Below are 72089 nucleotides of genomic sequence, written 5' to 3'. Positions count from 1 at the left end.
TCTTTGCTTTTTGTTTTTAATCATTTAATTTTGACATCAAGAAATTTAACTATGATTTCTTTGTGTCTATCTTATTTGGATTTGCTCTGCCAAGGTGATGCAGAATTAGCTTCCAGTTCCCAGCTAAGGTGCCCACAGCTTCTGCAGGCAGAACTGGTACAGTTGGTTCTGGAAGAATCCTGTTCAGTCCATTGATATTTTGCCAGGGTAGGATGGATATTTCCCAAAAGGTTTCCTTTTGTTGTCAGGCCACCTTTCCCTGTCCTTTGAATGGGGAAAACAAGCATTTCTTAGAGGTTTTTTGCCTGTGCCTCTTGGTGATTTGGGGTTAGAGGCTCTTGCAGCATCCTCACCAGGATATGCGGGAGTGCTAGAGAAACCCAGGGAGCTCGCTACATGTCATTCTATAAGTCCCAGGATTCCTAGGCTGTCCGCTGCCTTCTTGCACCTTTCAAAGTTTTCCTGTGCTTTTTTTATTGTTATGTCAAGGGATTCTTAGTTGTAAGAAGGAGGGCTTGGGAGGAATGGGGCCACTCTATCTGGGTGGAGCCAGAAGTCAACACTTTTGTCTTTTTTTTAAACCCTCACCCAAGGATATTTTTCCATTGATTTTTAGAGAGAGTGGAAGAGAGAGGAAAAGACAGAGAAAAATATCGATGTGAGAGAAACACATCAATTAGTTGCCTCCTGCACAAGCCCTGACCAGAGGGCCCAGGCCCAGGAGGAGCCTGTAACCGAGGTACATGCCCTTGACCAGAATCGAACCCAAGACCCTTCAGTCCACATGCCAGTGCTCTATCCACTGAGAAAAACTGGCTAGGGCTGAACACTTTTGTCTTAATGTCCTTTCCTCAGTACTAGTTATATTTTGCTATTAATAAGAGTTAATAAGCAAGGAAGAGTATGGCTATCATACTTGAAAGGGCTGCAGAACAGTGCAGTTTAATTCATGTTCTTATACATAACAAAATTGCATTTCTTACAAATAACAGGAACATGTCAACCTACACTGATCCCTCTGGAGAGTCTGATTTAGGAAAGTTATTGAGCAAATCAACTCCTCGAAAAGCCAGGATAGCTCTCCAACATTGGGCCATGTGGCTGGCAGCCTCTGGAACAGACCTACCTAAACCATATTCTTATTCCACGTTCTTCTCTCTTTAAATGTGCCCCTTTGCTTTTGTGTAATGGTTCCCATGTCCTTTTCATACCCTCTCCTCCTGCGTGGCCTTCTGAGTAATCATTAGACATTACTATTTGTTGACTACTCACAGTAAGTTCTGTACAGAGGAGAGGTCTCACCTCAGCCCTGGCTGCTCTTGAGAAAGTCTCAGCTGCTTAAGATGAGCAAAAAATGAGCGCAAATAATCACTCCTGTCAGTTCATCCTGGAAGACCCTAAAACTTGGACGAACTATTCTCAATGTATCTGGAAGTCCAGTGTGGAGGGGTTGAGGGTCTTCTGGCCTGGTCCTAGCTCTGAAATGCATGCAGTAAGGGGGCCTCCATAGCTCCTGGAGATGTGCTTACTTCTGCTCCACTGGGCCCTGGTCCTACCTGCTGGTTTGCTACTTTGAGCCCCTCTTCCTCCAGACCCTCTTTTCATAACCCCTTGGCTTGGTCCAGCAATATTCTAGGTCCCATGTCCCTGTGTCCTTGTTCTCTGGACTCCAATCTCCTCCAAGCTCCTCCTTTAGTTCACCCCCTCCAAAGGCAGGTGAACAGGAAGTAACTTCCATGGGACATGGCCCTGAGCCCCCACCTATATCTGCCTTCAGGCATAGGGCTGAACCAGAGGTGTCTGGGCCACACTGCCCACATCTCCAATATCTCTGTTTAGAAATGGAATAATCAAAATCCCAGCTCACAGAAATGACAAAGGCTAAATTAAAAGTTAAAATGGATGTGTCCCATTGATATCCTGAAGTGGCTGCATTATTTCACCTTAGGTCAGCTGTGCCTCTCAAGAAAGCGCCTGGTTGATAAATGACTACACATGGAGGTCACCCTGGCACTCAAGGGACAGATCAAATCGAACTGACGACCAAGCTAAAGGAAATGTATTTCCCAGGACCAATGTCACACATTCAGCCTCTAAGAGCTCACATGGGATTTAAATCTCACTCTCCTGTGACATGGGTCAAATATGGAGCCTTTTTTGGGACCCAGGGAAAATTAGTTCCTGTTCACATGGTGCAGTGTTGGCTCCCAGCAGCCTCTGGGGAGCTCCTTGCTGAGCCATCATGCACCAGGTGGTTGCTCATTGGCTATGGCTCTGCAACCCAAGGGAAACTAATTTTCCATTCCGACCTGTGAGTTCCAATCAATGCTAGCTTTAATCACATGCTCTGTGATCACAATTTGAGTTTCATTTACACCACCTGCCTGAGCCAGAGGTATGACTGAAGCGGCCATGAATGACAGCCCAGAAGGCAGGCTTATTTGCCAAGGCCTCTAGTTTGAGCTGGAAGAAATGGATCACATATTACGTGGGGGGGGGGGGAGGGGGCTCATTAATGGTGTGAGATGAGGAAGGAAAAGAGTGCACTTTTGTAATATAAGAGACTAGGCAACTATGGAGCCTCACACAAGCAGTTGATTTTATCACAACTAGGTTGTACAAGAGGGAGCCTTGGGCCACAGGCACAGCATCTGTTTGCAGACATCGTGCTCGAAGGGACGAAAGTTCAGTCCTTGAGTTCTAATCCTTTCCTTCATCATATTTCACCTTCCTGCGCAAGGTAGGGTGGGAGCAGAAGAACAGTTAGTGCTGGAGCTCACTCTGGAAAGTGCCTTGAAATAGAATCAGCAGATTGATGTGCAAGCAGACACTTTAAATGTGAATGAAATCTCAGAAGATCTATGACATTTTTGACAAAATAAGGGGAAGGTAAGCAGCATTCAAAATAGAACAGTGGTAATTACATCCAGAGGAAATACCTAATGAAACTGAAAACAAAGCTCTAAAGAAAGAGAAAGAAGATAAATTCAAAGTACTGTTTATCTAACCTTAGGGTGTTTGAACACCAAGAACTTAAAGAGTGTCTGAAACACAGGAGCAAATGAGATGGAGGGGGCTGCATGTTAAGAAATAGAGTTTTGGCAGAAGGTCAAAGAGAGTGAGCGGATGTGGAGAGGTGAGGGAAGAGGGGGTGAGTACAGCTTTCATGTTAAAAGAAATTTAGCAAAAATCAAAGCTTGCTTGCTAAAGAAAACACATGCAGGGTGGAGGTCTCTGTTAACTGGGGGCCAGTAGGGTGGCTGCATCCCACCAGTTTCCTGGAGCTGCTGAGTGCCGGCCCATGTCCAGCCGAAGGGCCCGGGCAATAAGCAGTCTTTCTTTCCTTTTCTTTATTTTTCGTTTCTTTGCTTTGCTTTTCCTTTCTTTTCTTTTTAAATGTATTTTTATTGATTTCAGAGAGAAAGGGAGAGAGAGATAGAAGCATCAATGATGAGAGAGACTCATTGATCAACTGTCTCCTGCATGCCCCCTAATAGGGACCGAGCCCACAGCCCAGGCATGTGCCCTTGACAGGAACTGAACCTGGAACCCTTCAGTCCGCAGGCAGACACTCTATCCACTGAGCCAAATTGGCTAGGGCAGCAGTGCTTCTTTCCCACCACCTATCACCACTCAGCCAAGCAGGAGGTGAGTCCACTGTGGAAAACACCAATAGAGCAGGCACAGGGCTGTGTGTCAATCCTCCAGGCTTACTGAGTGTCAGACTGTGCCAAGGCTTGGAGCCAATCAAGGGAACAGATGCAGATGCCCCCTACCCTGTCGGCTCAGAGCCAAGCTAAGTGTGGCAGAGGAAGTACTGGGGCCAGGGCAGCCAGTTACTGTGATTGAGTAATCACAACTACTTAGACATGAACATCTTCAGAGGTTTTTCCCCAACGCCAGCTCCAGGAGCCTCACAATGACCCAGGGAAACAGAAAGCACAGATGTTATGAATTAGCATACATGTTTGTATATGTACTACCTATTAGTATGTATACTCATTTTTAAAAAAATATTTTTATTGATTTTTTTACAGAGAGGAAGGGAGAGGGATAGAGAGTTAGAAACATCGATGAGAGAGAAACATCGATCAGCTGCCTCCTGCACAGCCCCCACTGGGGATGTGCCTGCAACCAAGGTACAAGCCCTTGACCAGAATCGAACCTGGGACCCTTCAGTCCGCAGGCCAACGCTCTATCCACTGAGCAAAACCGGTAGGGCTGTATACTCATTTTTTAATACGTTTTTGTTGATTTCAGAGAGGAAGGGAGAGGCAGAAAGAGATAGAAACATCAATTAGCCACATCAACATTATTGGCCACATAAACCAACCTTGGTGCAATGTGGGAGGTAACCTAAATAAGTTAATACATACAGAACACACAGAAGAAGTTTGGCAAAAAGTAAGCTCCCAAATAAATATTAATTACCACTTCATTGTCAACCATGTGGGAAAACATAAAATACATTTATATTCATTTTTAAACCATTTTACAAGGGAAAGAATCAGGTCTTGGGAAGGTTTCAAAACCTGTCAGGAGGCAGAACATGAATAAAAAATTGGTTGTATAAACCAAAATGGTCCAGGAATTTGGGCATACATGGCACATGGAGCCCCAGGAAAGTCCTACACACTCATGGAAAATTCTATTTAAGTGAACCTTCTCCTGCTCCACAACCTGCCTGACTGTCTCCTCCTCATGAAGGGGTGGAGCTATTCCATTCTTCCTTCATTCAGCTAATATTTGTTGCTTCCTGATATGCACCAGAGCTCTGTTAGGTGCTATTATATACATCATCACACTTGGCAGGCCATGGCATACCTCTTAATTTAAAAATAACCCTGCTAATGGCATTAAAATACCTGCTTTGTTTATGTAAAATCCACTTAAAATAGAAATATAAGGAATTTCAAGCAGCATACCATAATTTGGTTAGAGAGGGTATAGGGCTTTCTAGGGGGAAAGTGTTTAAGCATAAGCACTAAACCACATAGCATGCCGAGGAGAGGGCACTGAATGGGTTTGCTGTGAGGTGTGGTGTGAGATCCAGGCTGGAAAAGTAGGCTGAGGACCAACTTCACAAGCCCTTGCATCCGGGCTGACAGGACACCTTCTATGCACAGGGAGGACATTCCAAGTAGCAAACAAGTTAGAGGCAGAGCAGTTCTCTTTAAAGAAGGATGTCCAAGGGACAACAAACCTAAGTCTCACTTGCACACACACAAATTGACCCTCCATAAATACTTCCTGAATGAGTGAATACAGAGATAGCAGCCAGGATCCCTGTCAAGAATGTTGTTGGTGTCTCTTTAATAAGAACAACTTGCCTGTGAGCAAAATAAGAGGCTGCCCACAGGGCTATGGATGTCCTTGTCTCACATTCAACTGAGAGGACACCGGCCTTTTAGGGTATAATGGTTGCATCCAGCCTGTGAACACCCCTGGAGATAAGGCTATAGATGAAAGTTTAGAGATGATAGTGAACATGGTTGTCACTGGGCCCTTCTTGTCAGCAGTTTCACTGAGGACAGGAGACACATACAGAGGAAAGAGGGCAGGCCACCCTGGGGCCCCTGAGGCAGGCAGACTTCAAGGGTCCTGCTTCCCAGTGTCCCCACAGGTCACCACTGCTCTGCTTTTGGAGTTGATGCTGTTACCAGTAAGTTAGCTCCACAGGGACAGGCCTGTTGCAGAATATTCTCTTTAACTGGAAAGACCAACTTTCCTCTTGGAGAAGGAGGGTCACACACTGAGCTGCTTCTCTTCAGAAGCCACTTTCCCAACCTTTGAGGAGAGGAGCAAATTCCAAAGAAGTTGTACCAGTGTTGTTCACATTCATTTGCATGTTTTCCTACCTCCAATAAAGTCATCCTGTTTCTCCCTCACTCTAATAAAGTTTTACCCATTTACATAATGCTGCCCCTTGTTGTCCCTCTCTTAAATGCTTTACTAATTTTATAAAGCAAGCATGACAGAAAGCAACTTGGGAATAAAGAGGGCTGGTGACCGTTAATGTTGGAGTCCGGACAGCTGCAACTGCATTGAGGCTGGTGGGGAGGAGACAAGAAAGGACCTCATGGGACTCCGTATTGATACTACGTGCAAAAGGATCCAGCTGTCCTATTAACAACTAGAGGCCCAGTGCAGGAAATTCATGCATGGGTGGGTTCCCTAGGCCTGGCCAGCGATCAGGGTCGATTGGGGCCTTCCAGCTGCTGACTGGGGCCTCTCTTTCCCAGCTGCCGGCTGCCGGCTGGGGCCTTCTTTCATTCCACGCCAATCCCTGGTGGTGAGTGCACATCATAGTGAGTGATCGATCTCCTGGTCAAACTCCCACAGGGACAATTTGCATATTAGGCTTTTATATATATAGATAACAAAAATATCGCCTTAAACCTTTATTGTTGAATGAGGTGAGGCCTGAATAAATAAAACAATCACAGCTTCTATTGTGATAACCAAATGATTTCATACATTTACTTTCAGTTTTCCCTCAATCACCCAGGAGCTACTTTAAGGTCTCAAGGAACCTGAGACTCTTTGGGTGACCAGAATGTAAACAAAAAGGGACCACATGCTAGCCTGACAAGCTCAGGGAAGGCCTGCATGGAGGTTTTGCAAACTCAAAGCCCTAAAGCAGGGGTCCTCAAACTATGGCCCGGGGCCACATGCAAATACAAATATTGTATTTGTTCCCATTTTGTTTTTTTACTTCAAAATAAGATATGTGCAGTGTGCATAGGAATTTGTTCATAGTTTTTTTTAAACTATAGTCTGGCCCTCCAACGGTCTGAGGGACAGTGAACTGGCCCCCTATTTAAAAAGTTTGAGGACCCCTGTCCTAAAGTAATCACAAAGGATGGTCTGAAATTAAAACTTTAACTAAAAGCAATTTATGGTGAGTAGTCACAACCTAGGCCAATATCTTCCCTGGCAAAGGTCAATCTTTACCTTAACTGTGCCTATTGACTTTTTGCATCTACGATGACATATCATTGGAATGTCAAAGTAATTTTCCTTTTTCTGCACCCCTCAAAGCACATGCACCACTCTGTGGAGACCACAAATCCCCTCATTGTTATTGAGTTAGTTGTTGACTGTTAACTATCCTGCACCCACCTAAGTAAAAGAAGGTGTCTGTCATTTTACTTTTTATCCAATCCCAGAGGTGTCCCCACTTTGCTTTCTCCCACCTCCCTAATCTATCACCAATGGAGTTCATGGAAACCACTTATATCTCCTCTTTTGATGTAACGTATACTGGTAAAGCAAGATTAAAAAGAGAGGGAGAGAGAGAGAGAGAGAGAGAGAGAGAGAGAGAGAGAGAGAGAGAGAGAAAGGAAAGCAGCCATACTGCGGAGCATTATCCCAATATGTTGAGATTCTGCTTCTCAGCAATTGTTGATAGTCTGGCTAAAATAAACTCACAAAAATTATGTACAGGTTTGAATGTTTTCTTACATTAACAGGAGCAAAGGTTGGGAGGGATGATCTAATGTCTGTCTCAATGCTTCCGACTCAGCATAAAAAATTCTGTGTATTTGTGTGCAGCAGGGGGGAGAGCTTTGCATATTTTACTTTTGCTACTCATTTTTGAAAGTATTGTCAACTGATAATGCCTGTTACTCCTTTAATGCCCACAGAACAAAAAGTTTAGGGACTTTCTGTAAGTGAAGACAATTGGATCAAAATGCTAGAAATACAGCACAGGAAGAAGGAAAAGGGTCTCAGAACTGTTCAAAAGTTGATTCAATGCCCCCACCCTTCCAATGCTGCATGTTGTCACATGAGTCACTGTGCGGGAGAACTGTGTGACATGTGGAGACACACCATCCACCTCCTGGGCAGCAGATGGGACAGCCCACTTTCTGGTTCAGGCCGGAGGGGCAGCACTTAGTATGGTGGAGCTGAATGGCCATGCTAGCTAGACTTCGTGCTTTCTGTTCATAAGAAGGCTCAGTATTAATTACAATTTACATATCAAGATTCAACAGGACCTTTCTAAATATCACCAGGAAATCCTTGAGCTCAGACTTCTTTTTAAATTAATCCTCACCAGAGGAGTGAAGATATTTTTCCCATTGATTTTTATAAAGAGTGGAAGGGAAGATGAAGGGGGAAAGAAAGAGAGACAGACAGACAGATGATGGGACAGAGACACATCAATTGGTTGCCTCACACATGCCCTGACCAGGGGCAGGGATAGGACCTGCAACCCAGGTATGTGCCCTTGACCAGAAATTGAACCCATGACCTTTTGGTGTGCAGGGAGATCCTATAACCACTGAGCAACACCTGCCAAGGTGGGTTCAGACATTTTTGCTTTTCCTTGTGTCCTTCCTCAGCACAACACATATTTTAATTGGTGGAGAACAGGGCCGATGGCCTCGTGAAGGAGTGCTCTGTGAGTGGCAGCTCTAGAGGAGACAGTGGTGAGAGCACAGAAAGGGAAGTGGAGGCTGGGAGAGAGAAGGTGAGTGGCATGGCAGGAGGGACAGCCTCCCTAAGCTACCCCTCTCTCAGGGCCAGGGCCCCTATCCACTCTAGGCTTACTTTCAGGCCTTAATCCTGTTTCTGATTTTTCAAAAGAATGTTTGATCAGCACTCTTTCTTCCATTCAAGATACTTTATCCATATCAGTTCCTCAATAGCCCAGTGAGATTTAACAGTATTTACTGGTGGGACAACTGAAGCTCGGCAAGGTTTAGTTCCCTCCCAAGGCCACATACCCAGGATGTGGGTGTACCAGAGTTGGAGCCCCAACTTTTTGGTTTTAGTTTCCCCAGACTTCCTCACTTTCGTGCTGCCTTTAAAGGAGGAAAATTACTTTTGTCTTCAAAATCCAATCTTCCCTTATGACTTCAGTAGCTCTCTCTTGAAGCCCCTGCAAAGAACAGGATGTCTGGGTCTGGGAGGAGTCCTGGAGAGCCCTGCAATGCCCCAACGGAGCTCATCCAGGAAGCTGGCAGCACCCGCCTGTGTGCAGGTCACACCCGGAAGGGAAATAGTTAATACCTTGCAAAAGCTATGTTCAGTGCAAATTTCACAAATACAAATAAAAATGGATGTTGAAACAAATACTTGTGGTTTGTTAGGACTGGGTGATGGAGCAATGTAAGGCCCTAATTATTTTTTCTGGACATTAAATTGTTTTTAATAATTTTGAAAGCATTTGGCAACTCTGAACTTGCAATATCATGAAATATGACTGAAAGGAGCCATTTTGACCTTCCTTCCAGCTCAAAGGTGTGAACAAAAAGTGGCCACACGCTGACCTAACTCAGGGAAGGCCTGTGTGGCAGCCTTGCAACTCAGAGACCTAAAGTAACCACAAAGAATGGTCTGAAATTAAAACATTTAATTAAAAAGCAGTTTATAGTGGGTAGTCATGTCCTAAGCCAGTATCTTCCCTGACAAAGATCAACTTCAATCTTTACTGAGCCTATTGACTTTTTGCATCTAAGATAACGTCATATGGAATGTCAAGGTAACTTGTAAATTCCCTTTTTCCTTCAGGGGCACTACAAATGGTGCTGGGGCACAGGCCACAGATTCCCTCATTGGTATTTTTGTCTTGTTAATTGTTAACTGTTAACTACCTCTACCCTCCTGTACAAAAGAAGTGTGTGTCTATCATTTTACTTTTTATCCAATCCCAGAGGTTTCCCCACTTTGCTTTCTTCCATCTCCCCAATCTATCACCAGTGGATTTCATGTAACCCACTTACGTCTCCTCCTTTGATTGTAATGTATAAAACAAGGTGAAAAACTGCCATTCTTCACAGGACTATTTCTCTACATTGAGATTCTGCTTCCCAGCAATTATCAACAGTTTGGCTGAAATAAACTCACAAAAATTCTTTACAGGTTTGAATGTTTCTTACGTTAACGAAGGGCTCTGAGCATTAAAGATATAAAGAACACTGTCTGGACTGCTTTCCCCATGTGAATGAATGCATGATTGATCCATGGTGCCCTTGACCACTGCTCAGTCTTCTTGGCCTTGCTTCAAAGGTAAGAAGGGCACTAAGGGGACAATCAATACTTCAGACCTATGAAAACTAGCCATAGAGGAAAACATAACTGTTCTGAATCCCTCCTAGCTGTCTTCCAGGCATGGGGAGGGCCTTGTGCTACTCACCTCCCCGCTCTTCTGATTCACTCTGGACCAGCGTGTACTGTGAGCCTCCCAGCCAGGGAAGGAGTGTCGCCTGGGGTGTGAGGGTGAATGGGTCACTATGAACAATTATTCCAGGACAAGAGGTGTCCACTGGGACTGTCCCAAATAAACTATGGGAAACTAGAAACATGGGAATTAGCCATGTTGCCACTAGAATCTCAACATGAAGCTCTAACTGGGCAACTTCCAGACTTTTAAAATAATGTTGACAAGGGATAGTAGAGGGATGTTATGGACCAAATGTTTGTGTCCCCCAAAATTCACATGTTGAAACCCCAACCCCCAATTGATGGTACTTGGAGAAGAGGCCTTTGAGAGGTCATGAGGTCATGAGGTAGGGCTCCCACAATGGGATTAGTGTTCCTAGAAGAAGAGACATAAAGGGTCTCGCTTCCTAGCTCCCTCTGCCGTGTGAAGACGTTCGGAGAAGGCGCTGTCTGCACACCAGGAAGAGGACGCTCACCATGAACTGAATCAACCTCCACCTTGACCTTAGATATCTCACCTGCAGAACTGTGAGAAATAATGCTTGTTAGTTAAGCTGCCCAGTCTATGGTATTCTGTTATAGCGGCCCCAACAGACTGACAGCTGGATACCTTCTCCTCCAGAAACTGCCTGCACAGTGTCAAAGGTTTCCAGAGTAGCTATGAGTAGATTCAAAGAGATTAAGGACTATGCCAATTTCACCAGCTTCTTACAGACTTAAACTGACAATATTAATTGTAATATATAGTTTATAAATTGCCTTAATTTTATCTTTTTATTGGATAAGGGTATAGAGAATTTATATATATATATATATATATATATATATATATATATATATATATATATATTCATGATGACATTTATCATATCTTCTTGAAACCACAACACCATTTTACCCACAAATAAAGGCAGTGGTCACAAAGCCCAGGCATATTAACCTTGAGAGATGAGAACCACTAGGTAGAAAAAGAGAGATTTTTAATAGTAGTACCTACAGACCAGCAAATAGTAATGGCTGGCAGCATGCAGTGATTTTAATTTTTCTTTTATTATTTTGTAAATAACAGTTTTCTGCAAGGAACATGTATTATCCTTATAGTTAGGAGAGCAGTTGGTTTTTTTTTTTTTTCCAAACAGTCTAGTTCTTCTGTTTTCTATATATGTTTTTGTTACTTAGATTTGGGATCACTTATTGTAGGGGACAGCAGTTCTTTGGGCACTGCTTTTAATGTAGAAGATCCCAGTAATTGGTGTTCATAATGATATTTAAGAATCATCAAGAGAAAGTGAATTACCTTACATATTTCTGTTTAGTAAAGCACAGAAACATTTGTATATATTTATAAAGGTTTTCAGTTATAAAAAAAACAGTGACTTTTTAAAGTTTTTACACTAAAGAAGTTTGAACTGTCAGTGATTGGACAGTGCACCTTTGAGAGTGCCCCTTCCCCAGGGCAACCCGGTCCAGGGCAAAGCTGGTGGTGACCTTTGTGATGCCTGAGTGCATAGCTGCTGCTGATACAGACAGCAGCACATCAGAACACACATCTGTCTGAGCCCATTTATTCCAGACAAACAAGCAAAAAGTCACTCAGTAAAGCAGGGGTGGCCGGAATGGAACTTGCTGTGTATTTAAGGTGCTTAGTGTTGGAAAAGAAAACAACTATTGACTGAAAGTTTCTGATTATAGCATTGGTGATTCCAAGAGACAATGTAACTACAAACCTCACCTCAGGGCGCCAGGGCTGGGTTTCAGCTCCTCTTCCCAGCCTCCACCAAAGCTGCAGGGCAAAGGGCTGAAGACAGGGGTGCCACAGCCTGAGTGGGGTGGTGTCAGCAGGAGCGCTCCTGGGGCCAACTTGGAGCAAAGTGCTGAGCAGCGCCCATCAGTGTCAGACGTAAACAAGCCAGGGCCCATGGCCCTGCAGCACAGTTTCCAAAAGCTTTCGAAATACGTAAACATCTGTGTAGGTCAAAGGGCTACTGTGTAAGAGCCATGTGCATGGGCAACTGTCCGCCAGCTCCTGCTTGGCTTTGGGGTCCATGTCAACATCCCAGAGCACTCTGAGTCCCTACTGGAGATGAAAGTCATGTCCTTACATAACTGGAGAGCATTATGCTAAGTGAAATAAGCCAGTCAATGAAGGAAAAATACCACATGATCTCACTCATTCATGAATACTAGAGACCATTATAAACTTTTGAACAATAATAGATACAGAGACAGAGCTGCCTCAAACAGACTGTCAAACTGCAGCGGGAAGGCCGGGGAGGGTTGGGGGGCAGGAGGTAGGGGGGTAAGAGATCAACTAAAGGACTTGTATGCATGCATATAAGCATAACCAGTGGACATAAGACATTGGGGGATAGGGGAGGCTAGGGGACTGTCTAGGGCGGGGGGATAAAATGGACACATATGTAATACCCTTTGTAATACTTTAAGCAATAAATAAAAAAAAATAATAATAATAATAAAAAAAAGAAAGTCATGTCCTTACAGATTCTCTTCTCATTAGGATGGAAAAGACATCTTTAAAAGACTTTGGGTTTCCAAATACCTACTTGACTGCTTCTGCCACCTCCTTTAAATAAATATATATACTAGAGGCCCAGTGCACAAAATTTGTGCATGGGGGTGAGGGTCCCTCAGCCCAGCCTGTGCCCTCAGGGGATGTACGACTACCGGTTTAGGTCCAATCCCAGGGATCGGGCCTAAACCGGTAGTCGGACATCACTCCCACAATCCGGGATGCCACATACACCAGTGACTATACTTTTCATATAGGTGAAAGGCATCTTGCTGTTGTATGGGCAGCTACATTTTTTTTGCCCTGACTATAAAAAGTAGTACATAACATGATCCTTCTGAGGCGGTAGTGCCATTTTCCCCATCTTATGGGTAGAAAAACTGAAGCAGAGAGAAGTTCAGTAATTGGCTTTGTCACACAGTTGTAAGTGTCAGAATCAGGGCTGGCCACAAAATGTGCAAGTCAGAGTCCATGCACATCATCCTACATAGTCCTGTTTTTTCAGTGTTAGAATAGCCTTGCCAGGTTTTAATTTTTAAAGCTAAGAGATTTTTCCCAATATATAGAGTACGGTCCCTAGGCCTGGCTGGTGATCAGGGCCAATCTGCGGGGAAACTGGCAGGCGGGGTGATTTGGGTCCCCTGCTGGCACCTGCCTTGGCTGGTAGCCTGGAGCCGCCTACTGGCTGGCCCTGCCCCCTGCTACCACCACCAGTCTCCTCCCTCTCAGGGGGCAATGCACATCATAGTGGCTGGTTGTTCCACTGGTCATTGGGCCATTCAGTTGATTTGCATATTAGGGTTTTATTATATAGGACTAGAGGCCCGGTGCACAAAAATTTGTGCACTCGGGAGGAAGAGGGAGTCCCTCAGCCCGGCCTGTGCCCTCTCGCAGTCTGGGACCCCTCGGGAGATAACGACCTGCTGGCTTAGGCCTGCTCCCGGGTGGCAGAGGGCAGGCCCAATCCCTAGGTGCAGCCCCTGGTCGGGCTCAGAGCAGGGCTGATTGGGGAGTTGGGGCGCCACCCCTGTCATGCACAGAGCAGGGCGGATCAGGAGGTTGTGATGCCACCCTCAGTCACGCTCAGGGTAGGGCCGATTGGGGGGTTGGGGCACCGCCCCCTGTCACACTCAAGGCAGGGTCGATGGGGAAGTTGCGGCGCCACCCCCTGTCACGCACAGAGCAGGACCAATCAGGGAGTTGGGGAGCTTTCCCCTGTCACTCACAGAGCAGGGCCGATCAGGGGGGTTGAGGCTCTGTACCCTGTCACGCACAGAGCAAGGTCGATCAGGGGGTTGGGGAGCTCCCCCCTGTCACACACAGAGCAGGGCCCATGGGGGGGTGGGGGGTTGGGGTGCTGCACCCTGTCACGCTGATCCCGGTGCCAGGAGGCATATTACCCTTTTACTATATAGGATAGAGGCCTGGTGCATGGGTGGGGGCCGGCTGGTTTGCCCTGAAGGGTGTCCTGGATCAGGGTGGGCATCCCCACTGGGGTGCCTGGCCAGCCTGGATGAGGGTATGATGACTGTTTGCAGCTGATCACACACCCTTCAGGGTGGGGGTCCCCACTGGGGTGCCTGGCCAGTCTGGGTGAGGAGCTGAGGGCTGTTTTCAGGCTGGTGGGTGACTGAAGCTCCCAACCGCTCCTTTTTTTCTTTTCTTTTTTTATTCTGGGCCAGCTTTATCTCTGAGGCTTGGATCCAGCTCTTAGGCCTCCGCTGCTGAAAGCAGGTTTCTGGCCTTTGTTTACCTTCTGTATTTGAAACAATATTGCAATCCTGCTGGCTGAAGCCTGGCCAACTAAAGCAGGTTTCTGGGGTTTTGTTTAGCTTCTATATTTGTAACATAGTTGCTTAGAGTTGCAGCTCAGAGGCCAGCAGCAGCAGTCGGGGAACATTGGAGTCCTCCGTCACTGAAGCAAGCAAGCCTCATGTTCGCTTTAAGCTGCCTGGCTGCCGGCCACCATCTTGGCTGACAGTTAATTTGTATATCACCGTGATTAGCCAATGGGAAGGGTAGCAGTCGTACGCTAATTACCATGTTTCTCTTTTATTAGATAGGATATACTCTTATATTGATTTCAGAGAGAGGAAGGGAGAGGGAGAGAAAGACAGAAACATCAATGATGAGAGAGAATCATTCATCCACTGCCCCGTATCTGCTGCCCCCCACCCCCCCGCACATCCCCCATTGTGGATCCAGCCCACAACCTGGGCATGTGCCCCAATTCGGAATCAAGCTATGACCTCCTGGTTCATGGGTCGACACTCAACCATTGAGCCATACTGTCAGGGCTGCCACCTCCTTTTAAATGGACTTCAGTGTGCTTCCCAACAGTGAGTTAAAGGCTCCAAGTCCTTGAACTCTGTTTCACAAACCCTTGTTGCCTAGAATAATTGATCACGAAATGTTGCCAGGAAGGCCAGTTCTCCTGAACTCTGCTTTCTGTGTCTTCCACCCTCTATCACTTTCCCACAGCACTGCATCCCCGCCCCACACCGCCCCCCAAAGCCCTCAGTCCCATGAAGCTCCAACTCACCCAGAATTCATTCACTGAAGTCATTCTTTGCTATCATTTTTTACACAAAGACATTCTGATGTTTGGTGTTGGTTATGCTTGGTTAGCACTCACCAAATTGCCACAATTCGTAAACAGCCATGTGTCCCACTTCTGCTGTCTTCTTTTGACGCTTGTGCTTCTGCCATAGGTTCATCTTTCCCAGCTCCCAATTGTGTCCCTTTTATTGAAAAACTAGAGGCCCAGTGCACAAATTCGTGCAGTGGTGGGGTCAGGCTGGCCTGCCTCAATTGGGGGCGGGACCAGCCAGGTGGCCCCGCCCCCTGGTCGAACTCCAAATCGAACTCCCATTTGAGGGTACAATTTGCACATATAGGATGGGTTTGAAATGATTCCTGCACAGGACTTGTGCCCGCTTGGCTTTATCGGTGCCCTTCTAAGATTGGGAGACGCAGGCTGGGGCATGACTCTCCCTGCAGATCAGGGTCTCCCAGCCTCAGTCTGAACATTTCTGCCACCATGTTTCTCCTGGCCAGCCACCCTTTGATAGAGGCTGAAATAGAATGTTGGGGAACCAGCTAGAATTGTAAGAGATATTAATCATGCTCTGTTAACTGTGATTGTTTTATTCTGATTAAAGAAAGCACATTCTAACCTGTCTGGCAGCTACACTCAGGACCTGGGAGCTCACCTGGAAATGCAGCCCTTCCTTTGCATTTGGAGCTGCCTATTATCATGGGAAGATTAACAACCTGTTGCAGAAACCAGAATCCCCAGCCCTTTGAAGACCCAGCTCTTTTGCATATCTGTAAACTGCCCACTTGCCCCTTTGCCTACTTTCCCATGTAATCCTTTGTACTTCTCCCAATATAAGCAGCTGGCTTATGGCGGGTGGCAGAGCAGACTTTTGTGGATGAACTGCTGCTCTCCCATATTGCAGGCAGTATTGGAATAAACACTCATAATGATTCAACCCTGTTTCTGCTGAATTGGCGCAAGTAGTGACAGGCAGCACCGACCCATTGCTTGTCCGGTTACACTTGCAGTGCCTAGATTCCTGCTTTGTGAAATGCAGTCCTATTGACTGTGGTTTATCATCTTTAACTGTGAAAACTGAAAATGTTCCCTGTGGTAGGTGTTAATCACAGTAGTCTCATAAAGAAAGCCTACATTTGGCCATGTTCCCTGGCCACCGGGAGGTGTTGTCTCAGTTTATCAATTCCTCATTGTTAGACCACTGTTAATGTTATAGTTGGGTTTCTTCTCCCGCTCTGGGCCCAGTAAAGTTGTTAACTTATTGTTTCTGTGCATCTGAAGTGGATGTCATCAATTAACTGTATCATTCACATTGGGATCTACTCCTGTGAGTTTTTCTTCTTTGCTTTCACTAAAAAGAACCCTAAACCCTTTAACAGCCCTGACTTCCTCTGCTGAACCCAGTGTGAGAGGCTGTGTAGGTAATTCTAACCCTGAGCTAACTCGTTTGATCTCTGCCTGTTTCATGAACGGGGGGAAGGGTTATCGCAGTGCTTGTGGTGACTTGTCTTCCAGGCTCCTTCAATGGCCAATCTCAACAGCTCAGGCATTTCTGCTGTTTACTCTGCGTTCACTGCTCATGGCTTTCTTTGTTGTTTTTGCAGATGGTGCTTTGTTTCTACATCTTATGCCTCCCTTCAGAATTCCCTCCCCAATATTAACAGTGAAGAAGTTATGAAAGAAAATGAACAAACCACAGAAAAGTAGTGCAATAATATGCTCCTTTCCTGTTCAAATATAGTTGTTCCATTGAACACAGAGCCCCCAAACTTGCCCCCACTTTGTTTTCCCACCATCTGCTTTCCCTGCACTCTGCAATGGCTCACTTACAACAGGTCACCCTCCACTCTCTCACAAACACTGTCTTTGCTGATTTAGACGGCTGCAGAACTACATTAACTATAAGGACCATTTGAATCATTTAAATAGGAACAAAACTCAGTAAGAAAATTCAAGACCCCAGACTGGACTAATTCCTGATGTTGTTTTCCTTTTAGTGTAATGTGAACTGAATAAGCCAGATGAATTTAATTTATTTGTCAGATAGTTAAAAGAGAGATGTATGGATGGATAAATGAGTAGAGAGATACATTATTTATCAGGCAATATGAACCTGAATATGAATTGTACTAATAACAAAAATCAATGAGCCAAAAATTAAACCGGCACATCAAATTGCTGAACTAAACCAATGGTGTTTGGCTTAAGTCTGACCACAGAAAAGGCTCTTTCAGGATAACCTGGTACCATGCCCTTCCCCTGAGGAAGGCAGCAGGGCTGCAGCCTCCCTGCAGAAGCTCGGGCTCCATGGGTGGGTGGGGCAGCCTGACTTAGCACCTTTCTAATACCAATCATGTTAGGATGTTCCCAGACACTTTACTTATTCCAAGGTTGTAATCATAGGCCCTGGCCAGATACAACTCCCCAGCCCTCTTTCTAAGCTGAAATTCCATTCAAACCTGACCAGCCACTGGCACTTTGTTCCTACACTGGGATGCAACAGCGACAGCAAGAACGTGTGACCTCTTACTATGAGCACTAAGCTAAGGAGTATCTGTATTCAATGTGAACCTCAAGCCTGAATGGCGCACACGTATTCTCAGTTTCAAATGGGGAAACAAAGTCACTGAGCAGTTACGTAATTTGCCAGAAAGGAATTTGAATCCCAGAGTTCTGACCCCAACGATCATGCCTTTAAATCAGTACATGACTCCGCCTCCCTTCAATAAATAGCTAATTGATCTGACAGTCACATGTTGGAAGTACATTTTTACTTAGCTCCCTTTTCCATCTATTCCACAGATGTTTATTGAGGGCATGCCATGTGTCCAGTGCTAAGAACCTGGTCAACAGTGAGCAAAATCTAGTCTCCTTATAGATAGACATAGGGTTTATTAGGAGATACATTTAATCAAACACGCCAGTGTGTAACTCACATGTGAGAAGTGGCGTTGTGCATACTTGTAACAGGGGAACCTGACTGAAGGGTCTGGGATGAGCCTGTGCCTAAAAGAGAAGTTACAGTTTCTAGATGAAAGGGGGAGAGAAGTGTGGTCCAGACAAAAGGAAAAGAACATGCTAAGGTCCTGTGGGAGGTGGGAGTGCAGCTGGAGGGCATGGCCGGGATGGGAGGAGGTACACAGTAATGGCCCACGGGAAGGGGCCAGATCTTATGGTTCTTTAGAGGCAGAGGGAAGGGCCCTGGGCAGGAGGGAGCCTTTGAGGGATTTATTCAGAAGGTTGGGTAAAGAGTAGAAGGATGACATGCCTCTGTTCGTGTTGGAAGAAGACCACTCTGAGCTCTGGAGTGTGGGTTGGGTGCTGTGAAGCCTGCAGTAGCAGGTGATAGGAGCAGTCCACAGGCTGTTCTGAGGGGAGAAGGCCTCACCTAGTGATTCCGCAGACAGGTTTGCTCCTGATTCCTTCTATCCTGCTTTGATAACCTCAAGTCCTGGGTCTGTTAGCGAATTAAAGTTATTTTCTATCTTGGGAGGCAAACTAATACCTTTAGCCTAAAACAGAAACCTCCATGTTGAGTTTATACATTGCAACATCTCACTGTAAGTCATAATTAATAGGCTGTCCTAATCTGCCCCATTCTGTCCTTTTGTTGATCCTAATTCTGAGGCAATGGTCTGATTTTAAGAAAATGGTTACTACTGCAAAAGCTCTTTTCTAAACAAGCACTGTTACCTTCACTTAATTAATAAGGCCTGTGAGATGTAGGCGTCAGGGATGTCCCTCCCTACCACTTTAACTAAAATTCTCACCTAACTAGACTTCAACCACCTTGGGCAAAACTCAGTGTGACTATCTCAAAGGCAAAAACAGCACAAAAACAGTAATGGGAGCTGTCCAGCTCAGTGCTAAGGAGGGTGGATTTGGAGAAGTGTTTTGTCCCTTCCAGCCTAAGGTCTCTTCCCTCAGGACTAACTGATGGCCCATGGGTTTGTTCACAAACAGATGGCTGAGTTCATCCTGTGTTCAGTGGTCACACTGTTATTGTATGCTGGAATTCACTAGTTAATATTAAAAATAGAAAGAAATCAAAGGCAAGACATTATAAGCTTGGTCATCTGGGCAACTTCACCAGAAAGATACAGCTTCACGCTCCCCAAGGAACCACCAGTCCATTCCCTGCAGATCACTGGGGAAGAGGCCGCACAAAGGAGGAGATGGGCACATGCTCAGTGAAGTGGGGGTGACGTAGGAAGGTGCTTGCCTGTCATCTAGCCTGGGGAATGATGGATTGGCTAGAAAGGTGGAGCCACTGCAAGCACACAAAATCTTGGAAAGTTAAAATCCCCAGAGTTCCCTCTCTCTTCTTCATTCTTGTTCACTCGTGTTCACTCTTATTCACTCTCCTGTTCACTTTCCACAGCCATGTGGCCTTAAGCAGTGGCATGGCCCATGGCCAGGTGGACCCCACTCACAATGGACTGCAGCTGGGAACACAGGCTAAGCTAGCCAGATGTTGGGCTAGACTTTAATATAGAACAGAAATTCTGGGAATTGGCCTTACTTCTAGCCCTACTGAAGGCAAGATTGGACTTCTTCCATTGTGAGATGGATGGAGATGAGAACTTAGAGGGAACCCACTTAATTTTACATCATCAATAAAGCTTTCCACAAAACCCATCCTCCCATGGGGGGCTCAGGAAATTCTTTTCCTTGCAGCACCCAAGAACTCCACTTTCACTGATAACAATATGCCCATTACAAATGACATAATGACCTACTAAAAAGTATCCATTGACCTCGGAAACCAAGATGGCGGCATAGGTAAACACCGGAGTTTGCTGCCTCGAACAACCACTTCAAAAATACAACTAAAAGACAGAACGGACATCATCCAGAACCACAGGAAGGCTGGCTGAGTGGAAGTTCTACAACTAGGAGGAAAGAGAAAAACATACCGAGACTCAGAGGAGGCACAGTGCTGAAGTAAAATACTAAGGTGCAGAATGCATGCGGAGCGGGCTGGTGGCTGAGGGTGTGGTTGTTGTTTTCAATTGGGAGGGAGACTCAGGCTCTGAGCTCCAGCTCCAGGTGAGTCTCTAGGGACCCAGACTCATACGGGAGAAGCAGGACTGTCTGGCATCACTCAGAACCCTAGGGCAGCTTTCTCTCTGTGGGGCTTGCAGCAATTACTGGGACACTGAGAAGCAGAGCCTCTGAGGGCAAGACTGAGAGCAGCCATAATTGCTATCCCCGTCCTGTTGATCCCGTGGGACCCGCCCCGCCCAAGCCCTGCAGGGAGACTTTTGCTGGATAGCCTCAGGCAAAGGCTAGATTAGCACCTCCCTAGAGATCCAGGAGCCAGGAAGCCCAGAGGTCAGAGTGGGACCATCCAGTTTGCAGCTCCGTGGAATCATAATAGACACACTCAGGGGGCAGACTCAGTGAGCACCAAAGCCCCATCAGGCAAGTCTACCCCCAGAGGGGTGTCTCCAGCACAGAAGTTCTCCCACTGCAGACACAGCTGATTCTCACAGCCAATTGGCCTGGAGGTCAATTCCTCACAGTGATAACTACAACAATCAAGGCTTAATTACAAAAAGACTGTGCACAAAGCCCACAAGGGGGTGCACCAAGAGTGTCTACCTCAGGTAATGGGGACACTTAGCACAGAAAAGCACTCTATCAACACAGCGCAGCATAAAAAATGCCAAGACAAAGAAACAGGACACAAACGACAGAATAGGGGGAAAGCAAACTGCTGGATATAGAGTTCAAAACTACACTTTTAAGGTCTTTAAAGAACTGTCTAAAAGCCGCCAATAAACTTAATAAGGCCCTCGAAAAGACTGGTGAGACCGCCGATAAATGTAGTGAGATCCTCAAGAAATCTAATGAGACCCTCGATGTTGTGATAAAGGACCAACTAGAAATTAAGCATACACTGACTGAAATAAAGAACATTATACAGACTCCCAACAACAGACCAGATGAGTGCAAGAATCAGGTCAAAGATTTGAAATACAAAGAAACAAAAAACACCCAACCGGAAAAGCAAAATGAAAAAAGAATCCAAAAATACGAAGATATTGTAAGGAGCCTCTGGGACAGCTTCAAGCATACCAACATCAGAATTATAGGGGTGCCAGAAGATGAGAGAGAGCAAGATATTGAAAACCTATTTGAAGAAATAATGACAGAAAACTTCCCCTACACCTGGTGAAAGAAATAGACTTACAACTCCAGGAAGCGCAGAGAACCCCAACCAAAAGGAATCCAAAGAGGACCACACCAAGACACATCATAATTAAGATGCCAAGAGCAAAAGACAAAGAGAGAATCTTAAAAGCAGCAAGAGAAAGAAAATCAGTTACCTACAAGGGAATACCCATACGACTGTCAGCTGATTTCTCAACAGAAACTTTGCAGGCCAGAAGGGAGTGGCAAGAAATATTCAAAGTGATGAATACCAAGAACCTACAACCAAGACTACTTTATCCAGCAAAGCTATCATTCAGAAGTGAAGGCCAGATAAAGAGCTTCACAGATAAGGAAAAGCTAAAGGAGTTCATCACCACCAAACCAGTATTATATGAAATGCTGAAAGGTATCCTTTAAGAAGAGGAAGAAGAAGAAAATGGTAAAGATACAAATTATGAACAACAAATACACATCTATTAACAAGTGAATCTAAAAATCAAGTGAATAAATAATCTTATGAACAGTATGAACTGGCGATTGTAATAGAATCAGGGACATAGAAAGGGAATGGACTGACTATTCTTGGGGCGGGGGGGGGAGGGGGTGAGGGAAGAGATTGGACAATAATCGTGCACCTATGGATGAGGACAGTGGATGGGGAGTGAGGGCGGAGAATGGGGTGGGAACTGGGTGGAGGGGAGTTATGGTGGGAAAAAAGAGTAACTAATGTAATAATCTGAACAATAAAAAGTTAATTTAAAAAAATAAATAAAAATAAATAAATAAATAAATAAATAAATAAAAAGTATCCATTGACCTCACTCATGTTAATGTAAGAAATGTCCAAACTTATAGAAAATGTTTATGAGTTTATTTGAGTCAAACTGACAACAATTGCAGGGAAGCAAAATCTGAATGGATTGAGAGAATGCTTCGGAAAATGGCCATTTTACCACTTATTGTATCCGTCAGAATCAAAGCAGATGTAAGTGGGCTACATGAAATTCACTGGTGATAGATTAGGGAGACGGAAGAAAGCAAAGGGAAGAAACCTCTGCAATTGGATAAAAAGTAAAATGAAGAGACAAAGACTTTTACATTGTGGGGTATAGGATAGTTAACAGCTAACAATTAATATGATAACAATAACAATCAGGGGCTCTCTGGTCTGAGCTCTGGTGCAGTGATTGTTCCCTGTGGGGTCTGGAACAAGGAAATTACCCTGACATTCCAAAGGTATGTTATCCTAGATGCAAAAAGACAATAGACAGGCTCAATTAAGTGAAGGTAACAATGCTTTGTCAGGGAAGATACCACATAGGACATGACTAATCACCTTGACTCCCTTTTAGTTAGGAAGCTTTCATTTCAAACCATCCTATGCGGTTACTTTAGGTCTCTGAGTTTGTAAGTCCACCATCCAGGCCTCCCCTGAGCTTGCCATGTTTAATATGTGGCCCCTTTTTCATCCACACATGCCAGCTCTGCACAGAAAAAAAAAATATACTGCAGAAAGGGGGTGAAAAAAAGCAACTAAAAAAAAATAGCTCCAACCAAACTAGGCAAGGTAGTATTTCAAAGATCTTACTTCATTTCAAACAAGGCTTTCTCTAAATCTTCCCTAAGAGCTGCTGAGGAAAGAGGCAAGAAGTGGAAAAGGCCAGGCCAGCCAACAACAGGAGATCTCAGCAATGTCCTGAGTTTCCAGGGCTCTCACCTCCACTGTGTGAACGCTCGCTCTCACTCTCACCCTCCTCTCTACTCAGAAGCAGACAGCAGGGACCTCACTTTTCAATTATGAACTGGATGACCGGTAAAACACTCTGCAGAGATGAATCCCTTTGTTGATACTAAGTGGAGAAGGAAATGGGTGTCGTTACTGAGTTGCTTGCCCAAGGAAGGAACCAGAAACTAATGGCATTAGGTTAGAAAAATTGTGTGAAGAGCCAGTGGGCAGAAACACTGTTGTCAAAGAAGATCCCCCTTGGCTGGAATTATGCAAACTTGGTCTAAAATATTATATAGGAAAATTAGCTTTTTTCACCATATTATAAGCAGGGATCTACTAGTCTCTTCTTTAAAAGGGCCTGATAGGTTATAGCAACTTCCCTCGCTGCAAATATACAAAGATCCTCTCTTTTGAATGAAGGGGTATTTAAAAAAAAATTTTAAGAGCATGTCAGAGTGTCATCCATGTATATTAGGGCAGAAAAGGAACTGGGGTCCTGTGTTCTCCTGGGCCAGCATGGATGCCTCTTAGTCAACATCTTGATGAATCATGATTGTGAATTACCCAGGAACTAAGATTCCTTGAATTCCAGGGAAAGGTATGTGGTACCTGTTATCCTTGCTCCCTATCCAATCTCACCAAAATAGATAGAAAAGGGATATTCAAAAAGGCACAAGCCCTGGAGGACAGAGAGAATGGGAGAGAATACAGCAGTAATTAAATGTGGAGGTTACAGAGCAAGCAGACCAGTGATAAGTCACCCACAGACGCCAAAAGCTGCATCTCAGTGGCAGGAAAAGCTGGAGCAGCCGAATCTGCTCTGCATACTCCCAGATGATTTGGAAGGTGGCAGCTGCCACAGTGGGAGCAGGTGAAGTAGGGCTGAAAACAGGATTCTGGGTGTGATTTAATTCTGTGCAGTGTTGGGAAGAATACTGAGGGAGCACTCAGAGTCCTTGATCTCCTCCCTTGCTTTACAATCCCAAGGCGTGAAGTATGGGGTAGGGCAGGGTAGAGTGGCAGAAGACTCCAGGTTTGTTCTGCGGAGGTGCTTGGACTGATGGATGACAGGCACTGCTGAGAGCAGGGGACTAAAGGGATGTTGGCACACTCAGGCATCCCTCAGCACCCTAGCAATCAAGTTTGCACCCTCCAGGAAGCAGATGGGGGATTCTTCCCAGGACAAACAGGCCAGCCCATTAGGGAAATCCTAAGGATACCAACAATGCAAGTTCCTCCCAAACTGGCTCTGATGTACTGCCATAAAATAAAGCCTGAAATTGGAAAATCTCAAAGCTTCTGATCAGATTTTTAATCTCCCACTCTTAAATATGAGCAGATGATCAAAGATAACCAGATACTTGAGTAAAGTCTCAAATGTGAAATATACAGACAAAACCAGACAAATCAAAAAGCAGAAAAAGTACCTTGAAAAGAATATAGTACTGATATCTTCAGAAAGATAAGAGAAGATGCAGCATTTAAGAAGGGGGGAAAAAAACAGATTCACTAACATGAACGTACACATACAGTTTTTTTAAAGAGCAATTAGAGAACAAAAAGCATTTTTGGAAATTAAGAAATGATAGCAGAAATTTAAAAATATATGAGTATGGAAGTAAAGCTGAGAAAATTTCCTAGAAAGTAGAAGAAAAAAAGGTGGTGGGAACAAAAAATCAGCTAACCAAACAAAAAAAATATCAGAGGAAAGACACACAGAAAAGAGAGGACTCAGCTCCAGAACTCTGGTAGCCACATGGTAGGAGTTCCACTAACAGAACAGAGAAAAAGAAGATAAGAGACTTGGTAATGAAATAAGGACCCACTGATTACCCAACACAATGGATGAAAGTAGAATCATGCTGTGGTATATCATCATAAACTTTCAGAACTTTGAGAATAAGAAAATGCTATAAGCTTCTAGGAAAAAAAGACAAACAAAAATATAGATTATGTACAAAGACCAGGCATTACAATGGCTTTGAACTTCTCAACTTCAACACTGGATGCTAGAATGCTTAAAGAATATGATTTGTAATCTAGAATTTTATACCAACCCAAACCATTAATTAAAAGGAGTAGAGTGGCACTCAGACCGCTGTGGCTCAGTTGGAGTGTTGTTGTGTAAGCCAAAAGGTGGCAGGTTCTATTCCAAGTCAGGGCACATACCCAGATTTCAGGTTACATCCCTGGTCAGGATGTGCGCAGGAGGCAACCAATGGATCTTTCTCTCTCTCTCTCTCTCTCTCTCTCTCTCTCTCTCTCTCTCTCTCTCCCTCCCTCTCTCTCTCTAATGAATAAAAACAGAAATGAGGAGTAGAGTGGCATTTTAGACACTCAAGATCTCAAAGCATTCACTGCCTATTAATCCCTGCTGGCTGTTCCCTGAGCATTCCTGAAGATGTGTTCAACAGAAACAAGAGTATAAACCAAGAAAGGGGAACCATGGGATCCAGGAAAGAGAAGGACTAAATCAAAAGGAAAAAAGACAGAAAGACTCACCTGGATGAAGAAGATGACCCAAGGCAAGCAGTGCGCCAGGTACAGAGATGACCAGCTCAGACAGAGCAGGTCAGATTTTTTCAAGAAGATTGGATTGCAAACGTACTGTGTCCATCAACTTCACTGAGCTAAAACTGTGCTCCCAGAGTTCCCTCCCTGAGTGGTTCCGGATTAGCCTTGGACAAAGAGACATTTTGTGTGAGATTTGGAAGATGAAAATGGAGCAGCAGCCACATTGTTGTATGGTAGGAAAGTAGTGCAGGGCACCAGGGGCTGTCGCAGCTCACACACATGGTCACTCTCCGTGGCAGCCAGGCCACAGCCGCTCTAGCTGCTGTTGGCTCTCCTCCTTTGGCTTCTCTGAATCCTGGGGATGTTTGAACTCCAGGGGAAAAAGTATGTGCGAGAAGGGAAAAGCAACCATGATATACCATGTGCCTTAACTGTGAACAGAATTTACATGCACATAATAATGTAACATAAATGCTAAATGCTAAGCTTACCAACGTTACAAGACAACTGGACTGGGGAGGCTGCAAGTATGCGTATATGTTGTGGGGGCAGTGCTGTAGATATTGTAGTGGTGGTGAAAGAGAACTAAAGTTCATCTTCCATGGGGAGATGCCATTAGTGCCTAAAGCTGAAGATTCAAGACATAGCAATATAAGCATGGTAGCGGACAGTGTGGAGGTAAATTCCAAAATAACCAACTAAAACAAAAGAAAGTGACTGCTTCAAAGGATCAAAAAGAAGAGGGCAGGAGATTGCTCCTTCGCAAGAACCTTAAAGAACTAGTGTAGGCTGTAAACTAAGTAAATTTATACATTAAAAATTTTTGAATGGAAGTATCAATTCATAATGTCCAAACTTAGAAGGATTATTAAATATATTAGAGTACATTCAGGGCACACAAAACTGCATGTACAGTTTGATCCCAATTATGGAACCAAGCAATGCAGAGAAAAGGGTTGAAATGTTTGCTATCATTATGTTAACAATGATGATCTTGGGGGGTGAGATTATGAACTTTTTAGATTATTATGTATTTTCCAAATTATCTTCAACATGTCCAGACTGCTTTTATATGTGAAGGAAAGAAATAAGTCTAATTATTTTTTAAGCTCTCATATAACAAAAAGCCACCACTGAAATTAACCAGGCTATCTTTTTACCTAAGTATATTAAATGTAAATAATATTAGATATAAAAGAGAGGTCATCCTACATAGAAATTTCTCTTAATTCACTTTTCAGCAGTTACTCAACCATTCACCAGCACCACATTCTGACATGAGGGAAGTATGTGTACCAAGTGCTCAGGGCCCTATTCCAGCTTCCAGTGCCTGGAATGGGTTACAGAAAAGGGAGAGGGAGAGAAATATTGATGTGAGAGCAGAGCATTGATCCGCTGCCTCCTGCATGCCCCCGACTAGGGACTGAGCCTGAAACCCAGGCATGTGCCCTTGACTGGGAATTGAGCCAACCAACTGAGCCACACCAGCCAGGGCCAAAGGTATTATTTTTGTTAAAATACTATTTTGTTAAAATATTGAAATTGCCCTAGCCGGTTTTGCTCAATGGATAGAGCATCGACATGCAGACTGAAGGGTGCCTGGTTCAATTCCGGTCAGGAGCACATGCCCAAGTTGCAGGCTCAATCTCCAGTGGGGGGCATGCAGGAGGCAGCCAATCAGTGATTCTCTCTCATCATTGATGTTTCTATCTCTCCCTCTTCGTTCCTCTCTGAAATTAATAAAAATATATTTAAAAAATGAGAAAATCCTTAAAAAATATTGAAATTGATTTTGCACTCAGATCAGTGTTTGGTGGGCATAACTCAGAAGTTGATGAAAGTCCAGTCTCTTTTACCTATGTTACTTCCCTACTTCCACCTCATTCACTCATTCATTCATTCATTGCATAGATATGAATTGTGCATCTACCATGTGCTTACATTACAGACTCTGCTACACTCGTACACTCTGTGTGGGGCTCAGAGATGGATGCTGGCTTCAAGGAGCTTACTCCCAGCAATGAGAGTGCAGGAGCACATGAGCCTGTGGTACAGGATCAGACCTGGTAAGGGCTGTGCAAAAGGTACAAAGGGTTTCCAAAAGAATGGAGAATGTGGAAAATATTAACTCTCAACTCTGCGATTTAGTGAGGGACCAGGTCTGTAAATAGTCTCTTGTTATTCACTTCTTGCGTTATTTACCACTTCACAAAATGAACTCTTTAAAAGGACAGTGTTTAAACAAAGAAAAGAAATTCACCCTGGTGTCGCCGGCTCACCCTGCAATGTCAGCTCTTATCTTTCTGCTGCTCTCTTGTCAGTCATGCTGCTGACAGGTCTAAATTTCTCCTCTTAGTTTCTTGATTATGTGAGTTTGCAAGAGGGCCACTTTTTACCATTTCCAATAGGGAGAACTCAACTTTGTGCTCTAAGACAATAAAGAAGAGATGTCCATTTCTACCTACACCCATCCCAGTAAACTGTCTGTTATTAATGAGGGTTTCTCTGTCACCCACAAGCAACAGGTGAAAAGGAGCCCAGGCTTCTGAAGATTAATTTCATTCTTCCCACCTTCTCTTGATCCCCACACCTACACTGTCTTGTGTGAGAGCCAGAGCTCCCCTCCCCCTGCCCCCTGACCTCTGTGGGACAGCCGTGGGCAGAATGCTCAGGGGCCCTACAGGCAGCAGTGCACCTTTCTAATTACAGGCAGCAGCCAGTCTTGGATGAGCCAATCCATGAGAAGTCATAGCCTCACTCCAAGGTACTAAAAGCTGTAGGTACATATTGTTTAGCCAGGGGAGGTGTTCCTCAAAATCAGAGTGCTGAGTTAACCAGGGTGAAGTTAATAGGGTGACTTTAGTGTACGCCCAGTGGAAATGTGCTGTATCTTATATGATACAGACAGACCACTGGATCAAAAAAATCAGTTAAAGTGGGGATCATAAAAATAAAATAACCATTTTAACTTAAAGCACACAAGAATACATTTATTTGCCCATCTTTATCTTTTGAATGTGAGTCAAGGCCTCTTCCGAGTCTTACTGGTCCTCTCTGCAAAGGCCATATATGTAATACACCCAATTGAATATCCAGCCTGTGCTTCCTTAAAGTGCAGTTAGAGCAGAAAGATACAGTGAAGCTGGAGTTCAGAGTCCTCTATATTTTTACTAGAGGCCCAGTGCACAAAATTCGTGCATGGGGCGGGGGCGCATCCCTCAGCCCGACCTGTACCCTCTCCAATCCAGGAGCCCTCAGGGGATGTCCTACTGATGGCTTGGGCCCACTCCCCGTGGTTCTCTGCTCTCTGCAAGGCCTGCCTGCCCCACACCAATGCGATGGGCAAGCAGGCTCTGCTGGGTGCTGCCTGCGGGCCGAAGCGCCCGGGTTGCCGCAGTGACTGCCAAGCAGGCCCTACTGGGTGCTGTCTGTGGGCGCGCTTGCCTGCTCACGGGTCGCCACAGTGATGGCCAAGCAGGCCCTGCTGGGTGCTGTCTGTGGGCACGCTTGCCTGCTCACGGGTCGCCACAGTGATGGCCAAGCAGGCCCTGCTGGCCGCAGACACTCCAGAGCTGGCAGAGCAGCAAGGCTTGATCCACCACCGGAGTGGGCAGATCCTGCTTCTCTGCTTGGTCCCCGTGACCCCTGGCCGGGCCGACAGGCCCAAACACTCCAGCGGCAGGGCTGTGGGGACTGGGCGCCACCATCTTTGTGATGAAGTGATGGTTAATTTGCATATTACTCTTTTATTAGATAGGATAATTCCTCTACCCATTCCGCTACAGCTGTCTCACAAATATCTTTGGCAATTTATTAAACAAGTCACCAAACATTTTTGTGACCAAACCTACATTAATAAATTACTACATTAAACAAGTCACCAAACCTACATTAAGCAGGTTTTCCAAAGTATTTTTCACTTGAATTCCCATTTTACTCATCAGTTTGCATAACATCAACTAAATTTAAAGTTTCAAATAATTTAAATAGCACAGGCAACTGACCTAAAAAGGTTTAGAAACAAATCCAACTAACACTTGGTAAACATACATTTCTAATTTGAGAAGCACATGTGCTCGGGCCCTTCTAGCCAGGGGTGGTGCCCCCCTCACCCCTCCCCACACACACCCATCAGCACTTTTCATAGAAGTGAGTCACACACAGGTCTACCCAGCAGAGTGGAGGTTGGCTAAGGAGCTTGTGCTCTCACTTATTACCAATGACCACAAAGCTTTGCCTTTTGGACTTGGTCTTAAAGGCAGCCACCAAGAGGTCAAGAACAGGACCCACCCCATCTGAGGTCGTCCACTGGGGGACCACGATCCATGTGCATTGTAACCAGTAAAGCAATCCTGTATCTGCTTGGCCTTTGTAAAGCTTTTTTAAAAAACCAAAACCGCTGACTATGCCAGAGAACACCAGTGCCCCAGATTTCTACCATACCCCTGGTGATGCAAGTGTGCCCCCACACATACCCAAGGCACCTTACACAGTCCAACAAGGGGGACCATGTGGCAGTGTGCTGGCCAGTGGGGTCAGGGAAGCAATGCTCAGGGGCTGTACAAGTGAGCTCTGTGCCCACCCACACCACACTCCACTCAGCCAGAGACCTGGGCATTTCCTGCCCTGGAGTCCCTGGAGAGGCCCTGGATGCAGGGGGCCTGGGCCCAGATGACCAGGAATAGCAGGATCCCAGTGTATTCAAGCAGATCAGAAGGAAGTCTGCTGCTGAAATTTGGAATGGTTGCTGCTGTCTTTATGGGGAAATGCAATGATAATGTTTTGGAAATTATATGGCAGAGTAAGCAAAGGAGGCAGCAGGTGGCCTGGGATCCTCTAACCATTGCCATATACACAGAACCTGGAGTCCATGAGGTACAACAGCACTGGTGTAAGCTGACTAAGCCCCTGTGGTTTAATTTGGGGGACGTGAGTACATATAAAAAGGTAATCCATACTGTGAGAAAAGCTCACCTGTCCAAATTCAAATAACAGACTCAGAGACAAAGTGCAAGTCTGGCAAAAGCAAAACGTTTAATGGTGGTCTTGCAAGATTGGGTGTCTAGTTGATCAGGCACACCTGGGATGGTTACAACAAGCAATGTATCCCTAGTGCACAAGAGTCCCTGCCCTAGTTCCTCACTGGTTGAGTACTATGGGGTTAACATTCTTTCCTGAACGTTGCCTAGGTCTTATTGCTTCCTATTGGATTATTTAAAAAATAGGCTGAGGACCTTTCTAGCTGTCTCCACCTCCCTTTGTCTAGTTGTGTTGGGAAGGTCTTCCTGGAATAGGTGCTGTTGGTCACATACACATTTCCTTGTTCTTATTACAGTTTACCCCGAGACTTTATTTGCGTAAGCCTTGTATATTATATATTATATATAATCTGGTCATTCTGGCCTGCAGACTCAAGGGTCCCAGGTTTGATTCCGGTCAAGGGCATGTACCTTGGTTGTGGACACATCCCCAGTGGGGAATGTGCAGGAGGCAGCTGATAGATGTTTCTCTCTCATCGATGTTTCTAACTCTCTATCCCTCTCCCTTCCACTCTGTAAAAAACCAATAAAATATATTTTTTAAAAGGGAATTAATTAGCAGAGATATTTTAATATTGCTATTTGCTCTTTCTCTATAATAGAAGTGTGAGAGATGAAAGAAAATTGGTAAAATGTATATGAAAATAATATATAAATTTATTAATAAATAAACAGTAACAAAAGGATATAACAACAACGGAGACATGATGTAAAAATGACAAAAACATGATATGAAAACACAAAAACATTATGAAAACAATAAAAACATGATATAAAAACAACAGTGATGCAAATAATGGCTGATAAAGTGATTAAGCTTATTCTAATATCTCCCTGTACACCACATTAAGAGTGAAGACACTTTCAAAGTGCTTGACTAATTTCCCTTGTGATGAAGTACTTAGAACTTTAACCGTAACATCACATGCTCTTCAAACTCGAGAGAAAGCAACATATAACTGACCATGTGCAAAAACGGGTTCAGGTAGGAATATGCCTACTCTGTCTAGAGTTTGTCCTTGTGATTTATTAATAGTCATCACAAATGCTGGCATCACGGGAAACTGTCCTCGAATCATTTTAAATGGGAGACCAGTGTCAGATGGGGACAAATTAATTCTTGGAATCAGAACAGCCTCTCCCTCTGCAGATCCTGTTAATACGTCAGCTTTGATAATGTTAGGTCGTAATCTTTTGATAATAAATCTGGTACCATTACAAAGACCCCATTTACTATTGAGATTTCTCAATAGCATGATGATTGAACCCACTTTCAATTTTAATTTATGACATGGCATTCCTGAAGGAGTAATAGTGTCAAGAAATTTGATGGGAAAATTTTCCTTTTCAGCATCATCTGTGGAATCAATGGAATCATCACTCAAATATGTGTGAAAATCTCAATCGAATATATCCAAAATTTCTTCATTTAATTTTTGAACATGCTCATTTTTTGGACAAAGAATTGCACGTTTAGATATATTTTTAATATTATCTATAGCAGTGGTTCTCAACCTTGGCTGCACACTAGAATCACCTGGGAATCTTTTAAAAATCCTGATTCCTGGGCCTCATCCTCTGGAAATTGTTTCTTTGTTATGGGGTGGGGCCACAACATTAGTAACAAAGAAACAGAATTAAAACTTTATTGTGGGGAGCTGCTACAGTGTTTTGGACAGGTTCAAGCCTTGGACTGATGAGAGGGCACAGTCCTCTAATTGCCACGTGCAAGTCCCAGCTTGGAGGGCAGGGCCCTTCCAGCACAATTATAGCCAACAGCTGTAGCTGTAAGCTTGAACCTATGGTCCAAACATGTGGCCCCACGTGCCTGAGTGATGTAGGCTTGATAGAGTTCAGGTGCATGTAGTTGAGTAGGATTGAAACCCAGGAGAATGTTGTAAACATCTTGGTCATGCCCTTACTTTGCCTTTTAGCATCTACTATAAAATAAAGGCATGGCTGTGGGCATGGTTGCTGTCTCTCAGAGAAGCAGCGTCCCACCAAGACCCGGCTTTCATTCTCTTGTCTGTCTTTTCTAAGCCTTTCAGCCGCCCCCTCTCAGGTTCACCCTTGGCTGTGCTGGTGCAGCACACATTATAAAGATATGCCTCCATGCTCTCAGGGCAGGTTCCGGCCTCAAACCCTGTCCTTACAGGAAACAGCTCTGGGAAACAGCTCGGGGGAGGGCGCAGCCGTTGCCAAGACAACCCCTGCAGGACTGACTTCCTTCCACTTGGTCACAGTTCTGGTCATGATGAACACCACCCAGGGTTTTTATATAAGTAGATGAGAATAACCAAAGGGTCATGATTGGGAAAATTAGTGTGTCTTTCTTTTTAGGACTGCCTTTAAAGGTTCTTTAGTTGACTTTAGCACCTTCTATTGATCTCCTTCCCCACCATGCCCCCCTCCCCCACCCCACCCCCAGAGTTTCTTTTACCTGTCCCTTGACTCCAGTGTTGAGTCTACCCTTTCTCAGCTGTTCATACGGTGTCTCAGTAATCAAGAGCATCTGGTAGGGACCCTTCCAACTGGGTTGGAGCTTGTCCTCCTTCCAAGTCTTAATCAGCACCAAGTCACCAGGCTGGAAGTGGTGAACTTCGAATTCAAGAGGCAGTGTCTAGGTGAGGAGTCCTTTTAAACTAAGGGATGACAGGGTAGAAGTTTTGGCCCATTTATAGTTCCTCAAAAATGTATCTTTAGTCTCTATCGTAGGAAGATGAGTGGTCCTGCTTAAGTATGGGAGCCCATATAACATTTCACAAGGAGACAATCCTATAGCTTTCCTTGGAACTATTCTAATCCTAAGGGAGCTATTGGAAGACATTTAGTCCAGAGTAGTTTGGTTTTCAGGATCAATTTTGTAATTTGCTTCTTAAGGGTCTGGTTTGTTCTTTATACCCTTCCTGAAGAAGGGGGATGCCAGGGAGTGTGATCGTCCCAATACATGTCTAACTTTCCATTATTCCCTTCAACACCTACGAAATAAAGTGAATCCCATTGTCTGAGTCAATATTTTCTACTATACCAAACCTAGGTACAATCTGCTCTAAGACTACTTTGATGGCACTCCCTGCTGTGGCAGATGAAAGGGGGAAGGCCTCTACCCATCCATAAAAGTGATCAACTATTATCAGTAAACTAGAGGCCCAGTACACAAAAATGTGTGCACTTGGGGGGTCCCTCAGCCCAGCCTGTACCCTCTCGCAGTCTGGGACCCCTCGGGGGATGTCCAACTACAGGGAGCGGGCCTAAGCTGGCAGTCAGACATCCCTCTGGCAGCCAAGGAGCCCTTGGGGGATGTCCACTTGCCAGCGGGGGCCAGGCCTAAGCTGCAGTTAGACATCCTTAGTGCTGCTGAGGAGGCGGGAGAGGCTCCTGCCATCACTGCTGTGCTGGCAGCTGTCAGCCTGGCTTGTGGCTGAGCAGAGTTCCCCCTGTGGGAGCGCACTGACCACCCCCTGGACCATCTCCTGCATTGAGCATCTGCCCCTTGGTGGTCAGTGTGTGTCATAGTGACCAGTCATTCCCAGTCGTTCTGCTGTTAGGGTCAATTTGTATATTACCCTTTTATTATATGCATGGTGCATGGGTGGGGGCTGGCTGGTTTGCCCTGAAGGGTGTCCCGGATCAGGGTGGGGGTCCCTGCTGGGGTGCCTGGACAGCCTGGGTGAGGGGCTGAGGGCCGTTTTCAGGTTGGCCACATCCCCTTCATGGAGGAGGGTCCTGCTGGGGTGCCTGACCAGCCTGGGTGAGTGGCTGATGGCTGTTTGCAGACTGGCCACAGCCCCTTCAGGGTGGGGGTCCCTGCTGGGGTGCCTGGACAGCCTGGGTGAGGGGCTGAGGGCTGTTTGCAGGCTGGTCAAGCCCCCCAGCAGGGACCCTTACCCCTTGAGGGTGTGGCCAGCCTGGATGAGGGGCTGATGGCTGTTTGCAGGCTGACCACGGCCCCCAGCCACCCAAGCTCCCAGTGGAGGCTGGCTGGAAGCAGGTTATCTGGGATTTATTTATCTTCTATAATTGAAATTTTGTTGCCTTTAGCAGAGGCCACAGCTGGCCCGGGCAAGTGGGAAGCTTGGCTTCTTCCATCGCCAGGGCAACCAAGCCTCCTGCTTGCTCTAGCTCTGTGGCTTCCACCCACCATCTTGGTTGGGTTAATTTGCATATAGTCGCTCTGATTGGCTGGTGGGCATGGCTTTGGGTGTAGCGAAGTTATGGTCAATTTGCATGTCTCTTTTTTATTAGATTAGATATTTTTGTCATCCTACCCTAGGCATCTCTGTGAAATCTACCTGAATGCTCTGAAATTGCCTCCACCCAAGTGGTCTTCCCTCCTCATCTGTTTCCTTACCACCTTTTTGTTTATTATTTGGCAAGTTACACATCCCCCACATACCTGCTCAGCAATAGTATAAATACCTACATACTTATAATTCCTAAGTATTGCATCACACATGGCTTGGGGACCCCAATGATTCCCCCTATGCAGTATGGACATCAGCTCCCTCATCATGGGCTTGCTTATCATTTTTCTCCCATCAGGGAGTACCTATCTCCCATTTCCTGCTTTAATTGCTTCTATTTTATCTAATTCCTTTTCTTCCTCTTTAGCAAACTGGGGACTTAATGTTACCTTTGGAATACTTGAGATCAAAGTAAAGATTTTAATTCCTTCCTCCAGAGAGGCTTGTTTGGCAGCCTCATCTTCCAGTCTGTTACCTACAGCCTCCATAGAGCCTCCCTTCTGGTATCCATTTATATGGGCAACAGCCACTTCTGTCGGGAGTAAAAGACTTCCTAAGGTTTGCTTGACTAATTCTTTGTGAACCAATTCCTTTCCCTCGCTGTTTATGAGACCCCGTTTTGTCCAATTTTTTCCAAAAGAATACTCCATAAGCATATTTAGAGGCAGTGTATATAATTTTTCTTGGCCTTCGAGCAATTTTAAGGCTTGGTTAAGAGAATATATTTCACAGGTTTGGGCTGATCTCCCTCACACAAAGAATTTTTGGTTCTATCAATGACAGTATAGCCATTATGTGTCTTTCCCTCTATTACCCAGGATGACCCATCTACAAACAGCTTGGTCCCATCATGCAGTGGGAACTTAGTTAGGTCTGGCCTGACCTTAGTTTGGTATTCTATGTCTAGGCAATTGTGTTCGGATGCTTTCTGGTTTTCCTCTCCCTTCTACAGAAAACTGGCAGGGTTCAGGCAGGCATCGGTGGTCAAAACCAAATCATCCCTTTCTAATAATATGGCCTCATACTTTAAAATTCAGGAGTCTGTCAACCATCTTTTAGCTCTGACCTGATGTGGAGTGCTTACTATTAAAGCTCCTCTGAAAGTTAATTTCCTGCTTTCCTCTAACATTAAGGCAGTAGTTGCCACAGCCTGCATGCATTCAGGCCATCCTCTGGAAATGGGGTCAAGGAGCTTGGAAACGAAGACCACAAGTTGATTCTTCGCCCACACACACCCCCATCCTTAGTCGGGGGTGGAGGGAGCCCACTGTTATAAACAAATGGAATGGTTTCTCCAAAGATGGTAGGGCTAGAACCAGGGCTGAAATGAGAGCTTGTTTTAGTTCCCTTATTGTCTGAGTTTCCTCTGGAGCCCATATTAAGGGGTCAGACCCTTCTTCTAAAAGCTTGAGATATAAAGCTCTTGTCTTTTTACTATACGAGTCAATCCACAACTGGCAACAACCAGTTAGCCCCAAGAACTTTCTGAGCTCTTTCTTCATTTTGGGTATAGGCAGATTCATTATGCCTGAGATCTTCTCTATTCATCTTTCTCCTTCACTAATTAAATGCCCTAAGTATTCAACTTCTTTTTCTACAAATTGTAATTTATTTTTGGAGACATGCAAACCCTTTCCTCCCAGAAAATTTAGTAGATTTGTAGTAGCTTCTGATACTTTATCTTTCCTCTCCCCAGTTATGAGGAGGTCATCTACGTATTGTAGAAGCAGGGTCCCTGTAAGAGGTTGAAACTCCTCTAGTACACTTTCTAAAATCTGGCCAAATAAATCTGGGGTTTCTATGAAGCCTTGTGGTAACACAGTCCAGTGATATTGTTGTTTCCTCCCATTTGTTGGATTCTCCCATTCAAAGGCAAAGAGGTCTCTGCTCTTAGGATCTAGGGGACATGCCCAAAATGCATCTTTTAGATACACTACACTGAACTATTTGTGTTCAAATGGGATTTTGCTGAGGAGGGTATAGTGATTAGACACAACAGGATGTCAGGCCTGGACAATCTAATTTATAGCCCTCAAGTCCTGCACTAGTCTGTATAACCCATCTGATTTCTTAACCGGGAGGATTAGGGTGTTGTATGGTGACATACAGGACTCCAACAGTCCATCTCTAATTAATCACTTGACTAGTGGTTGTAGGCCCCTCCTTCTTTCAATAGGGATTGGGTATTGCCTTCTACAAACTATTTCCCCTGGCTATTTTAGCTCAATCTATAATGGCGTGATTTTTAAGCCTCCCCCGTTGACTTCCTTGACCCACATGAGAGGATCAATCTTCTTTTTCTCCTCTTCCACAAAAAGGACCATCATTACTTTTATTTGTCCTTCCTCTACCCCTAATCCTAGACTGAACCTCACAATTAGGTCCCAACCCAGTAGGTTAACTCCTGCCTCAGGAACATATAAGAGTGATCCCTCAATTTGTTCTAATTCCATAGTGAATAGCATTTTCTTGAAAATTGGAATCTGAAATTCCTCCCCTTTCATCCCTGATACAGTTAATTTTTCCTTAGATAATTCTGTACCCTTCGGTTGATACATAAGAGAGGAGCGAACGGCTCTAGTATCAACCAAAAAAATCACCTCTTCTCTCTCCAATCCCCCCCCCCCCCCCGTCAAATTTACTAAGGGTTCCTGGTGTGACCTAGTCAGAAGGAACCCCTGACCCACCTAATCCTCATCAGAGGTCATAAGGGGGATCACCTTTTCCTCCTTCTTTAACTCTGGGCACTCTCTTTTAAAGTGTCCCAGTTTTTCACACTTGTAACATCCATTTATATTTTTAGAAGTTTTCCCTTGCATTTCCCTTTTGTCTTTCTGCTGGTACCTTGGGTTAGTATTTCTCTACTTCTGCCAAGAAGAATCTTGGCTTCACTTTCTGACCACCTCTTCTACCGTGAAGACCATAATTTTTGTCTTTTGTTTCTGTTTCTCCTCCTCCCCTCTCACAAAGACTTTCTGAGTTTCTCTCAGCAACTCCTCTATTGGCTTTTTATTACAACCCTCAATCTTTTGTAACTTTTTGGCAATGTCTGGTCAACTCTTAATTACAAAAGTGACCTTCAAAATATCCTGTCCTATCAGGTCTTCTGGGACCAGCCTGGAATATTTCCTCATCTGGTCTCCGAGTCTATTAGAAGGCAGAGGGGTCTTCCTCCTTCTCTTGTTGGACCTCAAATGCCTTAGACACATTTTGTGATCTAGGAACAGACTCTTTGATTCCTTTAATTATGAGTTCTCTGAGGTCCTGTATTTGAACCCAGTCCCTAGGGTCATTGTTGTCCCACCTGGGGTCAACATTTGGAAATTTCTGGTCTGCTGGTAATACCCCTTGCCCAGAAGGATGTTGCCTCTCCCAAATGTTTATGGCTGCCCTTCTTATCATCCCTCTCTCTTCTCCTGTAAATAGGATGTTCATAATGGACAGCATCTCAGCCCAAGCGTAAAAGCGCGGTCCTAAGAACTGGCCTAACTGGTCTGCTAATCCCAGGAGATCTAAGAGTGGTTCCATTTCTTTCTCAAAATTCCTAACCTCTGTACTTGTAAGAGAAGCATTCACAAATCCAATTTCCCCTGGTCCCATGGGAACCTCTCAGAGAGGAAACATTGGCTGCTTAGAAGGGATTGGAAGTTCTCAGTGTCCTTCTTACATTGGCCTAATTCTTTTCTCAGATTTGTGTAAACAGTGGTTGGCTGAGCTCCCCAGAAATCTTCAGTCCATGTTTCTCTTAGGTCTTTTGTTGCCCTCTGCTCCTCATGTTCCCCAGTCTGTGGATTGTAGGGAAGGGGCAAGCATGATAAGGGGTCCCAGGGTTTTTCCTGGAGGACCTCCTCTTTTTCTTTAAGAGGAAACATACTGGCCTGTCCCCTTAACTAGCAGAGGACATAATCTTTCTCCTCTTGTGTGGACAAGGTCTTCTCATTCACATAAATAACTAAAGTTTGGCACACCCAGTCCTCATTTGGGCCAAACATGAGCCAAAAGACAGAGGGTCCATGAATTGGGTCTCTAGGCCATATAAAACAACAATACTTGATCACCTTTTGTTTCTTTTTGTCCCTGGTTCAGGGACTATCTCCCCAGAACCTCAGCATTCTCCCCAGTGGACTTTCAGGGGGAATAACTAAGGGAACCTCCCTGGCTCCACTTTCCTTGGTTTCCCTAGACCTAGAATTCTTGTTTTTCATTCTCAGCAGGTCCCTGTGACTATTCTATGTGCTCAAGCCCCCTTTACTGGAGGTTTCTTGCACACCGGAGATTTGCTTCATCTATCTCTGGCCGTTTCCCTCGTGGGAGAACAGAACCACAGACTGGGGCTCCACACTCACTTCATGTCCAGGACACGTCGAACTCACCCACACACACTTTAACTCTGAGAATACCCAGTCACCAAGGCAGTAATGTTAGTCCAATTTCCTACCTTGGCCCATACAGGAGGTAGCCTGGTTGCCAAGGTGCCTGCCTTTTGTCTCCTGTGTCAGTTTCGCTGTCTTCCAGAAAACAGTCTTGGGTTTGTCTATGGCTTCTGTGGAGCGATGGGGCACGCCGACAGAGCAGGTCACCTGAAATCAGGTGGGACGTGTCTCCCCATCAACTAGGGCCCTGCTCTACACAGGAACAGATATCCTGGACAAGCCCCCAAATTGTGAGAAAAGCTCACCTGTCCGTATTCAAATAACGGACTCAGAGACACAAAATGCAAGCCCAGCAAAAGCAAAACTTTAAATGGTGGTCTTGCAAGATCAAGTGTCTGGTTGGTCAGGCACACCCAGGATGGTTACAACAGGCAATTTATCCTAGTGCAGGAGAGCCCCCGCCCCGGTTCTTCATTGGCTGAGTTCTGTGGGGTTAACATTCCCCCCACACCCAACCCCCAACATCGCCTAGGTCTTACTGCTTCCTATTGGGTTATTCAAAAAGTAGGCTGAGGGCCTTTCTAGCTGTCTCCACCTCCCTTTGTCCAGTTGTGTTGGGAAGGTCTTCCTGGAATAGGTGCTGCTGGTCACATGCACATTTCCTTGTTCTTATTACAGTTTACCCCGAGACTTTATTTGCGTAAGCCTTGTGGTTCAGTAACTGGCTGGTAAGCATGCTGCGAGTATATTTCTGCTGAAAGCTGGCTACACTAAGGATGGACCACAGAGGCTTATTTTCTACAATACCAAATGTCAGTGTGTGCTCAGTGCCAAATGGGGCCAGGGGGTGGGGGGAGGGGGAATAAGAGTGTTGCAGGTTGTGACCATCCAAGAAGCCTTCAGAAAGGTAGCCATTGCAAAGGGCTTTTACAGGCCACATGGGAGGGAACATGGCCAACGAGGCAGAAGGGTGGGGAGAGCAAAGGACCGTTAATGTCCCTGGAGATGAGAATACCGCTGAGAGCTTGGAGGGCAGTTTGGGAAGTATTGGAAAGTTGACTGTGAGAGCAAGGTCCAGGCTGTAGAAGGTCAGCATTTAAAGCTAAGGAATTTGGATTTGACCCTCTATGCAACACAGGAAATACACAGAATACTTATGAGCAGAGGAGTGGAATTCTCAGTGTTTTAGGAAGATTAGTCTAGAAATAGGTTATAAACTGGATTAGAGAGGAGAAGCCCAGGAGAAGGAAGAGTAATTAATAAATTACTGCAGTGATTCAGAAACTAAATTATTAGAGGACAAGGCCTGCCTGTGTTAATTCTGCTTTCTGTCTCAGTGGGTCTTGGTATTTCAGGTTCTAGGTACCAGTATTTCTTGAGTTGGATTAGGGTGAAGAGGGTCTTGACTAGAGTAGAGGCCAGGGGTCTAGGAATCCAGGGGCTAGAAATTATGCAAACCAATCACACAGTGGCCTGAGGAAGAGGTAGAGGAGAAAATAAACACCAGCCTCTGTATCTGTGTGAGTGAGAATTGGTGACCACATGTAAAGTAGAGATTCTCCCAGCACAGAATTGGCCATAGGAGAACCTTGATAAATAATTATGAGAAGGAGGGAATAATAAACAAGGAAGTCACATTAATTAAAATGGGAGAAAACAAGTTTTATTTTATGGGTTTCAGATTTGAAGCTATAATAGCTCTGTAGATTGAATGACTAATACATATAGGGGGAAAGAAAGCTCAAGGAGGAAGTAAAGACAGAAATCAGAGGTGTGAGATTCTATATAGGAGGTGAGAGCTGGAACCATGAGTGTGGATTAGTCCAAGGGAGAGAGTAGTTCCAGGAAAAACCCTTTCCTCCACTCTCTACTCACTTTCCACTGCACCTTTCCCAGGGGAAGGAGCCACCTCCTAGCTCCCAAAGAGAATGCCCAATCCTTGGACTAAGACAGTGCTTCCTAAGCATGGAAATTACCTGGAGCATGTGTGAAAATGAAGCCTACTGGACCCACCTGGAGTCTCTGCTTCGGGAGTAGAGCAGAAGCTGACAATGTGCATTTCTAACAGCCCCTGGGGATGCTGATGCTGTTGGTCAGAGGCCACTCTTGGAGAACCTCTGCACTGTGGGAAAGAAGAAACCTCCCTGAGCTCAGTTCCCACCCTCACCCCTAGTGTCAGGGCAGATGAGGGTCGACCATAGGTGTCTCACGGTCATTTGCTGCACTTGGGGAACTTGGTTAATAAAGTGATTACCAGGAGTTGCTGCCATAAAAGACCAAATTCCCTGGGGTTGCCACCTTATTACCAAAATGATATGATCTTTTACAAAAATATGTAGACATCAACATTCTATTCAGAATAAGCAAGATAAGGAGAGCTTATCTCCTCTTTGTTTTTCTCCTCAACTGCTGCACTTCTCTCCTGCCATCTGTCTTTCATGTCAAATAGACAAAACTAGGATGTCTGCTTCTCAGAGAACCTGGGAGACCTCACAGCTCAGCAGGGCAGTAAGGGATGGCCATTCCAGCTCAGGCAACCAAGAGCTAAACAAACAGCTTTACTGGTGTTTCTTCCTATGCCATTATGACCTGAGAGCTATTTTACAATGTATTTTGTGAGCACATTTTTATTCCACTTGCAGCACAGAGTTGCTTGAGTGTGCATTTAAGGAGACACATGCTTGTTATGAGCTCTTGCTCAAAAAGATAACATTGCAGAACCAAGATGGCAGCATAGGTAGATGCCGGAGAATGCTGCCTCGCACAACCACTTCAAAAATACAACTAAAAGATGGAACAGACATCACCCAGAACCACAGGAAAGCTGGCTGAGGGGAAATTCTTCAACTAGAAGGAAAGAGAACAGCATACCGGGACTCAGAGGAGGCGCAGTGGGGAAAATTCAAAGGTGCAGAGGTGCTCTCGGAGCGGGCTGGTGGCTGAGGGTGCGGTTGTCGTTTTCAATTGGGAGTGAGGCTCAGGCCCTGAGCTCCAGTTCTGGGCTAGTCTCTAGAGACCCAGACTCAAACGGGAGAAGTGGGACTGTCTGGCATCGGTCGGAACGCGAGGGCAGCTTTCTCTCCGAGGTTTGCAGCGGTTGCTGGGACTCTGAGAGGCAGAGCCTCTGAGGACAGGACTGAGAGCAGCCATAACTGCTCCCTCCACCTGCCCTGTTGATCCCTTGCGACCCGCCCCGCCCAAGCCCTGCACAGAGCCATTTGCCGGATAGCCTCAGGCAAAGGCTAGATTAGCACCTCCCCAGAGGACAGAAGTTTTCCCACTGCAGACACAGCTGACTCTCACAGCCAGTTGGCCTGGAGGTCAAATCCCCCCAGCATTAACTACAACAATCAAGGCTTAACTACAACAAGACTGCGCACAAAGACCACTAGGGGGTGCACCAAGAAAGCATAAAAAAAATGCAGAGACAAAGAAACAGGACAAAATTGTCAATGGAAGATATAGAATTCAGAACCACACTTTTAAGGTCTCTCAAGAACTGTCTAGAAGCCGCCGATAAACTTAATGAGATCTACAAGAAATCTAATGAGACCCGCGATGTTATGATAAAGAACTAACTAGAAATTAAGCATACACTGACTGGAATAAAGAATACTATACAGACTCCCAACAGCAGACCAGAGGAGCGCAAGAATCAGGTCAAAGATTTGAAATACAAAGAAACAAAAAACACCCAACCGGAAAAGCAAAATGAAAAAAGAATCCAAAAATATGAAGATAGTGTAAGGAGCCTCTGGGACAGCTTCAAGCATACCAACATCAGAATTATAGGGGTGCCAGAAGATGAGGGAGAGCAAGATATTGAAAACCTATTTGAAGAAATAATGACAGAAAACTTCCCCTACCTGGTGAAAGAAATAGACTTACAAGTTCAGGAAGCGCAGAGAACCCCAAACAAAAGGAATCCAAAGAGGACCACACCAAGACACATCATAAGTAAAATGCCAAGAGAAAAAGACAAAGAGAGAATCTTAAAAGCAGCAAAAGAAAGAAACTCAGTTACCTACAAGGGAATACTCATACGACTGTCAGCTGATTTCTCAACAGAAACTTTGCAGGCCAGAAGGGAGTAGCAAGAAATATTCAAAGTGATGAATACCAAGAACCTACAACCAAGATTACTTTATCCAGCAAAGCTATCATTCAGAATTGAAGGTCAGATAAAGAGCTTCACAGATAAGGAAAAGCTAAAGGAGTTCATCACCACCAAACCAGTATTATATGAAATGCTGAAAGGTATCTTTTAAGAAGAGGAAGAAGAAGAAAATGGTAAAGATACAAATTATGAACAACAGATATGCATCTATCGACAAGTGAATCTAAGAATCAAGTGAGTAAATAATCTGATGAACAGAATGAACTGTTGATTATAATAGAATCAGGGACATAGAAAGGGAGTGGACTGACTATTCTTGGGTGGGAAAGGTGTGTGGGAGATGTGGGAAGAGACTGGACAAAAATCGTGCACCTATGGATGAGGACAGTGGGTGGGGAGTGAGGGCGGAGGGTGGGGTGGGAGCTGGAAGGAGGGGAGTTATGGGGGGGAAAAAAGAGGAACAAATGTAATAATCTGAACAATAAAGATTTAATTAAAAAAAAATAAGAGAGAGCATTAAAGGAGGCAACAACACACCTGTCACCTACTCATTCTTGCAGCAGTTTATTGAAAAATTGCTCCCATGGGCCAGGTGCTATGCTCAGTTCAGAAAGTCTGTACTGACATCTGGTGAAGAAGACAGTCAAGTGGGCACACTTTCCTGGCATCGGGAAAGCCTTCAGCAAAGGAGCATCATGAGGTGCGAGTGAGGGTGTCTGAGCAGAAGAGCCAGCATCCTCAGCCCAGAGTGGGGAATAACATGGCACAGCATTCTGCAAACTGAGTATGTCAGAATGACTAGAATGAAAGATTTTAATTTATTCCACCAAAAACTCCAAGCCTTATCGTTTAAAAAAAAAATTTAATCCTCTCCTGAGGATATTTTTTCCATTAATTTTTAGAGAGAGTGGAAGGGTGGGCAAGAGAGAGAGAGAAACATTGACATTGACTGGTTGCCCCCCGGCATACACCCCTACTGGAGCAAAGATGGAACCTGCAACCCAGGTACATGCTCTTGACCGGGAATCGAATCCATGACCCCTTGGTGTTCAGGCCGACATTCTAAGCACTGGGCCATACTGGATCAATGCCAGATTTCCAAGCTTTAGGAATCCCGACATGGTGGAGGGTGATGAGGAGTAGAGTGGCCCTGGATCCATGAGAGGCCACAGAGATGGGCCAGGCCAGGTTGTGAAGGGCTTGGTATACTGAGGCTTAGGAACTAAGACAATGACCTGATATTTTATATCAAGGACAGTCAAGATCCACTGAAGATCTTAAACTGGGAAGTGACATGAATCTGAGCGCGTGGAGGATGGAAGCAAGGAGACCAATTAGAGAAGCTAATGCAGTGGTCAAAGGGAGATGTGACAGGAATAGGAAAGGGAGAGGCATTGACAGCTTCAACAGCCCAGCAATCTGGGAACTGGAATCCCAGCTCCTGAGGGATGAGGCACCCAAAGGTGGGCACTGGTGGAAGAACGCAGGCCCTATAAAATGGGGTGCTGGGTATGACTATCTCATAGCATTGTTATGAGGATTATTCAAGCTTAGTCATGCAAAGTACTTAGTGCCTGGCACATGGGAAGCACTCAATAATGCTGGACACTAATTATTATCATTATTACTATTATCATTCTCATCTCTTCTTCAAGGCCTAATCTCAGTGCCCCCTCTCCATGAAGCCACCCCCACTTTCCAGTTGGGAGAAACCTGTTCTGCCCTGTGCTTTCATAGGACTTGGTTTGCCTCTCTTCTTTTTCTCCTGAGCTTTCCAAATCAAATGTGTTATTTGCCTGTTTACCTCCCTGTCTCACACCCCATGTTCTGCCCTGACTCTGACAATTGCTGATAAGACAGAGTTTTTGTGGTCAGGTTAGAAACATAAAATTGTAGCCAATATTTTTAAATGGGAAGATTTTTCATTTTTTAAGAATCCATATTTGTTTAGTTTCTCTTGAAGCTCTATGGACCTGCATTTCAGCAACAATTGGCAGAGACTGATGAATGGATATTCTCCCGGACTGTGAGAGGGTACAGGCCAGGCTCAGGGACACCCCCCAACCCCACCCCAGTGCATGAATTTCGTGCATCAGGCCTCTAGTTAGGATTATATTATAAGATGCTTCAGTTATTCCTGACTCTGGCTTTGTCTCCTCAATCCAGCCTTCAAAACAATCCATATAAAACCCATATACTGTGGCCTAGGCTACTTTGCCTAGTAAATGAATGGGGAGAATATCCATCCGGAGTCTTTCTTATACTTGGAGGAGCTCCAAAGAGCGTGGTTGGAAGTTCCTGGTTCCTTTGAAGGGGTGGGCAGAGGAGAGCCTGTCCCATCTCCCTAACGTCTAGCCCGATTGTGGGGAACCATGTTGAACTTAAAACCCTTTCCCTGTACTTGATTTTTGAAGATTTCTAAACTGAGTTGCTTAGAGAGGGGCCAAACCCTGACCCACACCCTCCTGGCACTCAAACTCAGAACCTGGAGCCTGGCACCTCTGGCTCTCCATGGGCTAGATTCTCTGGCCCATTGAGGGCCATCATTAGGCAGCAAGGAACCCTCACTCTTCACTACCCATTCACAAATCAGAATCTTTTCAGTTAACCAACACTTCAATTTCTTTTATACTCTGAATGAGACTTTACTATAACCAATATAAAAGCTTAGCTTTCTTAAATCTCTATTGTCTAAAAATAAATAAATTGCATATTCAGATTTTTCATGAGAGACTGTGCAAATTAATTAAGCTTCTATTAACAGAGGCCTGAGGTTTACACTTTCCCATTAATGAGGGAGATAATTCAGGGCTGACATGACAGCTCCACTCAGGGGCCAAAACTCAGTTGTCCTCTTGCTCCACCATTTTCACACTAGTCATCACATTAGCACTAGCCAGCAGCAAGGAGTAAGGGGAAGAGGACAGAGCAACTCTCCTCCCAGATGAGTTAGCCTGTTAAGCAGCCTTTTGGGAAGTCCCACACACTTCTGTGATGGCTCATTGGCCAGTTCTACAGCCTGCGAGTATGCTAGCTGCAAGGGAAGCTGAGAAATGTAGCTGTTTAGCCAGGTGCATTGCCCTGAATAGAGATGGGAATCTATGATTGAGATGAGAGACTGGGTAGCAGCTGACAGGTAGCAGCTGTGTCAGCCAGGTTGAATCCCATCAAAATACTTTTTTTGTCCCTAATCTGGTTTTCTTTTACCCACCATAGCTTTTGAGTTCACACCCATGCTACTAGGTGCAGGGTAAGGACATGCTATATACTCTGTAGAATTAAATGTCCCCCGAGAACACATTAGCCTTTGTACACTGATGAATCCTCTGCCTTACAAATAACCTGCAAAAAAGTGTGATAAAATTCCATTCACAAGTGATTAGACTATAGCCTCATATTCCCCTGCTGTGGATATCCACTGATAATAGAGTAATAATCCCATGAACCCCTGACCCCTTGCCCCAAAGCCATCAATTATGCTAAAAATATGAACGTGACCATTAAAAAATGAATTTGTTGATTTTTAAATGAAGACATCAATAGTCCATATTCCCAAACTGTTTTCCTCCCTCTCTTAATTTTTCTGGTACACTGCAAGTAGGTTTTATAATCCATACTGATCTGTTCTATTGGGTTAAATGACAATATTACAGGTTATAAAAAAGATTTTGTATTTTGAACCTTTGCACTGTGGGAGCTCCCAAAGTCATTTTGGGCGAGGATCAGTTTCAATTATACTTTTACTGCTAACATAATGGCGATGGGTTGAGCCAGCACAGAAAGGAAAGCGGAGAGAGCTGGAGCTGCCCTGCCCTCCACTCTGATCCTGACCTAAGGCTTTCTCCCAGCTCTGTTTCTCCATCCACAGCCGAGGGTTCATGATGATACTTTCTGTAACCAGAGTCATTACTGACAGCTGAGGGTGCCAAATCCAGGCAGGCAGCCTTTTTAATAAACTGTCCACTGTGGGAATCCTGAGTAAATAGGTAGTAAAGGAGAGCCAGGTTTGTACTGCTTTAATTAGCAGCTGGGCATTGGGTGTGGCAATGTTTAGTTAAATAACTAAATGCAGAATCTTACTCTCAAATGGGATTAAATTAGTGACCTGTAGCCCACGTTAGTTATTCTGCTCTGCCTTTGACCTGGAGTTGTCCCATCTTGTTTTCTGCTCTGGAGGCACACTCCCCAGGCCTGCTAATGGCTCACTTAGCCTTTTATCTCCTTTTTCAGTAATTAGATAGCAGGAAATTGTCACCAGTAGATGATAATAGTTCCACCCGCACAGCTGAGCTGTGCCCTACCCCTTGTCTGCTTTTAGCACCTCCAGAAAGTGTATGACATAGTTATTAGATAACAGAGTACAATTGACCCTTGAAGAACATGGGTTTGAACTGTGCAGATCCACTTGTGTGGATTTTTGTCAATACTGGTAAATACAGTTGACCTTTCATAGCCATGGGTTTCACATCCTCCACTTCAACCAACCTCATTTCAAAACAGTATTTTCACATCCACAACCACAGATTTCCTGCTGCAGATTCCCAACCATGGATCAAAAATACTGTTTTCAATCTGCAGTTAGTTGAATCCATGGATGCCAAGGACAACTGTAGTTAAGTTTTGGGGAATAAAAAGTTACACATGGAATTTTGAGGGGCACCCCCTAACCCCAGTGTTGTTCAAGAGTCAACTGTATAAGCTCCTTGAGGCCAGTGATTTTGACTGTCTCTCTCATTGTGGTGTCCCAGCACCTCAGAGAGTGCCGGCTCCTAGAGGTGCTCCACATGGATTTGCTGAATGAATAAATGATGCGACTAGAGGGAGTGTTTGTAGGTGTCATGGCGCTGAGCTATGGGCTCTTCATCTGCTTTCTGCTCTGGGGAGGCACGGAGCTGAGCTACTCCCAGCCCATATGCCAGAGAGGGACCCCTCACATTGTGGTGAAGTGTCTGGAGGCCCAGCTCGTGGTCACTGTCAGCAAAGACCTTTTTGGCACCGGGAGCTCATCAGGCCTGCAGACCTCACCCTGGACCCCGAGGACTGTGAGCCCCTGGTCTCTATGGACACCGATGATGTGGTCGGGTTTGAGGTTGGGCTACATGAGTGTGGCAACAGCCTGCAGGTGACGGAGGATGCCTTGGTGTACAGCACCTTCCTGCTCCACAACCCCCGTCCTGTTGGAAATCTGTCCATCGTGAGGACTAACCACATGGAGGTGCCCAGAGAATGCCGCTTCCCCAGGCAGGGCAATGTGAGCAGCCATGCCATCCTGCCCACCTGGGTGCCCTTCAGGACCAGAGTGTTTTCGGAGGAGAAACTGGTTTTCTCCCTGTACCTGATGGAGGAGAACTGGAGCTCCAAGAAGAGGTCCCCCACCTTCCAGCTGGGGGATATAGCCCACCTCCAGGCTGAAGTTCACACTGGCAGCCATATGCCCCTGCGACTGTTCGTGGACCACTGTGTGGCTACACTGACGCCAAACCGGAATGCCTCCCCTTATCACACCATTGTGGACTTCCATGGTTGTCTCGTGGATGGCCTCTCTGATGCTTCATCTGCTTTCAAAGCACCCAGACCGGGGCCAGAGACTCTCCAGTTCACAGCGGATGTGTTCCACTTTGCTAATGACTCCAGAAACATGATATATATCACCTGCCATCTGAACGTCACTTCAGCTGACCAAGTTCCAGACCAACTAAACAAAGCCTGTTCCTGCAGCAAGTCCTCCAACAGCTGGTCCCCAGTAGAAGGCACTGCTGATATCTGTCACTGCTGTAACAAGGGCAGCTGTGGCATTCCAAGTCGTTCCAGGAGACTGGTGGGACAGGGGCAAGAGTCTGCTTCCCGAAGGCACAGGCAAGTGACAGAAGAGGCAGATGTCACAGTGGGGCCACTGATCTTCTTGGGAAAGACTAGTAACCCTGACGTGGAGGAGTCGACCTCTTCTCTCACCTCTTTGATGCTGGGGTTAGTCCTAGCAATGGTGGCATCCCTGACTCTGGCCAACATTGTTCTGGGTCTTGCCAAGTGGCGTCAGGCTGCTTCCCACCCTGGGAAGTGACCTGTGTATGCTTCCCAATAAAAGAAGTGTTAACAAAACATTTAAAAAAAAATGATGCATAAACACATTAATATAAAAGAATGGTATTTTGATGGAAGAAGTGAGTATCAAGGGTTTTCTTCCTGCTCACTCAACATGAGATTAGTAATTGAGACACAGGCTTAAAATAACAACAACCAGAATATGGCTGGGTTTTGCTAACTGGAAATTTTCGAATCTACTAAGAGGTCATTCCTACTAATCCATGTATCTTTTCTATTGGCATAGGAGTCCTATTAAATACCCACAACTATTTGCAAAGTTGTGGCTTAGTAAAGCTGAGACCTGGTGCCTGCCTTACCTATCGTGCCGGGGCCCTCAGCTGGGTCCCTCTGCTGAGCTCAGCATCTGTGCACACTGCATGAAGGGGAGGCTGGAAGTCAGGGCTCAGTGCACAAAGTATGTGTGCTACATTACACTCCATCTGCACCATCACAAGAGACCCCATCCACCCAACCGTGGTCTGCAATCTTGATTCAAGTTTTTATTTTAAAATACTATTGGTAAACTTTTGCTATCTTAGTCCCAGTCTCTTAAGAAATGAACAAAACAAAATCATGTATCTTCAAAGCTCTGGAGCCTAAAATGATGAAGATAAGCAATAATCTCTCTCGTTTCATTCTTTCTCTTAATCATCTGAACTAATTTGTATACTCATTTTTATTTGGATATGATGACTGTGAACATTTCAAGCATAACCATCTGCAACACTTTTTAATGGCATAATATTCTAGAGTTCCCATAGAGAGAGGGAAAAAACATCTCTGGTTTCTCCTATTGGTGGCAGTGAGAATGGCACCAGGTGTTAGACCTGTGGGGTCAGACCAGACCCTTGACTCAGCAAACTTGGTACTTAAGTTCTGGCTAAGAAAGAATTCAGAGTCAAGACTCAAACTATCTCTGGCTCTGGCGAGTGGTGGTGGAGGGAGGGGGAGGGTGGTAAAGACACATGTGTAATACCTTAATCAATAAAGAAAGGAAAAAATAGAGAGAGAGAGAGAGAAAAGAAAAAATTTTTTGAAAAAAGACTCAAACTATAAGCTACAGAGGCAAAAGACAGTTACTTGGAGCTTAGGAGAGAGGAAGGTAATGGTAACGCACCTAGACCTAGTGGGAAAGAAGAGGGGAAGGGGAAGCAGGGCGTACTCTGGGGAGGGAGAGCTTTGGGTCCTTTGTCCTAAGGGCTTTTAAGGGATTTTAGGGAAGGTCCCAGAGGAAGATCTCAATAGAATATTCATCAGCTTTCCAGGTGTGTCCTTCAGGTTCCTGGTCTCCACTGATTGGTCAGAGCTGGGGGGCGGGGGCGGGGGGGGGGGTGGTTATTATTCAATGCAGCTGGTCCTGGGTCAACCATGGCATCACTAGTCTGGTTTTGCTGATTTCTGGGCCTGGAGCTGAAACACAACTGAGGCCTAGATGGCTTTGATGTGGGTCAGAACCTCATTGTCCCGGGGGATTAATGCTTCAGGGCTATTCTCTAGCCCCTTTCTGTGTTCCCCCATCTAAGGGGGTCTAACCTGCATGATTAGCAACATTCCAGGGGAGGAAAGGTCAGGGGAGGGTCTGAACAGCTCGACCAGTGATATGAGAGGTCAGGGGTCTAAAGCCTATGACCAGTGATATGCTAGGGGAGGAAAGATTACCCTGGGGCGAGGTCCTTGCTAGGCACCCAGAGCTTTCTGTCCTGATCACCTTCCGTACCTGGCCCATCATCCTTGCTCTGCTCGTGTCTGTCTAACTGCCTGCCACACTACTACAGCATTCATATTCTGTGCCCATTCTAATTTTTTCTCCTGTCTCTTTTCCCATTTTTTGGCAATATCAGTGTCATCTCTCTTTGGTAAATTTAAAGTTACCTTTTAATTTCCAATAGAAAAAAGCTACACCTAAAATAATCTCCATCCTCAAACCCATTTATTTTGAACACACCAAAATGTCAAAATTATATGCAACAACAAAAAAAGATTAGCCCAGAATACTTACTTTCTGTTTGTCTTCCTACATTCCTAATTTAATAGTGTTGGAAATCTTAATTTATGACCAACCCTCAGATTGGGCTGAGCATGGGCAATATAAATGACCAAGCCTAAAATTCAAGTTAAGTTTCTCATTTGGGAACTTACACTGTCTGGATTGATCGTCCACACTGGCCAAGTGGAGTAAATATGGTTCTGCCCAACCTTGCTAGAGGCAGGAAGAGCCTTTCAGGGTCCTCACCTGAGTCCCACACAGTTGTCTGTTTCTTTCTCTCTTAAGCCATTTACCTGTTCTTGTGTGAATTAAATCATATGTATCAGAGCAGACAGGATGAGTTGGAAAAGGAGAACATAGTCAATCCTGCCTAGAGGAGCCGTTCTGTTCCCCCGGTTGTAGGTGGGGTTGGGAGAGAGTTTTGTTTTTTATTCATTTAACTTTTGAGGAAGAAACAACTGATACTGAAAGGCAATATTCTTTCAAAATGTTTGTGTTTCAAACATCTTCCTGATTATCTAGTTATATGAGATATCTCTATTTATCTGGAGTTAAATGGGTGTAAGTGGTTATCTGGAGTTACATGGAGCATATGGTGGCGCGTGCAGTGTTGGGAGAGAGGAGAAAGAGCTGCCCCTAGACTCAAAGCCTGCAGTGGATTGGGGGAGGGCAGGAACATGCCAGCAGGTTTCAAAGCTGAGTAGATGTATCAAGACCATCTCCCTTAAGGAACCCATTTTCATCAATGGTATTTTAATGCTAACATAGCTTTTTAGCATTCCAGTGCCCAAAGGCTCTGGCTGTTCTGACAGAAGCAAGATTGACCCCCACAAAAACAAATCAATGATTTCACAGATCCCAACTGCTGTCTCAGGGCAGGAAGCCAAAAGCCAGGGGTTTGTGTGTCCAGGGAGACTGCAGAGGGGATTAACCTGCAGAGCAAGGCACCAGCATCTTCAGTGCTGGGAGAGGCCTCCAGATGGCGCAGGTGAGTCTGCAGTGAGGGAAAGCCCCTCTGCCTTTTCTGAAGTCTCCTGCAGGACGGGAGCAGGCAAGAGTCCCAGGAAGCCCTTTGGAACAGACGGAAGGTGAGGCTGACAGCGAGAGGTGTCTCATCCTCGGCAGCGCTGTGGGTCGCCAGCACCTGCTTCTGGGACCACCTGTGCACCCTGGTGGCCCAAAATAAGGCTGTGCCTGGCTTTCTTCACGGACCATCTTCTGCTTGGATTAGAAACTGACCCTACAACGGCGTCCAGGTAAGCCTTGGTCATTCCCTTTGGTTTTCTAAACTCGTCAGCTCTGGATGAGGCTGAGGTGTCGTGGGCTGCCAAACAGCCTGAGTGCATTTTTGAAATGCGTGTCATATTTGGGTTGCGTTTGAACAAGCTTTCCCAATTACTATATGTCTGCGCTGCTAGTTCTAAGACCTACGATTGTTCCTTTGTTTTCAGGAAAACATCAGAAACCCTATTTTGCTATTTGGTTAGTGAGCCAATCTCTGTATGTGCTTACCAGGCTTTAAGATTTGGCCACTAGGACAACAGGTGTCTCCAGAGAACATGAAAGTGTGTTTCGCAGGTTTGACCTGAGCCTGGTCACGGGAAGGCAAGCAGCAGCTGGGACTTCGGCTGCACCCTGTGCCTACGGTCCCCTCCCCACTGCCAAGCTCTGGAAGTTCCCTAAGAGACATTTCAGCTGTGGTTTTGGCCTCTGTGGGGAGGTGGGGATGGGCGGGGGGGGGTTGTATTTCTGATGAACGAGGGTTTCAGTTCCAGCCAAGAGGCTCCTCTCGATGCTCTGACAGATCATGGAGGAGTTTGGGCTCCTGAACAAGAGCACCTCCGATTTCCCAGCATCCTGCAGCAATTGCTCCCACACTGCAAAGGCTGGAGGTGTCAGGGCAAGGACAGGGGCAGCTGGGCGGAGAGGACAGCAGGTGAGGATTCAAAAGGGGCAATTAAAGCAATAAGGTGTGGAGCAGAAGCCCTGTCAGTCAGGGGAATTTGGCGGGACACGTGGTTTGAGATGACAAGAATGAAGAACAGAGAGAGGAGGAAAGCAAAAAAAGACCAGCCCCTCCTCTGCTCTGCAGCCACTACAGTTGTGGCACTTTTGAGACACCTCTAGCCAAGAGTGAAACTGCAGCCAATTCCAAATATTGGGGTGGTGAAAAGCCATTATGGACCAAAGGAGAAAAGGAATCAAGGAAAATAAGTAAGATACAGAATATTTCTTGCCTGACTTGATGCTCTGAGATTTCTAAGCCATAGACACTTATAACCTTTTAAGTTACATTTTGACAAAATCCACCAATAAGGCATCAAAGCTAAGGAATTTGCATATGTCCTTATAATGACCCACATGTGCCCTTTGTCACTGGAGGAGAAGATTGGGGGCCCCAGTGACGATCAGCTGGGATCTCTGCTCTGTGTTCTCCCCACCCTCAAGTGAGCCAGGCTGTGCTGTATTAACTTGTGACAGCACATTTGTAGGGTAATCACAGCAACACGTGTCTTTGGGAGAAAAAAATAAAATTTCCCTGGAATGTTTGATTTTCACTCTCTGCGCACTACTGGGTTTCTAAAAATAAACAGGGCTTTCATTTTGTTGACACATATTCCGAAGCTCCGAAGTGTCAGGGGCTCACCTTCCTTTCTAAAGGGTCTTTGTGTCCCTGGACAGGCAGCAAGAGAGACCTGTTATTTCCCGCATTTCACAGGACACAAAACCAAATTAACTCTTTTAACCAGGGAGCACCAAAGTTCCATAAGTCCCAAATGAACACAGATAGAAGCTAGATCACCTAGCCTCCTTCCTCGGTTCAAGTTGTGGTTTCCAAAAAATTGACTCCATTCCCAAGGAAATGCCCAGAAACTCAGCTTCGAAGACTCAAGAAAAACTGAAATTCAAGCCATAGCTGTAAACAGGACGGCGTGGAAGCCAGCCCTTTGACTGAACGCTTCGCCCTCAGGCAGCCTCCCTCCTGGGCTTGTTCAGGGTCTGGCCTCTTAGCAGTTTCCCTCCTGGCCATGTTTGCTCAGTTACCCTAGAGACACCTGCCTGCTCATTCCTTTGATGCTGCTTTAGGCTCCGCCTAGGTAATTCCACCCTAAGTAGTACCATTAATTAAATTACATTAAGCTCACTTAGCACATTGCATCAATTAGGAGACAAAGGCCTCTAAAGTGCCCCCATCACTGGCAGCCTAGGTCCTGCCCTTGAATTCACATGTTGTGAAGCAGGGGAAGATGAACCAATGTCCAGTCATTGAGTCATGTAGTCTCCCCTACACAGTGGAACCTCGTTTCTCTAACTTAATTCCTTCTGGAAGGCTGTTTGAAACCCGAATCATATTTTTCCCATCAAAAATAAAGTAAATTGAATTAACCTGTTCCAGATCCCAAATGATTCCGTTTTAACCTTTCTTACATACAGTACATGTCTATTTAATCTATAAACACTTTAAAAACAAAAAGAACATTAAGTATAAGTGAAAATTTAACAAAAAGGAAAGGAAATGTACAATAAGAAGTGAAAATTTAACAATAATTATAAGCAGCAACAAAAGCAAAAAAAAAAACCCACAAAAATATTCACAGCACAATATCCTGAGATTTTTAACAGTGGCAAATTGGCTCATGTTTGCAAACTGACTCTCTCCTCTGGCACCTGAGAGATGTGTGACTGACCATATAGGTATCAGCATGAAAGGGTTGTCGGGTTGAGAAGCAAATTGTTCGAGATGGGAGATGTTTGAGAAATGAGGTTCCACTGTATTTCTACAGCTCTTGGCAAAGCATTTTCATGCATGTCTTCCTTATTTTCCAAATAAGGAAACTGAGGCTTAGAAAGGCTAAGTAACTTGCGCAAAGCCATATGGCTAATCATGATGGTGATACCAATAATAGCTTACATGGGTTCCATGTCTGGAATGCCTAGGCTTCATGCTGTGACTTGTAATTAGAAGGACTAGGACTAGAACCTTGTCTCCTGCCTCAGGCTGACACGTTTGCTTCTGTAAGAGCAACCAGAGAAGGTGCTATGACAACCACCAGTTAGAATAGGGCAGTGGTTCTCAACCTTCTGGCCCTTTAAATACAGTTCCTCATGTTGTGACCCAACCATAAAATTATTTTCGTTGCTACTTCATAACTGTAATGTTGCTACTGTTATGAATCGTAATGTAAATATCTGATATGAAGGATGGTCTTAGGCAACCCCTGTGAAAGGGTGGTTAGACCGCCAAAGGGGTCACGACCCGCAGGTTGAGAATCGCTGGAATAGGGTATACAGATCTCATATTCCCAGGGTTGTGTCAACCCAGACACCACTCTATTTCCTGGATTCTGGCCTCATCAGAGGCAAGGGCTAAAGAGGAAATGACCTCCATCTCGTTCTTGTGAGCCATTCCACTAAAGGTATAGCAATGGAAGAAATATTGGAGTGGAGAATATGAAATTGCTTTTTGTATATAGTGTAAACGTAGTTGAATCTAGTAATTTCAGGTATTTCAATCTAATATAGTCTAGTAACTAAGAAAATTTTTCAAATAGCTTTTGGGGTTCAAGCATCCCAACAACTCCTTGGCCTCTGTTAGTACAAACAAATGACACCGGACTGTATTAATTTTTCATCATTGTCTGTCCCAAGGCAGTCACAAAGCATTTCCCAAGGGCTGTTAGCTTTATCCAGTCGAAGTTAAGGGAAAACCTTTACCCTGGGTCTTGGCAGGAAGGTGGCCCATTCATTAGATACTCTATAAGGGACTCCTTACAATCCAAGGTATCCTCAGTCTCAGTGTCCTCTCGGGCACATAGTGGGCATTCAATGAAAATATGTCTAATAAATGAATGGAATTGTTTTTAAAAAGGTCACCAGTTGTTTTAATCACACAGTGGGAGAAGGGACTGCCTGGACACCACAGTGCCCTACGTCAGCAAGCATATTCCAATTGGCAAAGCTACCTTCTCTAGGTGCAGAGACATGTGTTATTCCTCAAAGACTGGGTACGTGGAACAGACACAGCTGGCGAAGCTGAGGTGCTCGCCCTCTGCCCAGGTCCGGAAGTGCCAGAGGCCTGTGCACATAGTAACACACTTAACTAACCAGTAGGCCTTTGTTTCCCACTTCTGACAAACCAGATCCCTGTGGAAAATGGGTGGGTGGTAATGAGCCTTGCACAGAGAGATGTCCCTGCATCCATAGCTGCAGCGTGCCACCCAGCCAGCTCATCAGCAGGAAGGATGCCTTGGCCTATGAGTCTCAATGGAATTGGTAAGCAGAGCAGAAGCAGCCATGGCCATGTTGTTGTTACTAGTAACAGTGAGGCCCAGGGTACACGCAGCTAAGCTTAGCTATGGGGTTTCTAGATCCCTTAAGACTGATACATTATATGACACCATTAAATAGCTGGATAGAAGCAACTAAAAGGTGAGCCTAAATACTGAAATCTCCTGAAAATAATAGAGAGATAATTCCACCAACAACGCTTTAATCCTAATATAAAGCACTTTCTTAGGACATGAAGAAAGACACAAATCTAGAGTGTGGATAAACAAGATAAGGTCACGGCTTTGGCAGCTGTCAGACCATCATTACCAAATCCTTCCTCTCAAAATGTCCATGTTGACATATTTCCAATTCCATATTCCATAAACTTAATGCTGGGGGGAGAGAAGAAGGTAGGATTCACGTTGATTTCAATATACATTCATCACTCAGTAGATCTTTCCTGAGCCTCTACTCCATGGCAGGCCCTGTCCTGTGTGCAGGGACACAGTGGTGCCGGGGTGGTAAGAGAAAGCACCGGCATCCCCGAGCTCACATTCTAGAGTAGAGATCTGAATATGACTTCAGGAAAATTCTATGCCGTGAATGTACAAATAAGTAGGGCAGGCAAAGTGCTTGGGGTAGGAGTGAGAAGATATCTTAAGAGCATGATATCTTAACAAAACCTAAATGAAGTGATGGAATGAGCCGAACAGAGGCCACGGGTGGAGATGAACCTGGGACGTCCCAGCGCCAGGAAGCAGTGTGGCTACAGCGCAGGGAAAGGTGGCAAGAACAGGAGAAGGTGAGGGAGGAGAACCAGGAGCCAGAGCATGGCGGGCTAGAGGCCTAGTAAGGGTAAGGGCTTCCATTAAGGGTAAAGGAGACAGATAAATCTATACATTAACTCATGACAGAAGCTCAGCGCGATTCTTCATGCCTGCGTTGTTCTGCGACCATTAGTGCCGTAGCACACCAACTGCTATATTTTGAAACCCACCTTGCTGGCATCCACCATAAATCAGATCCCAGGCAGCTTCTTCCTGAGAGGGCTGGTTTGCCTGCTGTGTAGAGTGGGGCAGGCAGCAGAAATTGGTGGGATGGTAGAACAATCCCTCTCAGTCCAATAGTTGATCTCCTTGAAGTTAACAAATGGCAATTATTTTCTGAGAAAAATTTTAAAGATTCCAACTTGAAATACATGCTTACATTTTTAAGTCTCAAACTAGAAAGAAAATGCTTAACGTTTTTGTAGAGTCAAGCATAGTCTCTTCCTCTTTGCAGTCCTACCTGATATTCCGCAGTCAGCCCAGAGCCCCCAGGCAGCTCCACTCGGTCCCCATTTCTCACTGGGAGAGAAGGGGAAGCACTGCCTGGTGTCTGGAGAAAGATGGAATTGGACAGAGAAGCACCTCCTCTTTCCAGTGTGCCATTGGGGAACTAATTTAGAGATCAATTTCACACCCAGTTTGGCATGCTGGAGCTGCTCTGCCTCGTCCAGCATGTGACCCCCATGAGCATGCTGGCAAGTTCAGTTTCCTTCCAAGTTATAAGATCATGGAGATCAGTCAGGTGGGAAGTCAGCCGAGAGGAAGAGACTCTGGGTCTGAGAAGCCCAGGGCGGTGCGAGTGTACAGACTGGGCATGAGGGAGGAGCGTGGCATCCTGCGGGCTCCTGACACTGCAAGAAGGCCCACCCCATGGTCAGATGGGATGCAAATGTCTATTGGTGTGGTTGATTTTGTTTACTTGGTAAATAGTTTTATGGTTTAATATTTTGATTGAGGCTCTGTGTTTTTGCATAACAAACATTAACTCTGGCCTAGAAAAAAAAAAACTTAAACCTTAAAAATATTGGAATGCAATGCACTTTCTTAAAGGCACCTCTGACGATTCTTCAAGGTTCATTTTCTTTAAGATTTAGTCCTTAATAATGTCTGGAAGTGGCTCTTCCTAAAACTTCTTGTTCATAATAAAGAAATTCCATCAGAATGGACACTTTGGGAATGTGGCTCTTTAAATGCTCCAACCAGCATCTCTAAGAGGTGCAGCTGAGAGAGGCACAGCAGCCACTGGGTACAGGGGAGCATTTGTAAAGGGCATGTTAGACCTGCAGAGTGTGTGTTTTTGTATTCCTTTATGGGCCATAAAATTTCCCATCAATATCATTGAAATTCAGCAAAACCTTTTTCAAATTTTAGCTCTTCTCTGAGGGGTTGGGAGAGAGAGATCCATCTCTAAGATATGGGAACACACTGATCTCTCCTGATGGCCTCGGACAGAGACCAGCCTGTTCCTAGGAACACTGTGATCTGAGCAAATATCTTGGTTCCCTGAAGTCATTTAAGCAATTTTGCTCCTCATTTTATGGACAAAGGAAACCAAGGCTGGGATGGATGCTCCAGTGCTTTGGGACACCTGGTTTTGAGTCAAGTTGAAAAGCGAGAGACCAGACTTTCTGCAAATTTGCTGCCAGTTGATTTCCAGCATGAGGTTTCCACATGAAAATCATTATCCAAACAGACCACACACAGCTCTCTGACTTGACTTCTGAGATTGGCTTGTGTGAGGGAAACGGTGCTTGAGGATATTACTGTGATGATTATCACAGTTGTTGCTTTTGAAGGCAAATATTTATTTTGTGGAGATTGCAAAACCAAGAACAGTAGGATGTGGAGCTCCTTGTGTGTACAGAATAAACAAAATTGAGACTCTGACAAATGTGGTGTGCCTTTCTCTCTCCGGAACTGGCCGTTCGCCTTCTGCAGCATCAGTCAGGGGCCTCAGGATGCCGGCCCTGGTCAGTCTGCTGAGCATCCTTCTGCCTGCCCATCTGGTGCGAGTCAGGAGAGCACAGGCTCCTTGAGTGTGGCCTGGAGAATGCTTCTGGAAGGCCCCTCTGGATGTTTTTTCTGTTACGCTGGAGAGGCCACTGCATTTGCTGTAGGATCATGTGCCCAAATCTTGCTCAAGGTTCCTGTTCTCATGCCCATAGTATCGAAAGGAATAGAAAAAATAGCCACAGATTCACATATGAACAAAAAGACATATACATACAAGACAAAAATAACAGCACTTGCCACGTCATACTGCACCGCATGTAACACTGCCCCGCACGTAATCAGTCTCTTCAGCGTGTCCTCCACCTGTGCTCTCTGAGGGCCGGGAACATTTCTAGTCTCTAGCACTTAGCACATGCCTGTCACACAGCAGGTACTCAATAAATATTCATATAAACCAATCTTTATTAGACACTTATTACCTCTAAATGTTTTCATTTTGTTTAATCTGCCTAACAATTCTATAGCATAGAGATTATCATCACAGTTTCACAAATGTGTAGCTAAGGCTCAGAGAGGTGGGGTGATTTGCCCAGGAACTTTCTCCTGGTAAGTGGCAGGATTTCAACCCAGGATCCTGGACATCAACCTGCTGCCTTTCCATGAGCTCCTTCAGATCAGTTCTGGGATGAGATGAGCTATTACAATTATATTGAATTTATGTCATAACATTTCAGGGTGGAGCACAATTTCTACCTAGACAGATGTCTAAAACTCAGACATCTCTTAGCTCCCCTAATTCCTCAGCAGACACCCTTGCCGCCTGGGCCCCAGAGCCTGTGCAGGTGCTGTTTGCTGGCAGAAGGGCAGAAAACAGAGCCTTCTCTTTCTGTTCCCTCAAGGCCAGGAGCAGCTCCAGCAGCTGCTCTCACAGTGGCAGCGTCAGAGACCCAAGACCAACCAAGGCCACTTCAACATCAGGGACCTTTCTTCTCCTCAGATGTTGAGCACAAAGTGTCCAGAGGGGGAGGATAAGAGTGGGCATGGGCACAGAAGGCAGCAAATTCCTGGGAAAGGATCCTGAGGCCGGGCCAGTGTGAAAGGGTGAGAGGAGCTCAGCCTCCAGCATCTGATGGATGTGGGTCCAGTCCTGGCTCTCCACATGCTAGTGATGGAACTTTGGACAGTCACTGTTGGGTAGTCTTTCGGTTACCTGAGAAAGAGTAATAGTTCTTACCCTGTGGGATTGTTGGGTGGATTTAAGCAAGGTGAAGAGGACAGGACGCACTGTAAGTCCTGCCAGTGCTCCGCATGCGCTTGTGGACTGAAGTTAATGTCAGCTAGGCCTCCGCTTATCAATCATGCATTTGGGGGGAAAAATGCATTTGCTTTTGTGGAGATCAAGTCCATCTGATGTGTCCTTCTTTCCCTCAGACAACCTGCCTATTTGTCCAGGATCCAGAACACCACCAGGACCTTGTAGTTAAGGGGTGGCTACACCGAGGAGGACAGGGCAGTGTCTGTGAGCCCCCTGGAGCGCAGTGTCTGGTTGCCACCCCCATAGTGACACCCTACCACACTCTGGCCACATTAGCCTTCATGCTGCTTCTCACGTGAACCGCCAGGTGCTGCGTCTCGCTGTTCCTTCTGCCCAAAATGCTCGCCCAGGATCTCTATGTGCATTCCCTTCAGGTCTCTGCTAACAAGTGACCATATCACAAAATCGCTTCCTGGCCCCATTTACATAAAACACCAGCTCCCACCCCAAACTTCTGTGTATAACATCGATCACTAGATGATTTGTTACGCACATACTATAACATAAATACCATCATATGTATGTGAGCCTAGATTTGGCGGGGTAACCAACAAATCTTTGTTTAAAAACATAGATTGCTGTGGAACCCAGAGGCAGGCATGCCTGTGGAACTGGAGAGGGGGTTTCCTCCTGTGCCTGAGAGCCTCACGGGAAGTGTCACTTTCTTCCTTCCCCCCATCACCGCAGCAGAGCTCTCAGGATGTGACTCTCAGGAGCCTCCCTGGGGTTTTTCCATTGCGGATCTGCCTGGAACCAGCGAAGCAAATAGGAAAGATGAGGAAATGAGCTGAGGTTAAAGAACAACTAAGAGACATCGACATAGTTGGGTTTCAGGTTAAAAACACAGAAGTTACCAAGCAATTTCTCCCCTAACCCACATGCCCAACCCAGGGAGTTGCACAGCAGCTGGTGTTATTAAGTGCAAGTGTCCACATATTCACAACAAGCTTTGAAGGCGAGTTATCTTGGCTCTCTCACGGGGATAGGGCTGCAGTCCCTGTCCCACCTGCCTCAAGCCCTCACATGCCCACAGGGTCCCTGCCTCCCCACTTGCTACAAGTCAGATCCCAGGCATGGTCAGGAGCTCATTAGGAAACAGTTCGTGTCAGAAAATCAAAATGAAGAAACTATCAATGGACCAGTAATCCAGAGGAGAGCAGGGCAGAGGGAACCACAGCTTCTTCCTAAACACACCTAAATTGTTTTTACCTCTTGACTATTGTTGCCTAAGTTCTGCAGGAGTCATCCTCTGGGTCTTCCGTTTTGCCATCAATATCCTTGACAATTAATCTAACCCAGGGAGGGGAAACAGGGAAGGCTTTCCTTCCAAAACTCTGTGGATAACATTACTTAATTTGCAGGTTTTGAGCCAACCTTGCATCCCAGGAACAAATCCCACTTGACCATGTTTTACGGTCTATTTAATATATTGCTTAATTCGGTTTCCTAATATTTTGTTGAGGGTTTTTTTCATCTATGTTCATCAGTGATATTGGTCTATACTTTTTTTTTTGGAATGTCTTTGTCTGGTTTTGGAATCAGAGTAATTCTGGCCTCAAAAAATAATCTTGAGAGACTTGCCACCTTTTGAGTATTTTTTGAATAGTTTGGGAAGGATAAGTGTTAATTCTTCTTTGACTATGTGGTAAAATTTACCTGTGAAGCATCCAGTCCAGGACTTCTGTTTGTTGGGAGGTTTGTTTGTTTTTATTACAGACTAGAGGCCCGGTGCACAAAAATTTGTGCACTGGCGGGGGTGGGGGGGGGATCCCTCAGCCCCACTTGTGCCCTCTCACAGTCTGGGACCCCTCAGGAGATAACGACCTGCTGTCTTAGGCCCGCTCCCGGGTGGCAGAGGGCAGGCCCAATCCCTAGGTGCCTGCCCTGCAGCCCCTGGTCAGGCTCAGAGCAGGGCCGATTGGGGAGTTGGGGCGTCGCCCCCTGTCATGCACAGAGCAGGGTGGATCAGGAGGTTGCGATGCCACCCTCAGTCACGCTCAGGGTAGGGCCGATTGGGGGGTTGGGGTGCCGCCCCCTGTCACACTCAAGGCAGGGTCAATGGGGAGGTTGCGGCGCCACCCCCTGTCATGCACAGAGCAGGGCAGATCAGGGGGTTGTGGCGCCACCCCTGTCACATACAGAGCCGGCCGATTAGGGGGGTTGGGGCTCCGTACCCTGTCACGCACAGAGCAGGGCCGATCAAGGGGTTGGGAAGCTCCCCCCTGTCACCCACAGAGCAGGGCCGATCAGGGGTTTGGGGAGATCCCCCCTGCAATGCACAGAGCAGGGCGGATCAGGAAGTTGCGATGCCACCCTAAGTCACGCTCAGGATAGGACTGATTGGGGGGTTGGGGCGCCACCCCCTGTCACACTCAAGGCAGGGCCAATGGGGAGGTTGCGCTCCACCCCATCACACACAGAGCAGGGCCCATGGGGAGGTTGGGGCGCCGCACCCTGTCACACACAGAGCAGGGCCGATCAGGGGAGTGGGGAGCTCCCCCCTATCAGGCGCAGAGCAGGGCCGATCAGGGGGTTGGGGTGCCTTCCCCTCTCACGAACAGAGCAGGGCGGATAGGGAGGTTGTGACCCCGCCCTCTGTCACACACAGAGCCGCAGGGTGATCAGGGGGTTTGGGCGCTGCCCTGTCACGGTGCTCCAGGGGCCAGGAGGCCTCATGGCTCCACTGATCCCAGTGCTGGGAGGCCTCGCGGCTCCGCTTGACACAGGGGCAGTGAGGCCTCGCTGGTCCGCTGATCCCGGTGCTGGGAGGCCTTGTGGCTCCACTGATCCCAGGTTTGGGAGGCCTTGTGGCTCCGCTGATCCCAATGCTGGGAGGCATATTACCCTTTTACTATATAGGATAGAGGCCTGGTGCACCAGTGGTGGCCTGCTGGTTTGCCCTGAAGGGTGTCCCGGATCAGGGTGGGGGTCCCCACTGGGGTGCCTGGCCAGCCTGGATGAGGGGATGATGGCTGTTTGCAGCTGGTCACACCCCCTTCAGGGTGGGGGTCCCCACTGGGTTGCCTGGCCAGTCTGGGTGAGGGGCTGAGGGCCGTTTTCAGGCTGGCGGATGACTGAAGCTCCCAACCTCTTCTTTATTTCTTTTTTCTTTTTTATTCTGGGATTTATTTACCTTCTATGGCTGTCACTGGAGCTGAGAGCTGTCTTTAGCTCTGAGGCTCGGCTCCAGCTCTGAGACCTCGGCTGCTGAAAGCAGGTTTCTGGGCTTTGTTTACCTTCTGTATTTGAAACTTTGTTGTGACTTCAGCTCTGAGATCCCGGCCAGCTGAAAGCAGATTTCTGGGTTTTGTTTAGCTTCTATATTTGCAACATTGTTTCTTAGAGTTGCAGCTGAGAGGCCGGCAGCGGCAAGCGGGGAACTTTGGTTTCCTCCGTCACTGTTCGCTTCAGCTGCCTGGCTGCCGGCCACCATCTTGGTTGGTAGTTAATTTGCATATCTCGCTGATTAGCCAATGGGAAGCATGTCGGAGCTACGGTTAATTACCATGTTTCTCTTTTATTAGATAGGATTTGATTTTGTTAGAGGTAATTGGTCTGTTCAGATTTTCTATTTCTTCTTCATTCAGCCTTGGAAGTTTGTATGTTTCTAGGAATTTATCTATTTCTTCCAGATTGTCCTATTGTTGGCCTATAATTGTTCATAATATTTTCTTATAATCCTTAGTATTTCTGTGGTATCAGTTGTTACTTCTCTTTCATTTCTGATTTTATTTTGGTCCTTTCTCTTTGTTTCTTGATGAGTCTAGTTAAAGGTTTATTAATCTTGTTTATCTTTGCAAAGGTTTAATTGATCTTCTGCACTGTATTGTTTTTTAGACTCTATTTTGTTTATTTCTTCTCTGATCTTTATGATTTCCTTACTTCTACACACTTTGGGCTTTATTGGTTGTTTTTTGACAAATTCTTTAAGTGTAAGGTTAGCTTGTTTATTTGAGATTTGGTGTTAAGACTGTATTACTATGAATTTCCCTCTTAGGACTGCTTTCATTGTGTTATATAGAATTTGGAACATTATGTTTTCATTTTTACTTACCTCAAGATATATTTTGATTTCTTCCTTGATATCATTTGTTAGCTCATTCATTGTTTAGTAACATGTTATTTAGCCTCCATATGTTTGTGTGTTTTTCAGTATTTTTATTATAATTGATTTCTAGTTTCATACCACTGGTCAGAGAAGTTGCTTGATATGATTTCAATCATTTTAAATTTGTTGACATTTGTTTTGTGACCTAGTATGTGGTCTATCCTAGAAAATATTACATGTGTACTTAAAGATAATGTATATTCTGCTGCTTTAAATGCTCTAAAAATATCAATTAAATCCACCTGATCTAATGTGTCATATAAGGCCACTGATTTTGTGTTGATTTCCTGTCCAAAGATCTATCCATTGATGTCAATGATGTGTTAAATTCTCCTCATATGACTGTATTACTGTCTATCTCTCCCTTGGTATCCATCACTATTTACTTTATATATTTAGATGCTCTGTTGGGTGCATAAATGTTTACTAGGATGTTTTTTCCTCTTGTCAGATTGATCCTTTTATTACTAGTAATGTTCTTTTTTGTCTCTGTTATAGTTTTGTTTTAAAGTCTATTTTATCAGATATAAGTTTACTACCCCAGCTTTTTTCCCCTTTCCATTTGCATGAAATCTTTTTTCCATCCCGTTACTTTTAGCCTGTGTGTATCTTTCATCCTGAGGTGGGTCTGTTTTCTTATCCATTCAGTTATGCTATGTTTTTTTATTGGAACACTTAATCTATAATTATATTTAATTCATTTATATTTAAAGTGATTATTGATAGGTATTGCTATTTTATATTTATGTTCTTTTTTTAACATTTCTTGTAGTGCTGGTTTGGTGGTGATGAAATTTTGGGGTTGTGTGTGTGTGTGTGTGTGTGTGTGTGTGTGTGTGCCTGAGAATCTCTTTATTTCTCCTTTAATTCTAAATGACAGCCTTGCTGGGTAGAGTAAATAATCTTGGTTGCAGGTCCTTGTTTTTCATCACTTTGAATATTTCATGCCCACCCCTTTTGTCCTGAAAAGTTTCTGTTGAGAAATCAGCTAAAAGTCTTATTAGAGCTCCCTTGCTTTTCTCTTGCTGCTTTTAGGATTGTCTCTTTTTCTTTAACCTGTGGCATTTTAATTATGAAGTGACTTTGTGTAGGCCTCTTTAGGTTTATCTTGTTTGTGACTCTCTGTGCTTCCTTGTCTTGTATTTCTATTTCCTTCACGAAGTTAGGAAAGTTTTCAGTTATTATTTTTTCAAATGTGTTTTCAAACCCTTGCTCTCTCTTTTCCTTCTGGTACCCCTATGATCTGAATGTTATGTTTGGTGCTATCTCAAAGGTCCCTAAAACTATCCTCATATTTTAAAATTATTTCTTTCCTGCTATTCTGAATGATATTTTTTGCTACCTTGTCTTCCAAATCACTGAGTTGATCCTCTGTTTCATTTAATTTGCTGTTGACTCTTTCTAGTAGTTTTTCCATTTCAGTTATTGTATTCTTCGTTTCCAACTGGTTCTTTTTTATAGTTTCTCTGTCCTTTTTATGCTTACTAAATATCTTTTTGCTTGTTTGTTAATCCTCACCCAAGGATATTTTTCCATTGATTTCTGAGAGAGTAAAAGGGAAGGGGAGAGACACAGAGAGAGAAACATCGATGTGAGAGAGACACATCAATTGGTTGCCTCCCACATGCCAACCAGGGCCGGAGATTGAGCCTGCAACCAAGGTGTGTGCCCTTTACTGGAATTGAACCTGGGACCCTTCAGTCCATGGGCCAACACTCTATCCACTGAGCCAAACTGGGTAGGGTTATATCTTTTTTTTTTTAATCCTCACCCAAGAATATGTTTTCATTGATTTTTTAGAAAGAAAAAGAGAAACATCAATGTGAGAAACACTGATTGGTTGCCTCATGTATGTGCCCCAACTGGAGATCAAACCCAAAATCTAGGTATGTGCCCTGACTGGGAATTAAACCTTCAATCTTCTGGTGTATGGGACAATGCCCCAACTAACTGAGCCACCCACCCAGGCTGCTTACTATCTCTTTGTTGAAGCTCTTACTAACTTCCTTGAGCATTCCTATAACCAGTGTTTTGAACTCTAGCTGGTTACCTCCACTTTGTTTAGTTGTTTTTTCTGGAGATTTCTCCTGTTCTTTCATTTGGGACATGTTTTCTTTTGTCTCATCATTTTGGCTGCATCTCTGTGTTTGTTTCTAGGTAATAGGTAGATCTGTTACATCTCTCAGTCTTAGCAGGGTGGCTTTATGTAGTAGGTGTCCTGTGGGGCCCAGTGGCACAGTTTCCCTAATCATCTGAACTGTGTGCTCCAGGACTGTCCCTTGTGTGGGTTATGTGTGCCCTTCTGTTGTAGTTGAGCCTTGATTGCTGTTGGCATGTCAGTGGGTAGGATTGACCTTCATGCTGACTAACTGTGAGGATTGGCTGTGACCACAGTGTATAAGCTCCTGTGTGGGGGCTGAACCCATGGAGTAGGGAGGCAGGGGCATCGGCTCACACCCAGGGACCCAAGATGCCCTTGGGCACTAGAAAGTGACTGTGCCAAGTGCAGGCCTATAGGTTTCCCCTCAAGATTGAGCTGCTGCAGGGACAGGGCTGATGGCTGCTGTTCTGTCAGCACCACCCTCCCACCCCCGCCAGCCCTTGAGGAACTATCCAGCCTCTACTGGCCTGTTTTCACAAAAGGTAGAAAAGCAGCCTTATAAACACCCAGCAAAGCACTCTCATAGGAAATACTTTGGACTTGCAACACAGGTTATTGTGTTCTGGGCATGCCCAGCCCAGAAAGCTCTAACAGTGGTTCTCAACCTTCCTAATGCCGCGACCCTTTAATACAGTTCCTCATGTTGTGGTGACCCCCAACCATAAAATTATTTTCGTTGCTACTTCATAACTGTAATTTTGCTACTGTTATGAATCGTAATGTAAATATCTGATATGCAGGATGTATTTTCATTGTTTGTGACCCATAGGTTAAGAACCGCTGCAAGAAGAAAATTCAAGCAGGCAAAGGGGAGAATCTAGCTAGCCAGGGTGGAGCAGGCAGAGAAAGAGGCACAGGCAGAGCATCCTCTGTGGGAGCCAGCCTGAGGCCACTTTTGCTCACCTCCTTTCTGGGTCTCAGCATCTGCTTTCTTGGCCACTGGCCATTAACAAATCAAATGGGTGTTGTTTGTCTTTCAAATTAGCCAGATAAGTTCTCACTCCAGTTTAATCACCACCACAGCAACAAGGGGGGGTGGGACCCCATCAATCTCATTCAGACACTGGGCACTGGGCTTGCCAAAGCTTGGCATTCCTACCAGACATCCTGTTGTTAATCAAGGTTACAGTCTCTCTTCTGCGAGGCTGCCTCAGCCTGACCCGGCCCTGCCCCAGCACTCCCATTGCCTGGCAAAGTTGGAAAGGGCAGTGGCTGGAATGTGGGCTTGGAGTCCAGCCAGAAGGGCTGGGTGGGCGCCTGAGGGGCTGCGAGAAAGGAATGAGGACCGCAGCATGACTGCATGTGCTTGGGCTGGGGGACCACCCCACACCAGTGCCCTGCCTCCCTCCCTCTGAGTTTAATTTCATCATCATTGTCTGCTTTAAATCCTCAGCTTCTCAAGAACTGGGGTCAGCGTGTCTATTTAAGTTCTATGGAGCAGAACACAGATGTCTCACTGGGGTGTGGCTGAAATAGCATAGGACTCAAAGGACCCCAAAACGTAACCACTTAAAACAGACCTGTACTGTCTCAGACAGTGTTTGCTGGTTAGGATCAGGGAGTGGCTCAACTGAGTGGTTCTGGCTCAGTCTCAGGAAGTTATATTCATCGAGTCTGCACCATCTGTAGGCTTGACTGGGGCTGGAAGAAGCTCACTGTCCTGGCTGCTAATCGGAGGCAGTTCCTCGCCAGGGGAGCCCCTCCAGAGATTGCAGTGGGGTCCCCAACTGGGCAGCTGAGTGACGTGAGAGAGCAGGAAGCTCCAGGGTCCTTTCTGATCCATCTCTGTTGCTGCCCACAGTCACTTCTGCTCTTTTCTATTTGTTAAGAAAACCAGCGCATATTCACAGGGAGGGAACTAGGCTCAACCTTTTAAAGGTCAAGTTGAAGAGTTTGTATAACATTTTAAATTTGTGTCACATTGCCAAATAATTTGTTTCATATTTCAAACCACCACACTTGATTTAACTTCCATGCAACCTTGGGCAAATCACTTAAAATCTCTAGTCCCCAGTTTCTCCTTCTGTAAAATGAGGATTGATCAGACATCCAGGAGCCTCCCGTCAGCCCTTACGCCCTATCACTCATCCATGCTCTGCATTTATGTACTAAACATGTACTCTAGCTCTCTTCTGGATTCCTGGCTTTACACTGGCAAGCCTAGAGAGCTTCTTAAAAATACTGATGCCTGAAACCCACCCAAGAAACCCAGTTTTAATTGATCTGGGGCAGATCCCAGGAATTTTATAGTATTTAAAAACTCCCCCAATTATAATCTTGAACTTTGATGAGCACATAAATCACCTGAAGATCTGGTTAAACTGCAGATTTGATGCTGTGGCATGAATGGGGCCCCAGATCTCACACTTCTAAGGAACTCCCATGTGATGCAATGTGTTCCAGGGACTACACTGGGACTAGCAAGTTTTAGTTGCTGGGGGAAAGGTGCAGAGATACGCAGATAATTCCTATCCTCAAAGAGCAAAGAACCTGGTGGGAGGAGAAAGAGCAACCCAAGGCCTAAGTGCCCGACATGTGGCCCATACCAGAAGTTCCAGGAGCTGAGCTGAGGTGGTGAAGGGTATCCACATTACCTGCTGAATCCCACCTGCACTGTGGTTTCCCCACCACAATAGAAAGGGATATTCCCCTCTATTCCATCATCAACACGGTAGGATAGAGCAGGAAGTTCAGGGCCTTCCATGATCTTCAGAAGTCTTTCACTAATTCATTTTACTGAACAGTAGTTATTATCACGGGGAAAGAAAAGTATTAGCAAATCTATGGTTTGTATTTGTTCAAGTCTTATAATATACTAGAAGCCTGGTGCACAAATTCACGCACGAGTGGGGTCCCATCGGCGTTGCTGAAGGGATTGAGCCAAAACCGGCAGTCCAACACCACCTGCTGCTCCTGCCTGCTGCTCCCGCTCATCCCCGCCCTGCTGCTCATCCCAGCCCTGCTGCTGCACCTGCCACGGGCTCGTGCCCAGTCAGTCAGTCCTGATTGGGAGAGGCTCACACCCCTGCAGAAGGCTCACTGTCCTGGCTGCTCATCGGAGGAATTTTCTATGAAAATTGAAGCTTTTGTGTGTTTTTTGCAGCCCACATACACTTAAACCTTGTTTATTTGGCCCGTGTTAGCCTTTGAGTTTGACATGCTTGCCTTAGAACCAATCCTGTCTCCTGGTCTCATTGCTCTGGGTGAGCTGCCCACACTCCCAGCCCACCTGGCTCCTGGGAGCCTGTCCAGGTGTCTCCACACACTGCCCTGCCCTTTGCTCAGGATACGCAAAGTGATGTCAGGACCCTCCTCACTTTATAGCTCAGCCACTGAAACAGACTCCGAGTTGAACTCCTGGCTTCCAGGCTCTCTTTACTCTAACTTTATACACCATTGACAGATTAATGTTCCTGAAATATCACCTTCGTCCTGTCCTGGCTTCTCACGTCCTACACAAGTGCTTCTCAGATTCTAGGGTGCAACACCTAGAGTCCTGTGCCAATGCCAATCCTGACTCAGTGGGTTTGGGGTGGGGCCTGAGATCCAGGATGGAACTAGGACAGTGATGGTGAACCTATGACACTCATGTCGGAGGTGACACGCGAACTCATTTTTTTGGTTGATTTTTCTTTGTTAAATGGCATTTAAATATATAAAATAAATATCAAAAATATAAGTCTTTGTTTTACTATGGTTGCAAATATCAAAAAATTTCTATATGTGACACGGCATCAGAGTTAAGTTAGGGTTTTTCAAAATGCTGACACGCCGAGCTCAAAAAGTTCTCCATCACTGAGCTAGGATGAGCTCTCCAAAGGCTAGCCATCTAAGGTACCCTACAATCTGGCCACACCCCGCCCATCCTTCCTGTCCCCTTGCACAGAGCAGCACAAGCCCTCTGAGTCAGACTCTGCACATAGCCGCATAGCCGGCAGCTCGGCTCAGCTGTGACTCCAGCCTTTGCCCTGTCCCTCCATTAACGATTCTCCTACTTTTCTTCTTCTTTGTTTAAAGTCTAGTCAGTCTTGTGACCCAGGTCAAACCCTAGTTCTCCCTGAAGGCTTCTCTGGCTGCTGTCCTTTCACCACCATTGAGTCCCTGCACGACTTTGGTTTCCGCTGTTCCTTTACTCTTAGTCACATGCTGCCTGGCATTGTGGTTGCCATTTTTTACCTGTTTCTGTCTTTCCAACTAGATACTAAAGCCCCAGGGACTGTGGCTTACTCATCTTTCACTTCTTTTGTATTTCTTGCAGCACTGAAATGGTGCTGTGCATTTATCAGGCACTTAATGAATATTTTTTCTTTAAACCATTCAACGTAAGATTCCTATACTTAATCAAAAATCTGAGAAATAAAGGGAATCCACCCCCCATTTGGTAACTCTCACCAAATTGCACTATAACTGTCTGCTTCTGAAGGAACATCGTTTTCTAGGTGTCTCTCCGCTCGTGAGTGCACAGGGGCGCTCCTCTGTGACGGGCGCTGAGCTGCAGGCTCTCTGTTTCCACAAAGCTGGCTTTCACAGGCCTGAGACTTCCGATCTCGCAGGTTCTCCATCTTTTGTCTCTATGACTTGCTGCTCTCAGGAACATTGTTATATGAAGAGGATTTTATCGTGGTGGGCCCTCACTTTCCTTTTTTTAAAAAATCTACATATGAAACCCTCAAACAAAAGAAATACACAGTCTAGTTTTACCCAGTAGATTGTGTCATCGGAAGCTTTGAGGGAAAGGGGAAAAGAAATTAGTTTATGAAGTAAAACTGAAGCAATTAAAGGATCAAACTCACCTTAAATTTTTCTACAAAGACACACTTTCCATGCATGGACAGCACCCAGTTCTTTTCAAGTTTTATAGCTGCCCTGTTTTGGCAGAAAAAGTCAGGAAGTTGCTTGTTGCACACAAGACTCTTATAAGCCTCTTTGATTTAAAAAAAAAAAAAAGGAT

At 45.3% G+C, this 72089-nt stretch overlaps 1 protein-coding gene across 1 annotated transcript; it reads left to right on the top strand.

The window, feature by feature from the left end:
* Nucleotides 1-48270: 48270 nt before the first annotated feature.
* On the top strand, nt 48271-49493 carry LOC308517232 (zona pellucida sperm-binding protein 3-like; the record flags this gene model as incomplete). Its single annotated transcript, XM_081088341.1, is given in 2 exon segments — nt 48271-48430; nt 48433-49493. Coding segments are annotated over 2 exon segments (1221 nt in total).
* Nucleotides 49494-72089: the final 22596 nt, after the last annotated feature.

This window comes from Myotis nattereri (genome assembly GCF_964212035.1).
Source record: "Myotis nattereri genome assembly, chromosome: 3".
Classification (NCBI taxonomy): Eukaryota; Metazoa; Chordata; class Mammalia; order Chiroptera; family Vespertilionidae; genus Myotis; species Myotis nattereri.
This window is presented reverse-complemented; position numbering and strand designations above follow the sequence as displayed.